This window comes from Sus scrofa, chromosome 11 (assembly GCF_000003025.6).
Source record: "Sus scrofa isolate TJ Tabasco breed Duroc chromosome 11, Sscrofa11.1, whole genome shotgun sequence".
NCBI lineage: Eukaryota > Metazoa > Chordata > Mammalia > Artiodactyla > Suidae > Sus > Sus scrofa.
In genome coordinates this window covers 36,256,010-36,328,098 of record NC_010453.5, presented here as the reverse complement: position 1 = coordinate 36,328,098, position 72,089 = coordinate 36,256,010, and positions in this window count along the sequence as shown.

The following is a 72,089-nucleotide window of genomic DNA, read 5'->3' as shown; positions in this document are numbered from 1 at the left end:
CCTTGGTCAGTGGGTTAAGAATCTGGAGTTTCCATGAGCTGTGGTGTAGGTGACAGACATGGTTCGAATCTGGCATTTCTGTGGCTGTGGTGTAGGCCCCTCCAATTAGACCCCTAACCTGGGAACCTCCATATGCTGTGGAGATGCCCTAAAAAGCAATATATATATATATATATATATATATATACACACATATATATATATGTATATATATCCTAAATGTAAGACCAGATATTATAAAACCCTTAGAGGAAAACACACCCAGAACACACTTTAACATAAATTGCAGCAATATCTTTTTGGGTCCACCTCATACACTTATGAAAATAAAAGTAAAAACTCTGACCTAATTAAACTTAAAATCATTTTCAAGCAAAGGAAATCAAAAACAAAATTAAAAGGCAAACTGAGGGATGGGTGAAAACATTTGCAAATGATGCAAATTACAAGGGATTTATCTCTAGAATATGAAAAGAATTCATACACCTCAATTAAAAAAAAAGGAAAAAAAAAGAAGGTCTAAACAGATATTTCTCCAAAGAAGAAATGCAGATGGCCAAAAACATGAAAAATTCTCAGTATAGTTAAGCATTAGAGAAATTCACATCTAAACAATGAGGTATATCACCTCACACGTCAGAAGGGCTATCATCAAAAAGTCTACAAATAAGTAATGTTGGAGAGGAGTTGGAGAAAGGGAAACCCTACTACACTACTGGTGAGAATGCCCACTGGTGCAACCAGTATGGATATCAGTATGGAAGTTCCTTAAATACTCAAAATAGAGCTACCATGTGATCCAGAAACCACACTCCTTGCCATATATCCAGACCATCATAATTAAAAATATATATATCACTACAATATCCAGCCTTATGCCCTACCAAAGTGGTGGCTCCCAGTGCACTCTGAGACAAGATGTGGCCAGTGATCACTTCATAGTCAACTGTCTCATCAAATAACTGAGCACACACAGACTGCATAGGAATTCTTCCACCTAAAGACACAATTTCAAGTCTAGGACAGGTAAATATTTTGCCTAATATCATAGAGACAAAAAGAGAAAATCAAAATGATAACACAGAGGAATATGTTGGAAATGAAAGAACAACATAATGCTACAGGGGAAAAAATGAAATGGAGATAATAATTTACCTGATAAAGGGTCCAAAGAAATAGTAATAAAAATTCTGCCTGGACTCAAGGAAAAAAGAGAGAACAGTAAAAATTTCAATTAAAAACTAGAAAATATGAAAGGAAATACTATGAGCTGAAGAATAAAATAAAAGAAATAAAAATTCACTAGGAGGAAAGAGATGAAATAGATTGATTCATAAGTGACATGGAAGACAAAACAGTCAAAATAAACAGTTAACCACAGCACAAAGAAAAATAAATTAATGAGAATATATTAAGGAGCCTTGGGGACAATATCAAACATACTAAGATTCATATCATAAGGGTACCAGAAGGAGAAGAGAAATAAAGAGGAAGAAAACACACTTGAAAAAAATAATGGCTGAAAATTTTCCTAACCTGAAAAATATATCAGATATCCAAGTCTGGGAAACACAGAAATTCCTAAACAAGATTAACCCAAAGAAACACAGAAGACATATCATAATGAAAATAGCAAAAACTTAAGATATGGAGAGAATTTTAGAGTCAGCAAGAGAAAAAGAAAGAGCCACATACAAAGGAATCCCCACAGATTATCAACAGTTTTTTCAGCATATACTTAACAAACCAGAAGGGACTGGTGTGATATTTTTAAAAATATGATTTAAAAAACCTACAAACTACCCAACAAGGTTATCATTCAGAATTAAAGGAGAAATGAGATTTACTCACACAATAAAAAAAAAAGAATTTTACCACACTAAACCAGCCTTGCAAGAAATGTTGAATGGTCTTAAATGAAAAAGTAAAGGCTATGACAAGAAAAAAATTTTAACGTATAAGAAAAAAATCTCACTGGTAAAGGTAAATGCATAGTAAAGTCAGAAAATAGTAAATCAATAAATAGTAAATCAGTCACTTAAGCTAGTACAAATGTTAAAAGACAAAAATATAATCTATAACTACAATGAAATTAGGAGATAAATATAAAGACATAAAATGACATTAGAACATAAAATGGAGAAGGAGGAGTACAAAGGTAGAACTTTTAGAAAGCATGAACTTTATCAGTCTAAAGTAAGTAGGTGTATTTATAGGTTGATATATATATACCTCCTACTAAACACACATCAAAACCTTACAACAGACACAAACACAAAAAGAGAGAGGAACACAAATATAACATTAAAAATCATTAAGGAGAAAAGAACAGAAAATAATTAAGAAACAACCAGAAAATAAGTAAAAATGCCAATATTTTCATACACATCAATAAGCAATATAAATGGAGAAAATGTTCCAATAAAAATACATAGGATAGCTGATTAGATAAAAAAAAGAGAGATAGACACTTCTATATGCTGCCAATAAGATAATCACTTCATATCTAAAGACACACACAGAGTAAGTGTGAAGGCATGGGAAAAAATATTCTATGTAAATGAAAGAAAAATAAAGCTGGGCTATCAATTCTCATATCAGACAAAATAGGCAATAGAACAAAAATAGAAAAAAAATTATGTAAAATAAAGAGGACAATCTAAGACAACAGTTGTAATCATGCATGCATCTAACAGAGGAGCTCCTAAATATATGCAGCAAATATTATTACACATAAAGGGAATTTAATACCCTACTACATCAATGGGTTGATGACCCAGAGAGGAAATCAATAAAGAAACAGAATCCTGAAACGACATTTTAGGTAGATATCTACAGAAAATTCCATTCAGGGAGTTCTTATTGAAGAGCAGAGGAAATGAATCCCACTAATATCCATGAAGATGTGGGTTTGATCCCTGGCCTCATTCAATGGGTTAAAGATCTGGCATTTCTATGAATTGTGGTATAGGCTTAAATCTGGAATTCCTGTGGTTGTGGCATAAGCCAGCAGCTACAGCTCCTATTCAACCACTAGTCTGGGACCTTCCATATGTCACATGTGTGGCATTGTAAAAAAAAGCAAAAATAAAAGGGGGATTCCATTTTTAAAAAAGCAGAATACACATTCTTTCACGTGTACATGGAAAATTTTCCAGAACATATCACAATCTTGTCCATAAAATCAAGCTCAATAAATTTAAGAAGACAAAATATGTCAAGCATCTTTTCCAATCAAAAAATATGAAACTAGAAATCAATTACAAAATTAAAACTGGTAAAAACACAAATATATGGAGACTACAAAACACGATACTAAAAATACAAATAAGTCAATGAAGTAGTAAAGGTAAAATTTTAAAAATACACAGATACAAATGAAAATAGGACTATATCTGTCAAAGTATTTGGAACACAGGAAAAGCAATCATAAAAGGGAAATTAAAAATAATACAAGTTTACCTCAGGAAATAAGACAAAATTTAAGCAAACAATCTATCTATTTTAATAAATTAAATAAAGAACAAACAGCCCAAATTCATCAGAAGGAAATGAGTAATAAAATCAGAGTGAAAAAAATAAAATGGATTAAAAAAATCAAGCTTGTTATTTAAAGTTAAACAAAACTTAAAAATCTTTAGCCATATTCATCAAGACAAAAACTAGAGGGCCTAAATATACAAAATTTGAAATGAAAAAAGGGAATGTACAGCCTATATCACAGAAATATAGAGAATACTACAAACATATATATGCCAACAAATTGGACAACCTAAAATAAATAAATTCCTATGAACACCATTCCAAGACTGAATAAGGAAGAAATAGAAAATCTGAACAAATTACTAGTATTGAAATCTGATCACTAGCATCAGTAATCAAAAAAAACTCTCCAAAATCCATGAACAGGTAGCATCATAGTGGAATTCTATCAAGTATTTACATAAGAGTTCACACATATCCTTTTCAAAATGTTCCAAAAAATTGAGGCAGGGACACTTCCAAACTCATTCAACGAAGCAAACATTATCCTGATACCCAAAACATACACATACACCACATAAAAAGAAATTTATAGGCTGCATTTCTGAAAAACATAGATACAAAAATCTCAACAAAAATTAAAAAGATAAATTCAGGAACATATTTTAAAAAATCGTATATCAAGATCAAGAGGATTTATTACAAGGATGCAAGGATGGTTCAATATCCATGAATCAATCAACAGGATACACCACATTAATAAAATGAAGGATTAAAATCCCATAGCTCAATAGATGCAAAAGAAAATCATTTGACAAAATTCAGCATTCATTTATGATAGAAAGTCTCAACAAATTTTGTATAGAGAAACATACCTTAACATAGCAAAGCCTGTTTGTTACAAACCCACAGCAAACATCAAACTTAATGGTGAAAAGATGAAAGCTTTTTACCTGAAACCAGGAACAAGACAAGGATGCCCACTCTCACCACTTTTATTTAGCATATATTATAAACTCCTATTCACAGCAATCAGAAAAGGAAAGCAAATAAAATATATTCAAATTTGAAAGAAATAAGTTAAATCTCACTGTCTACATAAAAGATCATAATATATATAAATTTGTAGATTACTTTTGGTAGTATGACTATTTTAACAGTATTAATTCTTCTAACCTCTAATCACAAGATATCTTTCAATTTCTTTTGTCATTTTTAATTTCCTTCATCAATATCATATTTCTCAAAGTACAGATCTTTTCACCTCTTTGGTTAAATTTATTCCTAGCTTTTTATTCCTAGCTTTTTATTCATTTTCATTTGATTGCAAATAAGACTGATTCTTGATTTTTTTTTCTGAGTTCATTGTTGGTGTATAGAAATCCAACATATTTCTGTATACTAATTTTGCATACTATGAATTTCCTGAATGCATTTATTTGTTGTAATATTTTTGGTGGTGATTTTAGCATTTTCTAATGCAACCTCTTTCAAAATACTCATACTTTTTTTTGTAGAACTAGAACGAATAATCCTAAAATTTGTATTGAACTACAAAAGACCACCCGAAGCCAAAGCAATCTTCAAAACAACAACAAAAACAAACCTGTAGCTATCACGATTCTACAAAACTGTAGCAGTTGAAATACTATATAATGACCAAAAAAAAGAAACATAGATCAATGGGACAGAATAGAGTGCTCAAAATTTCACCCAAGCACATATGGTCATCTTATTTATGACAAAGAAGGCAAGAGTATTCATGAGGGAAAAAACAAGTCTCTTCAATGAGTGGTGTAAGGACAACTGAACAGTTACATGTAAAAAATGAAAATAGAACATTTCTTCAACACCATAATCAACAAAAACTAAAATGAACTAAAGAACTTAAAGTAAAACATGAAAACTCCTAGAAGAAAGCATAGGACTACACTCTTTGACAATGATATTGGCAATATCTCTGTATCTATCTATTGATTGATTGATCAGCTGATCAATCTATTTACCTATCTATACATAGGTAAGTAGATTGATATCTGCCTCCTCAGATGAGGGAATCAAAAGCAAAAATATATAAATTTGGCAAATCAAACTTAAAAAGTTTTTCACATCAAAATATACTATCTACAATACTGAAAGACTACCTACTTAATGGGAGAAGACATTTCCAAATGATATATCCAGAAACAGGTTAATATCCAAAATATTTAGAGAACTCATACCCTTCAACATCATTAAAAACAAACAACTATTAAAAATAGGCAGAGGAGCTGAACAGGCATTTTTCTAAAAAGGACATACATATAGCCAGGAGATACATGAAAAGATGCTCAACCATCTGGGAAATGCCAGTTGAAAGCATAGTATCACCTTACAACTATTATAAGTCTGTCTTCAAAAGGACAATATATAAGAAGTGTTGGTGAGGATATGGATTAAATGAACCTTGGTGCAGTGATGGTGGGACTGGAAAACAGCATGGACATTCCTCAAAAAATAAAACTAGAACTATGGCGTTATCCAGGAACTCCACTCTAGATATTTATCCAAAGAAAGTGAAAATATGAATTTTAAAATATATGTGCACTACATTATTCATAAAATAATAGCCAAGATATGGAAACAAGAGTTTTTGAATATGTGAATGGATCAGAAGATGTATTATATACACGATGGGCTACTATTCAGACCTAAAAATGATGGTTTGACATTTGCAACAAAATGGATGCAACTGAGTGTTATTATGCTCCCTGGATAGTATTATGCTAAGTGAAATAAGTCAGACAAAGACAAATACTGTGTTTTTTACATATATATGAACTAAAAAATTAAAACAAATGAACAAATATAATGACACAGGACAAAACTAAGAGAACAAACTTTTGGTTACCAGAGGAAAGAGGGGTGGTGGATGCACAAAATGTGTGAAATGTTTTAAGAGATGTAAATTACACGTAAAAAGTAAATAATTTGCAAGTTGGTAATGTCTACTCCATAACTCCTTTGTATTCTCCAACGTGTTTAGAGATTAGATGCATTGAAAAAAAAAATTAACCCTTTCCTGGTCATGCTTAGCAGTTACTGTGCTTTTATTATTTCAGACACTTAATAAATATTTCAAAAATGTGTGAAATAATGGAATAAATCATTTAATAAATGAAAAAACTTACAGACATGGAGATCATGTTATACATGCATGGTGCAAAGCCTCTCACTGTGCAATTGCCAAATCATTTCCCTCTAAAAATCATGTTTCACTCAGCTCAAAAATACTATTATTTGGTGTTTTGTTCTAATATGACTAAATTAAGTGAATATTTAAGTGTTTTTGTTTATTGACCTCTTTTCTATTCATGTATTAATTAACCAAATATTTACTAAATCATTTTATGTATTTTTATGAGTTGAAATAGCTATCTTTTTCTTAATTTATATAAATGCATAATCATATACAATTAGAATCTAATATATTTTTATAAAATAAAAGGTTTTTTTGTTTGTTTTTTTAAAGCAAACAACATATTATCTTTTAAACTTAATTTCTATCTTAAGAATTGGATCTGTAAAATTTATTGAGAAACAAATTAATTAAATTTCAATTCCATTGCACTGTCTCAATAAATACTAAAATTTCATCAAAAAATTATTATGAATGTCTTCCTTAATAAACCATGCATTAAAATATTTTAATATTTTCATTTTCTAGTGGATAAATTGAAATAGAAATAGTTTAATAAATCATTACTTTTTTAAGAAGACATTTTTAACTTAATATTTTCTTAAAAGAAAGAATACAAAGATGCACATCCCTAACCAAATTGTATTCTATATAAGATGTAAATAGTTTAGCATTTCTGAAGGAATCTAAGTAAAATAGCAATGTCAATATTTACAGATATTTATTCTATTTTAGTTAGAATTAGAAAAAATAAGAATAGATATCACAGAGCTCCTTTCTAGAGAGATAATTTGTAGGAAAGACAGTTGCCTCTATTAATAAAACAAATAGTGATTGGAGAGCTTAGTTGTTATTTCAATAAAAATTGAGTGCTCTTCACAGGAGAACCCTTCCTAGAAGAACTTTGTTGAAGATGGTGTAAGAGATTACGATATCTTACTATTGTTTCAAAAGTGTGTTCTTTACTACCTTGAGGTTGCAAAGTAGAACTCATCAAAACATTGTAGGACTAGGCAAATATTTTTTAATCCACTCTCTCCATAAACTCTAACTGTATGTGCTCAAAAAAAGCCCTGCATAATTAGTCTTCCATAGCTCAGTTTATTGAGCTAATGATGTGGTATACTTTGAATTCTAACACTTTGTCTTTATTTCCATGAAAACATTACCTTAAGATATTTTATGATACCCTGTATTTATTATGAAAATCAACATCTGTATTAAATTTTATCCTCTTTAAATATATTTGCTCCCAAATATCCAGAGCTATTTACCAGACAGGACATTAGCAATGAATCTTACTACTTGCCTTTCATCCAAACCCTACACAGAGGTTATGATACCATCTTTCCCATCGTCATTTTGTATGAAGACTTGGAAAATCCTAACTAAATAAGCTAGTTCATCATTATAAAATTCTAACTTAAAAAAAAATCAGTTTAACCCTAAGAATTATTTTTTTTCCTGAGGTCCAGTATCTGGGGTGACTGACTTACTAGACACTAAAATCAGCCATTTCTATCATAACTTGTCTTTCAAAAGAGATGAAAATCACTAAATATATCTTTTATAAAGATTAAGAATATTGAAATTTGACACAGGCTGGCAATTAAGAGAATGTAATTATAGCCACAGAAATTTAGCTAGAATTTTTTCTATATATTTTTTCCTAAGATAACAGGTCAATAAGGCTACAGTTTTACCATTTTGAAAAATTAAAATAAAAATAAAAATACTGATAAAATATATTACCCCATTTAAATTTTTTAATTAAAATATTGTTGATTTACATATTCATATATATATATGAATTCTTTTTCTAATATTATATTCCATCATGTTAATGGATATAGTTCATATATATGTGTGTATCCAAGTGAATGGATATAATTCCCTGTGCTATACAGTAGGACCTCATTGCTTACCCATTCTAAACAAAATAGTTTGCATCTATGAACCCCAAACTTCCAGTCTATCCCATTTCCCCCCAACTTGACAATCACAAGTCTGTTCTCCATGTCTGTCAGTTTCTGTTCTGTGATCATTTGTGTCATATTTAGATTCTTAGATTCAAAAAATAAGTAATATAACATGGTATTTTCTTTCTCTTCCTGACTTAATTCACTTAGGATGAGAATCTCTGGTTTCATGTTGCTACAAATGGCAGCATTTTTTCATTGTTGTAGGTTATTAATATTGCATTGTATATATATGCCACAATTTGTTAATCCATTAATCTGTCAATGGGCATTTAGATTGTTTCCACATATGGCTATTGTGAATAGTGCTGCAATGACCATAAATGTGCATGTATTTTTTTAATGAAAGTCTGGATATATGCCTCATAGTAGTATTGCTGGATCATATGGAAGTTTCATATTCAGTTTTCTGAGGAACTTCCAAAATGTTTTCCAAAGTGGTTATACAAATTTACATTCCCACCATCAGTATAAGAGTGTTTTCTCCACAACTTTCCAGAATTTGTTATCTATAGACTTCTTAAAGATTGCCATTCTGAACAGTGGGTGGTGGTATCTCATTGTAGTTTTGATTTGCATTTCTCTAATAATTAGTGATGTTAAGCATTTTTTCATGTGCCTACTGACCACCCATATGTATTCTTTGGAGAAATGTCTATTTAGTTCCTCTGCCAATTTTTTTCAATTTGTATATTTTGTTTATTGCTGTCAAGTTGTATGTGTTATTTGTATATTTTGGAGATTAAGTCCTTGTCAGTTGCATTGTTTGCAACTACTTTCTCTCAATCTGTACATTGTCTTTTCATTTCTATTATGGTTTCCTTTGCTGTGCAAAAGCTTGTACATTTGATTAGGTTCATTTGTTTATTCTTGTTTTTATTTCTAAGAAAAAAAAACTTAAGAAAACACCTTTACAGATGCCAGAGAATGTTTAGACTATGTCTCTTCTAGGAGTTTTATGGTTTCTTGGCTAATGTTTAAGTTTTAAGAGGAGCAAGGTGTTGGAGGAGTAAGAGGTCACATTCTCCTTCTCCCACAAACACATCAAAACACACACACACACACACACACACACACACACACACACCCCTACATGAAAAATACTCGCACGGAACATCAACTGAATGCTGGCAGAACTTAAACCTCCAAAAATGGCAAGAAACTCTTTACATAACTGGTTAGAACAAAAGACAAAAAGAGAGAGAGGGAAAAGGAATCAGGATGGGACTAGTATTCCTGAGAGGGAGCAGTGAAGGAGAAATGGAACCCACATCCTGGGAAGCCACCTATCTGAGGGAAAGATCAGCCAAGTCAGCAAGACCTCAAAATCTCTGAGAAAAGTGCAGAAGCTTTACTGAGAACAGAAAAGCAGAGTGGGAGCCACACAGATCATCTGAACCACCAGCCTGGACACCGCAGCCTGAGATGCTCCATTGAGGGCTGGGCACTGAGACTCAGGCTCCAGAGGTCAGTCCCAGGGAGAGGACTGGGGCTGCCTGTGCGGTAACAGACTGAAGGGCTAAGGAGCAGTTCACCATGGGTGGGGAGCAGTATTCCATGGACTGAGGAGGGAAAAGCTACTTCAGAGGGAACCCAGGAGAAGGTCTATACCCATAGGAGAGGCAAGGCACTGTTGTTGGGGATGGCAAGAGGAGGAGGTACAAACACCATAGGAAACTCCCTGCACTGGAGCTGCACATGCCCGTGGGCTCTCAGAAGGTGGTGCAGCTCTGGTGCAAGCTAAATGTGGTGAGAAGCCTTCTGCTCATTTAGGGGAGATTGGGTGCTCCTAGTGCAGGCTACAGGTGACCAGGAATCTATTGTGGGAGCTAAGGGCATCAGGGGGCTAATTATGCCTCCTCCATGATCTAGAGGTGGCAAGGACAGACCACAGCGGTTGTCTTAGAGGCCAGAGCGAGGCGTGGCTTGCCACCACTAGGGCCTGTTAGTGGGCTCTACCTGTGACCCCTGTCACTTCAGCGGTTGGCAAAAAAGAAGAAAGAGGGCACTGCAACCAATCACAATATGCTGTTGCTTTCACTCCCTGGGAACACACTCACCCTGCAGCTTCCACTGCCAGACTCTCTGGGTAATGTGCAGACTTGGTCACAGTTGCTTCCCAATTACCTACAACTAGGAGCTGCTGGTGCAGCACCTCCTGCATGGGCTAAGTGGGACAGGGTGTTTCTTGCATGGTCTGCAGGCAGTGTGGGCAAACCACTGCAGTTAATCCTGATTCCAGAGGTGGGAGTGGCCCACCGCCACTGGGGATACCTGAACAAAAATCACTTGCAGCCCCAACCACCTCAGAGGGCACTACAGATAAGGACATTGCAGTGTAATACCATCTGTTGTTGCTCCCACTCCCCTGGGAGCACACCCGCCCTGCTGCTACAGCTACTAAACACTGTGGGCAGTGCCCAAATGCTTGATCACTGTCCCTTCCCAGGCACTTTCACCAAGGTGCAGCTTGTGCAGCACTTCCTGTGGGGGATAAGCAGGATAAGGTGCTTCTGGCATGGTCTAGAGGAGGTGGGGGCAGACCACCGCAGTTGTCTCTGGCTCCAGAGGTGGGAGTGGCTCACCACCAGTAGGGGTCTGTGAAGAGACAACACTTGCAGCTCCATTCACCTCAAGGGCACCACAGAGGATGGCATTGTGACCAAGCACCACCTGTTGGTGCTCTTGCACCCCTGAGAACACACCCACCCTGCTGCTACCACTGCCAAAAATTCCGGGCAGTACCCACATGACCGATCTCTGTCACTTCCCAGGATCCTGCAACTCGGAGCAGCCTGTACAGAATCTCCTATGTGGGCTAAGTGAGATGGGTTGCTTCATGCATGGTCTACAGGTGGTGGGGGCCAAAGCAACAGAAATAAAAGCAAAAAGAAACCAGTGGGGCCTAATCAAACTGGCAAGCTTTTGCACAGCAAAAGAAACCCAAAAGAAAACAAAAAGAGAATTTACAGAATGGGAGAAAATGGTTTCAAATGATGCAACTGACAAGGGCTTAATCTCTAAAATATACAAAAAAACTTATACAACTCAACAGCAAAAAGCCAAAAACACAATTGAAAAAATGGGCAAAGGACCTGAATAGGCATTTCTCCAAGGAAGGTATGCATATGGCCAACAAGCACTTGAAACAATGCTCAATATCCTTGATTATTAGAGAAATGCAAATCCAAACTACCATGAGATACCACCTCACACCACTCAGAATGGCCATCATTAATAAGTCTACAAATAGCAAATGCTGGAGTGGGTGTGGAGAAAAGGGAACCCTCCTGCACTGTTGGTGGGAATGTAAGCTGGTATAACCACTATGGAGAACAGTGTGGAGGTACCTTAGAAAACTACACCTAGAATGACCATATGACCCAGCAATCCCACTTTTGGGCATATATCCAGACAAAGCTCTACTTAAAAAAGACATATGCACCCACATGTTCATTGCAGAACTATTCACAATAGCCAAGACATGGAAAAAACACAACTGTCCATCAACAGATGATTGGATTAGGAATATGTGATATATATACACAATGGAATAGTACTCAGCCACCAAAAAGAATGACATAATGCCATTTGTAGAAACATGGATGGAACTAGAGACTCTCATACTGAGTGAAGTAAGTCAGAAAGAGAAAGACATATACCATATGATATCACTTATAACTGGAATCTAATATATGACACAAAGGAATTTTCCACAGAAAGAAAATCATGGACTTGGAGAATAGTCTTGTGGTTGCCAAAGGGGAAGGGGAAAGGAAGGGAAGGAATGGGAGCTTGGGATTAATAGATGCAAACTATTGCTTTTGGAATGGATTATCAATGAGATCCTGCTGTGTAGCACTGGGAACTATGTCTAGTCACTTATGATGGAGCATGATAATGTGAGAAAAAAAGAATTCATACATGTATGTGTAACTGGGTCACCATGCTGTACAGTATAAAAAAAACTCTATTGGGTAAATAACAATGAAATTTTTTCTTTTTTTTGGTCTTTTTGCCTTTTCTAGGGCTGCTCCTGCGGCCTATGGAGGTTCCCAGGCTAGGGGTCCAATCGGAGCTATAGTCACCGGCCTACACCAGAGCCATAGCAATGCGGGATCTGAGCCACATCTGCGACCTACACCACAGCTCACGGCAATGCCGGATCCTTAACCCACTGAGCAAGGGCAGGGACTGAACCCGCAACCTCATGGTTCCTAGTCGTATTCATCAACCACTGCGCCACAACGGGAACTCCAACAATGAAAAAATTTTTAAAAATTAACCATTTGAGTCTATTTTTGTGCATAATATGAGTGCGTTCTAGCTTCATAGATTTACATGTAACTGTACAGTTTTCCCAGCATCACTTTCTGAAAAGACTGTTTTTTCCCCATTTTATATTCTTTTTTCCATTTTGTATTCTTGTCTCTTTGGTTGAAGATAAAGTGACCGTAGGTGTCTGGGTTTATTTCTGGGCCTCATTTTCTGTTCCATTAGTCTGTACTTCTTTTTTTTTTTTACCAGTACCACACTATCTTGATTACCTTAGCACTATAATATTATCTGAAATCTCAAAGAGTTATGCATATTGCTTGTTTTAATTATTTTTCCCACAGGATTGCTTTGGCAACTCTTGGTCTTTATGGTCCCATATAAATTTCTGAATTATTTTTCTAGTGCTCTAATTTTTTTTTTTTTGCTGTCTTTAGAATCTTCTCCTTATATTTAAATTTTTCCATTTTTATTATAATACATCTTGCTGTTATTCTGTTTAGATTCAACTTATTTCGGCCTCTCTCTCCTTCCTATACATTCATGTTTTTCTTTAGATTTGAGAAGGTTTTGACCATAATTTCTTCAAATATATTTTCAATTCCCTTTTCTTTTTCCTCCCCTTCAGGAATCCCTATTGTGAATAGGTAGCCTCAGGTTGTATTATCCCATAGATCTTTTATATTGCTTTCACATTTTTTTCATTTGGTTTTGTCTTCTGTCTTTATTAGGTGTTTTCCATTATTCTATCTTCCAAGTCATTTATTCATTCCTCTGCCTTATTCATTCTGCTCTTCATTGTCTTTAATTCAGCTTGAATCTCTGCAAATGAATTTTCTATTTTATCTTGGTTTCACCTTATAATTTCTAGCTTCTTTCTAAAGTAAACTGCCTTGCTATTCATATCTACTGTTATTTCCTTCTGTATTTTCAATACGTCCCTTTTGAACTTGGTGTCTGTTAGACTCCAGAGATCAGTTTCATTATTCATTCCTTTAGGGGAATTACCTTGTGCTTTTAACTGGGAATTGTTCCTGTACTTCTTCATTTTTCTTATATTTTTCTAATTCTGTAAATTTAGGGAAAACAACAAACTACTAGAGTCTTGGATGGCTTTTGTTATACAGGAGCAATCGTGGGTAGCTTGTGAGGGCTTACTATTTATTTATTTATTTATTTATTTGGCTTGAGTGCTACTTTTGGTTTGGATGCTTGCTTTCTCTTTCATCAGTGTGTGCTGGTTGTTATCCCCTTGATAGCAAATGTGCTGGTTTTATCCCCTTGATAGTGCTTGTGCTGGTTTATGGCCCACAGTTACTTTGAGGGAAATGGAGACAATGGGCAGTGCCTGAAGCCAGTACTGGGACCCTAACAGTGCTGAGTATGTGGTGGGCACAGGCTTCTCCTGATTGAAAGGCCCTGGGAAGTGGCAGTGACCCTCAGGGAGATGAGGTGACACCCAGAGACATTGGTAGAGGCAGTGGCCGGGCATGTGTGTTCCAAGTGGAGTGAGGGCAATGAGTGGCACTCAGTTGCAGTGCCCTCCTCCATGGTGACCCTGGGGTGACTGGGCTGCAAGTGGTACTTGTTCATGGGACCCATAGTGGTGGCATGTTATGCCCACGGCCACAGTCCAAGATAGCTGCAGCACTTTGAACCCACCACTTGTGGCCTGTGTACGAATCACTCTGCCTCCTGAGAGCTTGCACATGTACAGAGAAAGATGTTCCTATGGTGGCCCCACTCCTCTTCCTCTTGCTTTCCCAAACAATAGCACCTTGTTTTCCTTGTGAGCCCAGATTTCCATTTGTGGTGTATTGCCGTTGTGCTCCATTCCCCAGCCATGATGCACCACTCCCCAGCCCCCTCAACCTGTTTCCACACTGCCAACTATAGTCTTCACCACAGAACTAACTCCTGAATCTTGAGTCTAAGCACCCAGCCCTAGCCCAAGTTTCTCAGTGTGTGGAGATCAGGCAGTGGTACTGATTTTTGAGGCTCTCCCTCTCTGCTTTATCCTCCTCTGTCTGATTGCTGCACTTTCCTCCAAGACTTTGAGTTTCTCCTTTCATCCAGAGTGATCTCACATTCAGATAGGTGACCTCCCAGGCTATGGATTCCTTTCTTCTTTCACAGCTTACTCATGAATCCTGGTCCCATTTTGCATCTTCTTTTCTATCTTCTCAGTCTCTTTTTTAAATTCTCCTTTTGTTCTACCCAGTTATATGGAGGGTTTTGCCATTTTTAGCAGTCTAAATTATTCTTTCAGTGTTCAGTAGATGTTCTGTGTGAATCATTCTGCATGTGGATTTTTTTTATGTGTTTGTAAGACAAAGTGAATACCACATCTTAATCCTCTGCCATCATGATCCTGCTTCCTCCTCATTTCCATTTTATGAAAATAAATAAATTTAAATGTAAAACATATCCCCATAAAATAATTGATTTTTTCTATTAGGTTTCTTTTAGCAATACCTTTTCAAATATGTAGTATTGCTTTACAGAAAATAGTTTGGTTCCACAGATTTTGTAAAATTTTATAAATTAGCTATAAAACATATAGTTTATTTTTAAATTCTGTATTTAAACCCATTGTTTAGGTAACAAATTATAATCAATATTACTTCAAAATTTTCCTATTAACAATCCTTCAACATAGTTTTACCTGAGAAATAAAGAATAGATCTGCAATTAGTGAGATGTACTTAAACTATCAAATTTATCTCATTAATAGCATTTTTAAAGATTAATCAGAAAATAAAGAATCAGAATTAAAAATTGCTCCTAATTTGGTGATTTAATTGAAACTTGGAGAGTATGTTTCCCCTTGAAATTTATTTATTTATTTATTTATTTATTTATTTTAATTTTTTTGTCTTTTTGCTATTTCTTTGGGCTGCTCCTGCTGCATATGGAGATTCCCAGGCTAGGGGTCCAATTGGAGCTGTAGCTGCCAGCCTATGCCAGAGCCACAGCAACGCGGGACCTGAGCCGCGTCTGCGACCTACACCACAGCTCACGGCAACACCGGATTGTTAACCCACTGAGCAAGGGCAGGGATTGAACCCGCAACCTCATGGTTCCTAGTCGGATTCGTTAACTACTGTGCCACGATGGGAACTCCCCCCCCCTTGAAATTTAAATCCTTGTTAAATTTATGATTGTTAGTATTAATGGTTCTAGTATTTTAAAATGATAACATTGGAATTTTTATTTTTCCATTCTTCCCTTTTTAAAAGTTATATATCATAAACCTGGATCTTTGCTCCAACTTCTTATGAAATCATAAATTAATTCCTGAGGATCTGTTAGTGTGTTGTGGATCCCATTTACATCTACATGAATTTATTCATTTTCTTTCACACCAGAATGCCTACAGGAATAATCTTTCTGATTCCTATGTTTAATAACTGAGAAAATAACTTTCATTTGTATATGCTTTAAAGATTACAGGATGCTTTCATAAACATTATGTATTTATTGTCACAAAATTTTTAGAAATACTTATTACTAAATCTTTTTTTTTTTTTTTTGTCTTTTCTAGGGCTGCACCCACAGCATATGGAGGTTCCCAGGCTAGGCGTCTAGTTGGAGCTTCAGATGCTGGGTAAATCTGTTTTTATCTCTAAGAAAATAGAAACCACAAGATTATAAAATAGTATAATAAAGCTTTGAGTTAAACTTGTTCATCTGATTTTGAATCTTAATTTTGGATCTACTCATGTTTATTTTTAAGTACTCTAGAACTTCAGAAGGTCTCGCTTTATTTTTTTCTGCTACTTTGTTAGCACCCTACAATTTCAAAAACACAATCACTAGTTATACTTGGTAATAGAAAGAATCCAAAAGATCTTTTTAAATTCATTAATTAAATCATGAGAGTTACTTGATTCCTGAGCTGCTGCCACATTTAGGAATGAACTGAATTATGTGGGCAAATTAGTAAATTCATCATCTACAAGTCTGTAAGTGAAGTTTATATACATTTCTGTTAATATACTATTTCTATTATTATTATTATTATTATTATTATTATTATTGTTAGTTTGATCCTAAAATTTGAGTTTTATTTATAGGAAATTGTTTGAAATGATGTTTTCCTTTTTGTTTGATATTTCACAGGTGATACAACTTTTGACTTGTAGAATAGAATTGTGGTTGCCTGGGGGAGGGAGTGAGAAGGATTGGGAGCTTGGGGTTAACTGATGCAAACTATTGCATTTGGAATGGATTAACAATGACATCCTGCTGTGTAGTACTGAAAACTATGTCTCAGATACTTAAAAACAGCATGACAATGGGAGAAAAAATTATACATGTATGTATAACTGGGTCTCAATGCTGTACAGTGGAAAAAAAATGTGTGTTGGGAGAAATAATAATAAAAAATAAATTTAAAAAAGCTTGTAATGTTACATTGCAATATTCATGCTCTATATGTCATGTAATACATGAGTTTATCATATTTCTTTTCAAAAAGTAATTGCTAAATAAACAAAATAGGATTTTATTTTTGCTTGTTTTCACATTTAAAATCTATTCTGTGTCATGCACTTTTCCAAGCACTCCTGGAAGTGAAAGAATAAAGCAAAGAATCTGAGCACTTCTGTCTTTCTTTTAGTATGAAAAAATACATAAGCAAATAAATATGAGAAAATTCAGAATGTGCAGTCTTTTTTACTGAAGACATATCGGTTTGTTTTAGTAATCTGAAATTACATCCCAATTGTCATATGAATTTTTTGAAGATGTTATCTTACATCACTTTTCATCTTTTTCTTTTGGTTCAACAAACTTACAACTTCATTATTTTCCTCATTATATCCAGGAGCACGGGCCTCAGCAACATTTTATGATTTGTCATTTTATACTAGGATGTAAGTATTGATGACACATGATAATAGAGAATATAATACACACTTCCATACTGTAGGATTCTAGGTGAAGTCATTCTACTAATCAAACTCTATTTTGGATATTTTATGTAAGTTCCGTTTTTATTGATTTTTTGGCACCTTCAATTGTCATATACATCATTAGGCTACATGCCTAGAGAAAGAAATCTACATGCCTAAGAAAAAAATCTATCAATTAAATGAAGACACAAAGCCATAGTCTCAATGCACAGTCCACAAAGTGGGAGGATCATTTTTGTGTTGCTTTGAAAGTTTTTGCTTCTACTAAGAATAAAAATTTCTCATCTTCATCTATGATGAAATTTTTTCTTAGGTTCTCTAGAGCACTTCATTATGGTTATATAAGAAAATATAAAATTGTAATCATTCCTCCAAATATGAAAACATCTCTCCTTTCATTCTGGATTTTTATAATCCTTATACACAGTGTTTGCTGAATTGTAATGTTTTTGAAGACAGAATTAACTGTGGTGAATACATGAATAAAGCCTTACCTGAGCTTGCATCTGCAAAATGATAAGTGTCATAAGGACTATTATGTGCTTTCAATTTTAGGAAAAACTAGTCACAGAAATATTGTATTATTAAATCATATGTTAAAGTGTGAAATAAAACAATATATGTCATAGAATTGATAAAATGTTATTTTTTCTAAGTTTATCATATGATTCTGCCAATTTGATGACCTGGTCTCTTCTCTAGGACCTGAAATCCTGATTTTAAGGGTAAAATATGAATCATCAAAAGTCTTCAAAGACTCAGTTTCAGGGTTATGGCTGGTATATGGTCAGATTTATAAGGGTATCCTTTATCAGTTAACAAATATTTTGAGTATCACACAGGTTTTTATACCTATTAATTATAATTTTATTTTATTTTTAATTGTTATTTCCCAATAAATTGTTTTCTACTGTACAGCGTGGTTACCCAGTTATGCATACATGAACACATTATAGTTTCTTACATTATCATGCTCCATCATAAGTGACTAGACATAATTTTCAGGGCTACACAGCAGGATCTCATTGCTAATCCATTCCAAAGGCAATAGTCTGCATCTATTAACCACATGCTCCCCAACCCACTCCCCCTTAGCAACCACAAGTCTATTCTCCAAGTCCATGATTTTCTTTTCTGAGGAAAGGTTCCTTTGTGCCATGTATTAGATTCTAGATATAAGTGATATAATATGGCATTAGTCGTTCTCTTTCTGACTTATTTCACTCAGTATGAGAGTCTCCAGTTCCATCCATGTCATGGCAAATGGCATTATTTCATCCTTTTTATGGCTGAGTACTATTCCCTTGTATATATTTACCACATCTTCCTAATTCAATCATTGTTGATGGACATTTGGGTTGTTTCCATGTCTTGGCTATTGTGAATGTTGTTGCAATGAACATGCAGTTGCATGTGTCTTTTTTAAGGAAAGTATAGTCTGGATATATGCTCAAGAGTGGGATTGCTGTGTCATAACTCTCCAGACTTTGGGCAGCATTACAAAGCCACAGTCATCAAGACAGCGTGGTACTGGTACCAAAACAGACAGACAGACCAATGGAACAGAAGATAGAACCCAGAAGTAAACCCAGACACCTATGGTCAATTAATCTTTGACAAAGGTGGCAAGAACATAAAATGGGAAAATGCAGTCTTTTCAGCAAACATCGCTGGAAAGCCTGTACATCTACCTTCAAATCAATGAAACTAGAACACACCCTCACACCATGCATAAAAATAAACTCAAAATGACTTTAAGACTTAAATACAAGATAAGACACCATCAAACTCCTGGAAGAGAACATAGGCTAAACATTCTCTGACATCAACCTTACAAATATTTTCTCAGGTCAGTCTCCCAAAGCAACAGAAATAATAGCAAAAATAAACCATTGCGACCTAATCAAACTGACAAGCTTTTGCATAGCAAAAGAAACCAAAAAGAAACCAAAAAGAAAACTTACAGAATGGGAGAAAATGGTTTCAAACGATGCAACTGACAAGGGCTTAATCCCTAAAATATACAAAAAACTTATACAACTCAACTGCAAAAAAAACCAACAGTCCAATTGAAAAATTGACAAAAGAACTGAAGAGTCATTTTTCTAAGGAAGATGTACAGATGGCCAATGAGCACTTGAAACAATGCTCAACATCTCTGATTATTAGAGAAATGCAAATCAAAACTACCATGAGATATCACCTCACACCAGTCAGAATAAGGCCACAAATAACAAATGCTAGAGGGGGTGTGGAGAAAGGGGAACCCTCCTGCTCTGTTGGTGGGAATGGAAGCTGGTACAACCACTATGGAGAACAGTATGGAAGTACTTTAGAAATCTATACATAGTACTATAACTTAATTTTTAATTTAACTTCTAAAGTAATAGTAAACCTTTAATCTATTTTGAGTTTATTTTTGTGTATGGTGTAAGATATTTTTCCAGTTTAATTCTTTTACTTGTAGCTATCCAGTTGTCCAGCATCATTTATTGAATAAACTCTGTTTTCTCCACTGTATGTTCTTGCCTCCTTTGTCATAGATCAGTTGACTATTAGTACTTAAGTTTATGCCTGAGATTTCATAGATAACATACTTCTAGTTGCAAAAGGGGAGAGGAGTGGGGGTGGGATAGATGGAGAGTTTGTGGTTGGTAGATGTGAACTATTACATTTAGAGTGGATATGCAATGAAATCCTATTGTACAGAAGAGAGAACACTATCCTATCTCTTTGGATATAACATATGAAAAATAGTAAGAGAAAAATAATGTGGTCACCTTGCTATACAGCAAAAACTGGCACAGTGCCGTAAATCAACTATACTTTGACAAAATAATGAATTTTTAATTTTTGTCATCTATGCATAGGTTTAACATAGATAATTTCAAACTGGTATGCATCTTTGTATTGTTTGTATTCGTTGTTTTGTTTATAACAAAACATTAAAATTTAATGTAAATAAACATGTGATCTCAATGCATTAGCAATTACATTAGACAAACCTACAGAATAAAGTGCTGAATAGAAGCATAGACATTTGCATTAGTCACACAGGCTAGGGAACTAAATTCTACAGATTACAGCATTAAAAAAATTAAATTCAAAATTAATGCAGCCTCATCTATAAGAGTATAATAACATATATGTAATAATATGACACAATTTCAATCTACTTAAACATCATATATTTTTTATCTTTTTTCTATGTTTTGATTATATTAGATTCATAATATTTAAACTGTATGAATAGTAGATTCTTCATGGAGAATTAAAGTAATTGCAATATTTTGTAGATAGCATATATTTAAAATTATCTTGAATTTGTAGAAAATTTTGAGTTTGTTGGCTTTTTCTTTTTAAATAATAAAAAAAAATCATGGAAATAAAAGAAAAGGGAAAGTTAAAATGTGTAGATTTGATAATGAATATATGTTAGAAATTTTAGTAGTTCACACTGTGGCTCAGTGGTAATTAGTCCGACTAGTATCAGTGAAGATGTGAATTTTATCCCAGTCCTTGCTAAGCAGGTTAAGGATCACTCATTGCCATGATCTGTGGCATAGGTCATAGATGTGGCTCAGATCATGCATTGCCATGACTGTGGCATGTACTGGCAGCTGCAGCTCTTATTTGACCCCTCACCTAACTTCCATATGCAGCAGGTTTGGCCCTAAAAAGAAAGACAAAAAAAAGCTATTAGGTTTCAGATAATAATTTTAAACAATGTATCTATTGTATTTGTTTATTAAAAATATAAATAGAAATGACATCAAAGTTGTTGAATGAGGAAAGTAATTTCTCTCAAGACATGACTGTGTCAAACCTGGATTGGATAAACATGGGGAGAATAATAATTTTTAGTCTCTACCTTAAACAATATAAAAATTAACATTAGATAGATAATATATTTAAACATTGAAGCTGCATTATAAATCTTCAAACATAATTTTATTTTTGTGAACTTGGGATAGAAATATATTTCTCAGAAAGAATACAGAAACCTCTAAAGATAAGAAAGAAGTACTACGGGCTGTTTAAAATTTATAAAACTTTTCAGTAAAAAAGTTAAGAAAATAAATTGGTAAGACATACACTAGAAGGAAATGTCTCTAAAATGTAAAAATGACAAAGATCTTACATTCACAGTATACACAGAATACCTAAACCAAAAATAAAATTATAAGTAACCCAATAAAATATTAGGAAAATTTTAGATAATTCATGAAAGAAGATACACAAATAGCAAATAAGTACATAAAAGTAGCAGATTAATCGCTGGGAACATGTACCTTAAAATTACAGTGAGTTATTACTACACAAACACACTAGAAATTCTAAAACTGAAAATATCAAAACATTAAATACAGATAAATATTCAGAACCTTGATATAATCACTTTGTCAACTTTGATAAGCCCATTAAAATATATATACATTCATCATGTAATATAGCAATTCAATTGTAAGGCATTTATGCAGGAGAAATGAAAATACATGTCTACAAATTTACTTATATCCAAATGTTTCCTGTGTCTTTGTTCATAACAGACAATACTGGAAACAATTCAAATATTCATCAACCAGTTGAATAAATACTTAAAAAATATGTTTATAATAGATTACTCAGCATTAAATGAGGCAAATGTCTGATAAGCAAAAAGCATAAGTATATCTCAAAAATTTCTGGAGAGAAAAGAGCCATACACAAGAGAAACCATGCATTTCTACTTATATGATTTTGGAACAGGAAAAGCCAATTTTATGATTCTAAGATTTTAATTTAGTCTATGCTAATACATAATCTATGTTAAGTTGGGAAAAGGGTAGGAATTGACTTGGGGTTAAAGGAACTTTAGTACATATTTAATTATAAATCTATATCTTGAGAGGTGTATGGATTCCACAGTTTATGCATTTGTCAGCACATATTCAACTGAAACACTTAAGATGTGTATTGCATATAAATTGTGCCTCTATAAAAACCTTGTGTGCTCTGATTGCAAATACTAAAGAATGGAGTTCCCATTGTGATGCAACAGAAACAAATCCTAATAGGAACCATGAGGTTATGGATTCAATCCCTGGCCTTGCTCAGTGGGTTAAGGATCTGGCATTGCCATTGAGCTGTAGTGTAGGTTGCAGATATGGTTTGAATCTGGCATTGCTGTGGCTGTGGTATAGGCCAGTGGCTACAGCTCCAACTAGACCCCTAGCCTGGGACATCCATGTGCCTTGGGTATGGCCCTAAAAGGACAAAAGGCAACAAAAAAAACCAAATACTAAAGAACTTGTTATCAGGATCCAAGTGGTCATTTTTTATTGTTTTTTTTTTTTTTTTTTGGTCCTTTTGCTATTTCTTGGCCTGCTGCCGTGGCACATGGAGGTTCCCAGGCTAGGGGTTGAATCGGAGCTGCAGCCACCGGTCTACAACAGAGCCACAGCAACCCGGGATCTGAGCCACGTCTGTGACCTACACCACAGCTCATGGCAACACTGGATCCTTAACCCACTGAGGAAGGGCAGGGATTGAACCTGCAACCTCATGGTTCCTAGTCGAATTCGCCAACCACTGCGCCATGACGGGAACTCCTTTTTTTCATTATTACAATCTCAAGGTACCTATATATAGAACATTTTTCATACATATGTATGACTAATACATATAACTTTTTATTAATTTGTTATTAATGTCATAAATATGGAACACTTACAGTGTTATAAGAAATGGTATTTTTGAAAGCTTGACATTAATATTAATAACCACAAGATTTAAAATACCATAGATAATACTGTAGTGTATTTACGTTACTTCATTTGTTTTTATCAGCTTATTAATTTCTGAAAATAAACAGTAATAAGGTAATAGCATAAATAATATGTTAGAAATTTGGTTAAAATTTTTCTCTATCAAAAAGTAATAAGATAAAAAGATGGTTACTTCTATTAATTTTTTACAATTTCTGCTTTTACACACTTTTTTGAGTTAGTTTATAAACATTTCAAAAAGTAATAAATTTTACTTTTAGATGGAAATATTTTGTATGCTAAACCATGAAGGTGAAATTTTAAAAACTAGAACTGAAAAAGTATTTAAATGGCCTTAGACTCTGAAAAAGTCCATGAGCAGTCAATTGCATAATCTCTATTTTATGGACAATAAAGTAACAAGAAGACAATTGTGATAATAGATATAATTGAAAGCAGCTGGTTAATGTGATTCTGTAGAATACTTTTGTGGTTAAATATACAACAACAGGGATCACAATTAATAACTTCATAGTATCTTAATACTTTTGGAATAACCTTCCAGGTCTTTTTTTTTTTTTTTGAAGAACATTTTCTGATAAATTCAACTTGAGCTTGAGTAACATTATTTTTTTTATTGGTGTAGTGATGAACATACTAAAAAAATGCCAAAATTTCATTGTCACTACAAAAAAAATAACACTGGAAACTTGGGCTTTGAAACGGAGAAATAATTCCCCAGTTTGAATATTTTATATCTTGTGTTTATGCAAAACTTAATTTGTGTAACATGTTTTATTCATTGGATTATATTGTCTTATTTGAAACTGGCCTGTTTAGCAGCTTCTTAGTTGTTGGAAATATCTTAATCTTAAATTTTGTAAGTCTACTTGAATGACTATATAAAATTCACCTTTTGTAAATGTATATCTAGTTCAGTATAATTAAATTTTTCAAAGATTTTTGATACTTCTTGAAATAATTTGAAACAGTAGTATTTTGATAGATTTTGATCAGGAAAGTTGAAAAAAATACAGGATGGCAAACAAAGATTTTAAAACCTGATATTTCTTCATTATAATTTTTTCCAGAGAAGGGTCAAGATGATGGAGGAGTAAGACATCACACTCACCTTCTCCAACAAATACATCAAAAAACACATCTATATGTAGAATGATTCACATGGAATTTCTAGTGAATGCTGGCAGAAGAACTTAAGCCACCAAAAAGGGCAAGAAAACCTCCACATAACTGGCTAGAACAAAAGAAAAAAAAATAGAAAGAGTGAGAGAAAAAAGGAATCAGGACAGGACTAGCATTCCTGAGAGGGAGCCATGAAAGAAAAAAGGAACCCACATCTTGAGAAGCCACCTGACCATCAGGAAGATAAGCCAAGATGGAGGGACCTCAAGGTTGCCAAGAAAAGTGCAGCAGCTGGACTGAGGAGAGCAGGGAGGAGTGAGAGATGCACAGAGCATCTGTACCACTGCCCCAGATACCACAACCTGAGATTCTAGGGTGGGGCTGGGCACAGAGACTCAGACTCCAAAGGTCAGTTTTGGGATTGGATATTGGACACAACATGAGGAGCTAGGGAGCCTTGTGCCACAGGCTGGGGAAAAGAACACCACAGCCAAGGGAAGCCAGGATAAAGTATGGGCCTCCAGAAGAAGCAAGGTGCCAAGACCAGCTCAGCAGGATGGGGCTGAATAATGGGTGCTCTGGAACTTAAGAAAAAAGTTAACATAAAACAAGACACAGAGACATTTATCTTAAGTAAAAGTGGGAACTGGGGGACTCAAGGTCTCAGGGACCAGGAGCACCTCCTTATGAAACCACACTGCTTTTATTTTGTTTTTTAGGAATATGTCAAGTGAGAAGGGGGTTTTAGGTGCAGGATACAGGGCTTTTTAAGTTATTTTAAAAGTCACATAACTGGTTGCTGATTAAGCTTTTACTCTGACCTTTAGGCATTTAACAATCATTAACATTTGAGGAAGCTTGGTGTCAGCTATCTATGCATAGCATCTAGAGAATCACCATTGTGCTTCTGCAGATGGCATGCCTATCTTCAGCAACCCAGCCTGCCTAGGTTTGCACCTCGGTTCTCCTTGCTAATGCATATCCTGCTAATGACCCCTCATAAACCCCTTGGGGCCATGAGGCTCCTCTTTTACTCTTAATAGGACATATCATGCTGTCCAAACCGTGTGCCAATCTGCACAGGTCCCGTGTGCCTAGACCAATGCATTAAGTCCTCATTCAGCTGACCCTATGAATAACTTATGCCTTTAGGTCTTTGTTCTTAAGCTTAAGTCATTCACCAGCACTGCGACTGTTTTTCAAACAGAAAGATGGGGTAAAGTAAGCAGGACAAGATAGAGTATTCAGCAAAGAGGCTAAGAAAATATTGTAGAAACATGTCTTGTGACAGGAAGGTGCCATTGTTGTTGAGGCCAAGAGGAGGTGGGTGTGCCACCATAGGAATCTACCTGTCCATATGTGGATTCTCAGAGGGCATGGGGCCTCTGATGCAGGCTACAGGTGGTAAGAGGCCCCTTGCTGGGCTACAGGAGACCAGGAACTTCTTGTGTGGGCTATAGGTGACCATACACTTCTTGTGTGGGCTAAGGGCAGTGGGGAGCTAAGTGTAATGATGTGCCTCTTGAGTGATCTACTGGCTGTGGGGACAAAACATAGCAGTCATCTCAGAAACCAGAGGGAGATATGGCCTGCAACCACGAGGGGTATATGAACGGGTTCCAGTTGCAGGCCCAACCGCCTCAGAGTTCTGCAAAGTTGGGACACTGCAACCGAGCACCACCCATTGTTGTTTTCACTCCCTTGGGAACACACCCACACTAGGGTTACCACTGCCAAACACTCGGGGCATTTCCCACACATGCTTTATCACCTTCACTTAATAGGACCCTGCAACAAGGAACAGTGTGTGCAGCACATCCTGCATGGGCTAAGCAGAATGGGATGCTTCCTGTATGGTCTGTATATGGTGGGGGCAAATCGCCACAGTTATTTCTAACCTCAGAGGTGGGCATGGCTTTCCACCACTATGGTGAAAGAACAGGCACCACTTATGGCCACAATAACCTCAGAGGGCACTGCATAGGAGGGCATTGTGACTGAATGTTGTTGCTCCTACCTCCCTGGAAACACACACAACCTCCCACTGCCACTGCCAAATGCTCTGGGCACCATATAATCTGCCTGAGGCTCATTATAACTTCCTGGGACCCAAGAACTAGGAGTAGACTGTGCTGCCATCCTGCAGGTGCTTTCTACTGGCAATAGTCCAGGAAACAGGGACTGAAAATAGCCCAATCCATTGCCTCCTTCTGCCTGGAAACACACTCAGCACCCTGGGGATTACACCCAACACACACCAAAGAAACAAAGAGAAAAAAACAAACTCTCACATTAAAAAATATGACCCCCCCCACAAAATACAAAAGGGCACCCTTGCATAGAAATATCCCTCCAAGACTACAGAAGTTGGTTTCTCTAAACTCACAGAAAAATAAAAATATAAGTGAAATGAAGAAGCTCAGGAATGGTCCCAGTTAAAAGAACAGGAGAATTCAACTGAAGCAAGAAACAATGAAACAGACCTCTGAAGTCTAATAGACACTGAGTTCAAATGGGAGATAGTGAAAATACTGAATGAATAAAGGTTAAATATGAAGGAATTAAGAGCAGATATAAACAGTAAGGTAGATTACTTTAGAAACAAACTAGAAAATAAAAGGAAGAACAGAAATATTAGAAAATTCATTAGAAGAGTGAGAAACTGAGCTAAAGGCATTAAAGAATAAAATGAATAATGCAGAGGAACAAATTAGTGACTTGGAATAGAACAATGAAAATCACCCAGTCAGGATAGCAAACAGAAATCCAAATGGCTAAGCATGAAAACAATATAAGAGATCTATGGGATAATATGAAGTGGGAAAATCTACACATAATAGGAATTACAGAAGGATAAGGAAAATAAAAGGGGATTGAAAATACATTGAAGAAATTATGTCTGAAAACTTTCCAAATCTAAAGGAAACAGATATCAAGATACAGGAATCACAGAGAGCCCCAAACATGTTGGACCCAAACAGGCATACAACAGGACATATTATAATAAAAATAGCATAAGTTAAATATTAAGAGAGGGTTCTAAAGGTAGCATGAGAAAAACAAAGTGTTAATTATAAATGGAACTCCCGTAAGGCTATCAGCTGATATCTCTACAGAAACAATACAGGCCAGGAGAGAGTGGCCAGATACATTCAAAATTCCACAAGGAAAAAAATTTGCAGCCTAGAATACTCTATCCAGAAAGAATATCATTTAAAATAGAAGGGGAAATAAAGCCAAAGCTAAAGAGTACACCAATACTAAACCCATTATAAAAGAAATGCTGAAAGGGCTTCTCTAAATAAAAAAGTAAGAAGAAATAGGATGAATGAAAACACAAAGAAAAGAAAGAAAGAAATCACTTAAATAAGCTAGTATACAGATCTAATAGAAAAAAAAATACTGTAACAGTGATGATAAATACAAGGAACAGCAAAAGGACAAACATGAGGTTGTTAAAAAATGACTTCTAAAATCATAGAATATGGGGAAGGAAACTAAGAAAATCTAAGAAACTAAGAAAATCTAGACTCATTTTTTTAATATGATTTGAGCCTATTGAAAATCACTAAATCAAGAAGATATTGGAAGTGGTTAACATACATAAAAAGCAGGGTAAACAAAAATCAAAACCAAAAATTACACTCACAAACCTAAAACAGAAAAGTACACAAGCATAAAATAAATGGAAATCTTCTAACAGCAAAAAATAAAGGAACAAAGGATACACACAGAATCAACTGTAAAACAAGGTTTAAAATCCCAATAAATACATATATATCAATGATTATCATAAATTTTAATGGACTGAATGCTCCAATCAAAAGACAAAGAGTGGCAGATTGGATAAAAAAGCAAAAATTGTCAATCTGCCATTTACAAGAGACTCAACTTAGGGCCAGGAAACATATAGAATGAAAGTGAAGGGATGGGAAAATGTATTTCATGCAAATGGCAAGACAGAAAAGCAGGTGTTGCAATTATCATATCAGACAAAATAAACTTTAAAATGAAGGCCATAAATAAAGACAAAGAAGGACACTATTTAATGGTAAAAGGATACATTCAAGAAGAGGATATTTCAATCGTTATATATGCCTCTAATATAGAAGCATCCAGATACCTACAACAAATACGAACATACATAAAAGGAGAAATTGATGGGAAGACAATAATAGCAGGAATTTCTAACACCCCACAAACATTAATGGACAGATCCTCTAGTCATAAAATCAATAAGGCAACAGACATCCTAAATGACACAATAGAAAATTTAGAATTCATTGATATTTTCAGGACATTAATTCCAAAAAATCAGAATATAAAATCTTTTCAAGTGCACATGAAACAGTCTCAAATATTGATCAAATACTGCAGCTCAAAACAAATATAAGAATGTAGAAATTATTTCTAGTAACTACTCTGATCACAATGGCATGAAACTAGAAATCAACTATAGGAAAAGAAATGTGAAAAAACAGACTACATGGAAACTCAACAACATGCTACTAAAAAACCAGTGGGTCAATGAAAAAATCAAAAAGGAAATTAAAAAATACTTTGTGACAAATGACAATGAGGACATAAACATTCAAAATCTACTGGGTGTAGCAAAAGCAGTTCTTAGTGTGAAATTCATAGTGATACAGGCCTTCCTCAAAAAAGAAAAATCTCAAATTGAAAACTTAACACACCATCTAAAGGAATTAGAAAAAGAACAAACAAAACCTAAGGTTATCAGAAGGAAGGAAATCATAACAATCGAGAGGAAATCAATAAATTAGAGAAAAAACAAAAGAAAAATCAATAAAACTAAGAGTTCATTCTTTGAAAAGGTAAACAAAATTGAAAAGCACCCAGGCAGACTCACCGAGAAAGATAAAAAATCCAAGTAAACAACACAAGAAATAAAAAATGCAATGCTGAGTAGTTATGCTGCAAGTCACACAGGAGGTTACCATGCTCTACAGTAGAAAATTGGCAGAACACTGTAAACCAGCTATAATGGAAAAAAATTAAAATAATTATATATATAAAAAAGCCATCAATCAATCAAAAAAAAAAAAGAAATGAAAAAGGATAAATCTCAACAGATACTGCAGGATACAAACAATCCTAAGAGAATACTATGAATAATTGTATGCCAATGAATTTGACAACCTAGAACAATAGAAAACTTTATAGAGACAGCCTGCCAAAACTGAATCCAGGAGAAATAGATCAACTGAACAGACATATCACCAAAAATGAAATTGAACATGTAATAAAACCACTCCCTACAAACAAAAGCCCAGAAAGAATAAAGGCCAGGATCAGATGGCTTCACATGGGAATTCTACCAAATATACAAACAGGATTTATACCCATCCTCCTTAAACTTTTCCAAAAAGTTGAAAAAGGAACACTCCAAAAGATACTCTATGAATCTACCATCACCCTAACACCAGACAGATAGTACCAAAAAACAAAATAATAGGCAAATATTTTGATGAATATAGACACAAAAAAATCAACAAAATTTTAGCCAGCTGAATCCAACAACATGTAAAAAAGATCATACAACACCACAAAGTGGGATTCATCTCAGGTTCACAAGGATGGTTCATCATATGCAAATTGATCAACGTCATTTACCATATTAACAAAAGAAAAGTAAAAATCCATATGAACATCTTAATAGATGCAGAAAAAAACATTTGACAAAAGCCAACACCTATTCATGATAAAATAATATTACCAAAGTGGGTATAGAGGGAATATACCTTAACATAATAAAAGCCATTTATGACAAACCCACAGCAAATATAATACTTAATGGAGAAAAGGTAAAGACATTAAAATGTGGAACAAGAAAAGGATGCCCACTCTCACCACTTTTATTCAACATAGGATTGGAAGTCCTAGCCCCAGCATCAGAAAAATAAAAGATTAAAAACTATCTTAGTACTTTTGAAAGAGAAAACATTGTTACTGTATGCAGATGACGTGATACTCTATACAGAAACCCTAAGGACTCAACACAAAAACTACTCAAACTGATTAATGAATTCAGCAAAGTAGCAGGACACGAGATTAAAAGTCAGAAATCAGGGGTATTTCTGTATACTGACAGTGAAATATTAGAAAAAGAATATAAAAACACAATAAATTTTAAAATCACATCCAAAAAAATTAAGCACCTAAGAATAAACCTGACCAAGGAAGTGAAAGACTTAAATGTCGAAGAACTATAAAATGTTAATCAATGAAATTTAAGAGGGTTCAAAGTAATGGAAATATGTTCCATGCTCCTGAGTTGGAAAAATTAATATTGTAAAAATGGCCATAATACCTAAAGCAATCTACAGATTAAATGCAATCCCTATCAAATTACTCATGATATTTTTCACAGAACTAGAACATACAATCCAAAAATGTGTATGGAACTATAAAAGGCCCAGAATTACCAAAGCAATCCTGAGGAATAAAAAAGAAGCAGAAGGCATAACTCCCCCAGACTCCAGACAATATTACAAAACTACAGTGATCAAGACAGTGTGGTATTGGTATGAAAAACAGACATACCAGATAAATGGAACAGAATAGAGTACACATAAATAAACTCAGACACTTTAAGTTAAATAATCTTTGACGAAGGAGGCAAGAATATAAAATAGGCAAAAGACAATCTTTTAAGCAAGAGGTGCTGGGAAAACTGGACAGTCAGATGCCAATCAATGGAACTGGACCACAGCCTCATGCCTTTCACAAAAATAAACTGAAAACGACTTACAGACTTAAACATAAGACAAGACACATTCAAACTCCTAGAAGAAACATGGAACATTCTTTGACATCAACCATACAAATGGTGTCTTAGGTTAGTCTCCCAAGCCATCAGAAATAAAAGCAAAAATAAACCAATGGGACATAATCAGACTGACAAGGTTTTGTACAGCAAAGGAAACCATAAATAAAATAAAAAAAGACATCCTACGGAATGGGAGAAAATTGTTTCAAATGATGCAACTTACAAGGGCTTAATCTCTAAAATATGCAAACAACATATACAACTCAACAGCAAAAAAGCCAACAACCCAATGGAAACATGGGCAAAAGAACTGAACAGACATTTCTCCATAGAAGATTTACAGATGCCAACAAACACATGGAAAAATGCTCAATGTTGATTAGAGAAATGCTAATCAAAACTACTAGGAGGTACCACCTCACACCATTCAGAATGGCCATCATTAATAAGTCCACAAACAAATGCTGGAGAAGGTGTGGAGAAAAGGAACCCTCCTACACTGTTAGTGGGAATGTAAATCAGTATAATCATTATGGAAATCTGTGTGGAGGTACCTCAGAAAACTAAATATAGAACTATCATATTACCCAGCATTCCCACTCTTGGACATATATCTGAAACAAACTTTTCTTGAAAAAGTAAGGCACATGTGCCTGTATGTTCATTATAGCACTATTCACAATATCCAAGGTATAAAAGCAACCTAAATGTCCATCAACAGAAGAATGGATTAAGAATAGGTGTGTATATAAACAATGGAATAGTACTCAGCCATAAAAAGAACAAAATAGTGCTATTTTAAGCAACCTGTATTGAATTAGTGTCTCTCATACTATGTGAAGTAAGTCAGAAAGAGAAAGATCTATGACATATAATATCACATATCTGTAATCGAATATTTGTGACAAACCAACATTTCCACAGAAAAGAAACTCATGGACTTGGAGAACAGACTTGTGGTTAACAAGGGGAAGGGGAGAAAGAGGGAGGGGGAAAAAGGGGGAGGGTGAGAAAGGGAGAGGGACTGGGAATCTGGGGTTAATAGTTGCAAACTATTGCATTTGGAATGGATAAGCAATGAAATCCTGCTGTATAGCACTGGGAACTCTATCCAGTCTCCTGTGAAGGATCATGTTGGAGGATAATGTGAGAGAAAGAATGTATATATATGTGTGTGTGTGTGTGTGTGTGTTACTGGGCCAATTTGTGTACAGTAGAAAACAGAAAACACTGTAAACCAACTATAATAGAAAAATAAAAATCATTATAGAAAATAAAAAATAAAAAACCAAAATAATTAATGAAAATAATAATAATTTTCCCATTGATTAGGAATAGTGCAGCTGACTACTGTGTTTCTGTACAAATTGTCCTAACCACCTCAAGTCATTAAAACAATAACAATAGCAACTAGGACAGAAATACTATGAACTTTATAAAATTCATCAATAAAAACTGAAAAAGAACTAAGAAATTTAAACATTTCTGTAACATACAACTTTTAATGGACAAACACAGGACATTCCTTCCTGGACAGTGAATGGTGGCACTTTTTTAAACAGGCCACTCATTCACTCCTATCCAGAGTATAAGCTTCCCATTCTCTATTAGCAAAATGAGCATGGACGCTCCTGACATTCTAGAACATAATTACTTTCCACCCTCTATTGTCTCCCTTGATGATTCAATGAACTATTTTTTGTTGTTTTTGTTGTACTTGTTTGTATTTGCTTTCTTGACACGTTAATTAATTTAGTCTGACCACATGCCTACCACCACCTCCAGTATTCTTTATTCTTCCACAAAACTTTTATACATTTTCTTTACTTTTAGGTATTGCCATTGTTTCCATTTCCAATTGTTGACATCTTATAGCCAATTTTTTAGAAATTAAGATCTGATTTAAATAAATAATTTGTTTGGGTGTTTTTAGGACTGAAGCCAGGAAGACAAAAATTATAAAAGCACCAGAATTGTGGTTTGCCAGACTCAAAAAGGAGGAGTTTAATGAAGGCAATAACTGCAAGGCGACAGATAGTTATATAATTGTAATAATTATAATTGGAGCTGCCAAGAAGAACCCACAGTCTTTAAGCAAGAACTTGTTGAGGTTACAAGTTGTAATGAATTGGTTACACAGTTACTGGGAGGGGGGAATTTGAGATCCTAAGTTGCAGCTGGCAGAAATTGCTCTGAATAAGCTGATGGTATTCTTGGGTTTTTGACGGCCCAAAGAAAGTTCAAGTTCTCTCTGGTGTAGGGATGTGTCTGAGACCAGATTTTCAAGGGCTGCCTGATTATGTTTGTTTGCCTGATGTGTGATTACTCCATTTTAATTTTGAGGTCATCATTTCCCCCTTTTGATCAAAATCTTCCATCTTTGTTCTAGAAAGCATTTATGTTCAACCTCATGTATGTATTAGTTGTTTTTGTCCCATGGTTCAGAGATGGATCTCACCCAGGATGTTTGTGCTGTAGGGGAAAGGACTGTTATATTTTCAGAATTTCAGAATTTAAGACTTGGGACATATTTAAGTAACACGGGGAATTAGGGATATGGTCTCAGGCAAGTCATAACTTTTTTATTTTATTTTTTATTTATTTTTAAAATTTTTTTTTACAGAATTAAATACATATATTTAAATGCAATTACATTCACACAGATTATTATATCATGGATTTTAAGAAAGAGATTAAAGAGTTCCTGTCGTGGCTCAGTGTTTAAGGAACCTGACTAGCATCCATGAGGACGCAGGTTCAATCCCTGGCCTCACTCAGTGGGTTAAGGTTCCAGCATTGCTGTGAGCTGTGGTGTACCTCAAAGACAAAAAATAAATAAATAAATAAGTGTGTTTAAAAAAAAAAAAGAGATTAAGTGACTCTCTCTGAAGAAGTGGAATGGAAAATATGCTGAGACAAATAGAAAATTTATTCTATACTTTATCCCATTTTGTATGGCTTTCATCTTTACTATTCAGTATTACCTATTACATTTCAATTTTTCTTTAAAATTAGCATTATATTAAAATTGTGTATATTATGCAACTAAAATTTATAAAGAAGAAAGCCTTATATACCATTAAATATTTTATATAGCATAATAAAAAGAACAACTTAACTGGTAAGAATAATAAAAATAATACACCCTCTGAAAAGAAGTAAAATATAAAATGCATAAATTGGTTAAAAAACAGTGTAACTATATAAATATGTCCTCACAGTTTGTTACATCTTATTGATTCTTCAATATAGGCATTACACCATTCTAGATGATGTGATAAAAAGACATTATAGACCTTACATCATACCATGGAGAGAAATGGTTATTAATAATACAATTGTAGAACTGTATTATTTAATTATACAGTTGCATTATTTAATTATAATTATCATAAAATCTTTGATGGAGAGGAAATCAGAATCAGATTAAAGAAGACTTCAGCATTCCAAGAATGATGTTGAATGTTCCCCTTCATGATGGATTATGCACTTATTTACTATGAGATATATTTATTCCCAGAGATTCCTTGTTTGTGTATCAATTGGAGATTTTTGGTTTGCAGTTATTCTGAAGTTTTGATATGAGTCCATATGTATATGAGATTGTTTTAAGTTATTGTTCTCTTAATTGCAAGTTCATCTCCAGTGTCCTGCATTTGTACCCACCTCTTCTCATGATTTCTGATTTTGGTGGTATAATTGTGCATGGATGATTTCTTGTCTTTACTGTATATATACCTTTACTGGTGAGCCTTGTCATTTGTGGAATTTTTGTTTTCTTCTTTTCTGCCTAGAGAAATTCCTTTAGTATTTGTTGTGAGGCTGGTTTAGTGTTGCTGAATTCTCTCAGCTTTTGCTTATCTGTGAAGCTTTTGATTTCTCCTTCCAATCTGAATGAGAGCCTTGCTGGGTAAAGGAATCTTGGTTGGAGGTTTTTTCCTTTCATCACATTAAGTATATCATGCCAATGCCTTCTGGCCTGCAGAGTTTCAGCTGAAAAATCTGCTGATAACCTTATTGAGGTTCTCTTGTATGTTACTTGTTTCTTTTCCCTAGCTGCTTTCAAGACTTTCTCTTTGTCTTTAATTTTGGTCAGTTTTATTAATATGTGTCCTGGTGTATTCCTCCTTGGGTTTATTTTATATGGTAGTCATTGTGCTTCCTGGATTTGAGTGAGTGGTTCCTTTCCCATGTTAGGGACATTTTCGGCTATTATCTCTTGGAATATTTTTTCTGTCCCCTTTTTCTCTCTTCTCCTTCTGGCACCCCTATAATACGGATGTTGGTGCATTTAACTTTGTCTCAGAATTCTCTGAGTCTCTCTTCATTTGTTTTCAAACTTTTTTCTCTTTTCTGTTCTGCATCCATAATTTCCACCAATCTGTCCTCCACCTCGCTTATTCATTCTTCTGCCTCCTCTAATCTGCTGTTGGATGCTTCTAGTGAATTTTTAATTTCAGTTATTATATTTTGCAACTCTTCTTGTTTAAGTTTTATATGTTGTATCTCTGGTCAGTGTTTCCTGTAAGTTGTCCATCTTTGCCTCCAGTTTATATTTAATATCTTCCATCATCTTTATCATCAACAATCTAAAGTCTTTTTCCTGGATGCTAAGAATCTCTTCATCACTTAGCTGATTTTCTGGGGTTTTTCATTTCTCTGAGTTATAGTTCTTTGTACTTTCATGTTTATAGGTTTTTGGTGTGGTGACCTTTTTACAGATACTAGAGTTGTAGCCTCTCTTATTTCTGGCATCTGCCCCCATTGCGGCTGAAGTCAGCATGGGGGTTTACTGTAGGCTTCCTGATGGGGGGACTGATGCCAGGCAAGTCATATCTTGATTCAGATTTTTGCTAGTTGATCTCTTAGAGGATCATCTTGGGGGACAAGATGAAGGATTGATAAATAAATTTCAATCTCTGATTCACCATTATCCTCAGATCCACTGTTTAAATATTCTCAAAATAAAAGCACAATTAGTTTAACATTAGTAAGAAAAAAGATAATAATATCTAATACAAAGATTATTTGTAGTTCTGAACACAGAAGTTTCTCCAATGATCAAAAGGAGGCAGCTGAAAATATCAAAGAATTTGGAGTTTAGCCATTTGGGTGCAAAGTCTCTTTTAAAGGTTTTGGCAAGTTTGAAAAGTGTACTGATTCCAAGCTCTACTTGAAAGGAGATATTGACCCAAGTGCAACAATAAGTATTAACAACATATGTTACCTCCTTGGGCAGTAAAGAGATAATATGAAGAAATGTGGTTGTAAAGCACTATGAAAGCCAGGGTCTAAAGCTCTTTATTGATCCCTAAAAGCTCTTATAGAGTTTCTAGAAATTTTTGGTAAGATTTCTTTTTATCACTTCTAAATCAGTAGTACCAGCTATTAGCAAAGAGCACCAAATCCTAAAGAAATAGTTTAACTGTCCCTCTGACTCTCCTACAGGTAGGTCACACCCCTAAGAATGACCACAACTATTGATATTTGAAGGAGTCTTCAGCAAGGTAGTCTTCAATAATTGAGAGGTTTTTTTAATCTTTTTTTAGCTATATTCATTAGGCTTAGAATTTGGGGAAGTGGGAATTATGAAAAAGTGAGTGGAGTGCTCAGATATCCCAGCAGACAAGTTTATCCTATTCTCCAAATATCTAAATATTTGTATGCCTAAGACTGGTTACTGTACCTGCAAAAATATAAATCCTTGGGGGTACATAATACTCTGAACATTGAGTTATTTTTTGAAAGGTAGGTAACCACATTTTCTAAACATGGGCAAGCACACAGGAGTTTTGAAACAGCAAATTGAGCTTGCAATTAGAAAGAGAAGTGGGCCCAAACCAGCTCAAGTAGGTCATGTTCTAAACATCATATATAAAGGATAATTATATTTGCTACTAGCCTTATTATAACAGGTGATCAGTAAGTATGGTGTAGAAGATAGGAAAGAGAAGTGGCATTGATTATGCAAGTAGTAATAGGTCCTTTTGTAAAGACATTGTGACTAACATTATGGTTAGAAGCACTGGATTGGTTACACCTAGGTAAATTAGTATCCCTTGGGATGGTTTCCAGTGACATCAGGAAGAAAAAGGAAGAGGTGAGGACTGAGTAAAGATATGAAGATGGTAAGTAATCTTGGAAAGTTTTCTTTAATTATCAATAGTAAAGTATATTGGTAAAATTGGTTATGGACACAACTATGAGGACAATATTTTTACAAAGGACCAAGTAGTGAAAAAGGTGACATATCCAAAATTTGGATAGATTTTCAGAGGGGGCAAGACACTGATACAAATATCTCAAGGCAATAGCAGTATCTTTCCAAGAACAAAAGTGAACTATAAAGATGGAAAGCAGAAAAAAAATTGGGGGAAGTTTTAAGATTAAAAACAATAGAGAAGGAATGAAAGGTTTTATCAACTGTTGCTATAGTGTGGTAAAGAGTTTAGATATATTGGTAAACAAGGAGAAAAACACTGACAAAATTAGGGTGATAGGTCTGGACCTCACATTTCAACATGCTCTCTACGCAGACGCTGCCTATTTCTGACTCATGAAAGTTTATCTAGTTTTACCCAAGAAGTTGAAATTACCCAAGGAGTTGGGAAATCCATTCAGGACTGAGTGCCTTTTTAAAATGAGAAACATAAATCCATTAGTCAATACCAGAAAGTTTTGCTGTATCTGAGTTAATCAACAGTAACTGGTATGGCTACTTTCTTCCAGGTTGTAAAGCAATTTTGAGGAGATGCTTTTTCAGTAAATATACTTACCTTGTTATATATTGCATTATTTAAAGTTCTCCTCTCCCGGGAGCTTGCTGTTAAAAGATTTTTATATTAGTGAAACAGTAACTTTTAATGTTTTGAGTATTTATTGGCAATATATTAGAATGTCTCCTAGAGTAAGATTGAGTTCATGTAGTCCATTGTATACTTTTATTGACCATTCTGTAATTATTTCAAAAGGAGAAAGTACTTCCCCCCAAAATTTATACCTTAGGTTGAGCAATGCCAGGAATGGGCTTTTGGCCATGGGAAATTTTAAAAATTAACTAATTTAGCCAATAGAGTCTTTTTCTTTTTTACATTTTTTATTACTCAAATGAATTTATCCCATCTGTAGTTATACAATGATCATAACAATCCAATTTCACAGGATTTCCATCCCACAACCCAGGCACATTCCCCCCACCCCCCAAACTGTCTCCTCCAGAGACCATAAAAATTTCAATGTCTGTGAGGCAACATCTGTTCTGCAAAGAAGTTCAGTCTGTCCTTTTTCAGATTCCACATGTCAGTGAAAGCATTTGATGTTGGTGTCTCATTGTATGGCTGACTTCACTTAGCATGATCATTTCTAGGTCCATCCATATTGCAAAAAAATGCTGGTATTTCATTCCTTTTAATTTCTGAATGATATTCCATTGTGTATATGTACCACACCTTCTTGATCCACTCCTATGTTGATGGACACTTAGGTTGTTTCCATGTCTTGGCTATTGCAGAGAGTGCTGCAATGAACATTGGAGTACATGTGTCTTTGTGAGTCATGGTTTTCTCTGGATAGATGCTCAGGAGTGGGATTGCGGGATCAAATGGGAGTTGTATTTTTGTTTTCTGAGCCATCTCCATACCACTTTCCACAGTGGCTGTACTAATTTACAATCCGACCAAGAGTGTAATAGGGTTCCTTTTCCTCCACACCGTCTCCAGCACTTGCTGTTTGTAGATTTTTGGATGATGGCCATTCTGGCTGGTGTAAGGTGGTACCTCATCATGGTTTTGATTTGCATTTCTCTAATCATGAGTGATGTTGAACACCTTTTCATGTGTCCTTTGGCCATCCATTTATCTCCTTTGGAGAACTGTCTGCTTAGATCTTCTGCCCATTTTTGATGGGGTTGTTTGTTTTTTGGTATGGAGCTGCAGATGTTTATAAATTTTGGAGACTAATCCTTTGTCCGTTGATTCACTTGCAAAGATTTTCTCCCATTCTGTGGGTTGTCTAGAGATTTATCCCTCCCCTGCTAGGTGCTACTGAGGAAATGACTGTATATTTATTACCAATTAAATGAAGTCTCGCCATGTTCAAATAAGACACCTAAGTAGCACTTTATAACTGTAAAGAAGTTCCATTTATTTTAGTTCTTTTCAAATAAATCATATTGAAGTTCTATTTGCTATGCTTTCTCTTATCCAGATACATCTTCAAGGATTTGTCTATTCCCTAAAAGATGATTTATCCAAAACAGTGAACACAGGGATGGATCTCATTTCAGTGTCTGTTCCTGCATGTGAATTTTATCATATAAAATAGTAACAATATTATGGTCACAATTATAAAGGATATTAATATGTAAGGATATTAGTAGCTTCTAAAATATTAAAAAAGTTAGAAGATATGTTTAATTATAACTACTAGAAAGCAATAGAATGTAGATGGGAAATATATAAAATAAAATATATTTTTTCTTCTGAGAATTGAATTTTTTGTAAATGGTATGATTCAAAGATGCAAGATAAGTTTATAGCTTCTAACAGGTGATGATTTCTACTAGAGTTTTTTATTTTATTAACATCCATAACATTTGGAAAATCATAGAACATATTAAATGATGTGATTCAAAATTTCTTAAATGATAGATTGATTATATTACAAGTTTCAGGTAGGGATCAGTCATAAAATTTTATCCTTTCCTCTAACATTTTAGTGCACTCACTTTATTTCAAGGTGAACTTGTCTTTCACTACCATCACCTCCATTATTTCAAGAGTAAGGAAGTGTTGCCTAGGTCTATGCTTTAACAGCTGACTTCATATAAGCATAGTCAAAACTAATCACTAAAATAATCATTGATGATAAGAAGGCAACCACATAATTGGCTTAGGGAATCTTCCTTGACATGGCAACTGAGTAATTCCCTTTGCTTTTGAATACTGAGTAGGCACAAATGGTGACCGGATACAACTGAGTTTCTTTTAGCCAAATTGAAAGATAAAGTGAATATTGAATAGAAAAGGACAAATTTGTTAAAACATTTATTTGTTAGCAGAAAAAAAATGGTATCACATAATAAAAACAACCTAAGAAATACTATAACAAAATAAATTCAGAAAGAAAGAATGCTTTCTAATTCATCAGGAATATTTCTAGAAGATATGATATCAAATAACTTAAAGTCATGCCTTCACATTTCTAGAAATATTAATCAACTGATGAATTCCGAGTCTAAAAGTGTGACATAGAAGTGAAACCCTGATGATTTCTTGATGCTAGTATACACATTTCCTGATATTAGCAAAAATCACATGAAATTTTGAGGTAAACAATTATACTACCATATTATACTACCATATATACCACAATATTTCTTCACATTTGTTTGAGTTATGCATGACCCTGAAGAACTTTTGACTGGATTTCCTAATATAAATAGCATATATAATGGATAATCCAAAGCCTCTGGCTTGATCACTTAGGTTTTGAAATTGAATACATTTTGTCTTCTGAACCTATCTTCATTTCCTACGGGCTATTTTTCAATGATTGTAGCAATTGTTACTGCTTTTTCTGAATGGTTTTGAGGATCATTTCTGTACAATCTCTTGTCAGAAGCTAATTTCATTGAGATCTTTTCACACAGTAGTATAATATTATCCTTTCTTTACAATATAAACAACCTAGATTTCTCCTATATTAAATTTTAATAACACACTTTGCTGAATATAATGTATTTGCTTGTTCCTATCTTATTTAATCTTCAAAAAGTACATATCACCTAAAATTTAATATAATTATATTTGTGTATCTAACATATGTCAGCATTACTGTAAGAAAGTGGATAATTATTTATTTTAAAACTTGCATGGTCTGTAACAACTTTGAAGGTTGTTTTTCTCTTAAGGTTTTTATTGTGCATTTCATAACAATGCCTAGATGAATATAATTTTATCATATAAATTTTACTGTCACTGTGTGTCTGTTTTTTCATTTATACATGCAAACTTAATTTGAAAAAGCTTTAGAGGAGGCCTATGAATATTACATGTGTATATTAGAAGTTAAAAAATGTAGATTCTGTATATATTATTGAAGATCATTTTGTAAGAGGTTGCATGTTGAATAAATTTTTCTCTTCAAAATCTCCTCATTTTCATGTTAATGTCTTTGGGAATGTCACTTTGGTACTTCTGTGATTACAAACTTTTCAACAACTATTCATAAATAATGCATCAGTAACAATATTGTTCTAGTAACTTATTTAGGCCATAATTAATTCACTGCACTAGACATATTTAAATAAGGATCATCCTTTAAGTTTGTAGCCTTCAGTGCTGCTTGTGTAGGCAATCTGAAATAACAAAATTCAAAAAACATAGTGCACTTCTTATGATTATAGTTTGGAAATTGCAATCTACAACAAACATATGCTACTAAATAAATTACCTGAATTATCTGAAATACTGTAGTTTATTTCTCCACATTCCCTTTAATTTTCTCGGAATTTAGTTGGCATCTATTGATTCTCCTGTCCAGCTTCCCAATTCTCACTTTTTATTCAAAGGACTTAAAGGTGTTATAATCCCATAATTAAATAATATAATTTTATTTCTCTGATGACACTTTACTATAATAATATTGTTAAGATTATGGTGTTTCATTTGTCACTGCATGTGAACTGTTAGCTTTGGAGAAGTAGATTTCTTACTGCATAACTAAATAATTAAAAATCACAACACTCTATCTGGTAAAGGTTTTACTGCTAATATAAGAGCATTTTTAGATTTAACTCTCCAAAAATCTATTAAATAAACCAGATTAGACATATTACATATTTAACGTTATCAAATATAATATGAAGCTTTTATTTCATACATAATAAAGGATCGTCCTTTTTAGATTGGATATATTTATATCATTTGGCACAGCATATAAAAGACCACACATTAACTAATTTATCAAAGACAACAATGACTATGGAAATCTCAAAAGCTATCTCAAGTCATAAGAATAATTCATCCATATAATGCACTACAACTTTGTATTTTCATTATTTTTTAGGAGGTGGTGCTTGTCAAAGAATCAGTTTCTTTGTTTGTACTGGAGCACACACTAGTCTTTTAACATGGCTAGGCATACATTGGGTGATAACGGTCAAAGGCAATGATGCAACATTGTGTAGATGTATAATTTCCTGAAGAATATGTCATAAGTGAACTTACATATTCTGAAGTCATTCTAAAACTATCTTGTCAGTTTAACATCTTTTTGCTTTTTTTTTAAATTCTAGGTGATTTTTACAGGAACACCTTTATGTTTATGGAGGAACAAATTATAGAAAATCCAAGCTTATCAGTCCCAACAACTATATTTTAACCATGTAGGAATATTTTGAATTGATCATTAAATATTAGAAAGGAAATTACATTTATTCTCTTCCTATTTTGACAAATAGAACTCTGGATGCACTATAGGTAGGTTGGTTATTTTTTTAGAAGAAAATCAAATAATATGGGGTTCTTTGGGACCATTCTAGAATTTCATATGTGTAACTACAAACCAGAGTTCACCTGAAAATGGATTTACATACTCAGTAAATATCCACATTGGACTCTCCTGTCTTACAAACTTTTCCAATGTCTGCTTTTCTTCACTGGCCTAATTGGAGACTTCATCAGTATACAAATACAAGTCCATCAAGAATTTGGTGGAAAATAAAAATTATTCCATGTTCACTAAAGTCTTTTCTGCAAAATGTGTCTTTACAGAATGTGCTGAATTTTGGCTAATTCTGATTTTTCATTTGAAAATACTGTAGCAAAAATTATGGAAAATCTATAAATGCACACTGAAATTGCTTGTAGCCAGCACAAATATACCATTTACCTTCTCACATAATATCAACTTTTGTATTTCATGCAAGTAAATAAAATATTGACAAATTTAACCATTGAATTTTCTAAGTATATATTTAAAACTTTGTTATAAGCTATATCATTATAAAAAATGGTTCAGAAATATAGAATAATTATTAAAAATGTATTGGGCATAATACTTTGGAGGATATAACAAAATATAACATATATTCCAACATTCAAAAAAAGATGTCTAAACTCACAACAGATATTGAATAAACTGCTTTAACATATAGAAATTGTGCAATGCTCAAGAACTGTTTATTATTTCTTCATTAATAATCATCAATATGCTAATCTAAATATACCACGATAAACTTCTAAACATCTATCACCATTTTCAGTAACACTTTGTTCACTAACTAATCATTTACTAAGAAAATGAAGAAAAAAGATAGTTCATGTCAAATGATTACTACTTTTTTTCTCTTTTTCTTCTCCACAAGTGAATCCCAAATTTCTGAAGCCTTAGTAACCTAGCTCTGAAAGGAAAAAAAAAGGATGATATGGACAAAGAAGACTAAAATACAATCTTCTTCTATGTGTTGGATTCCCACTTAAAAGCGGTTAAATGACCAACCTTTAGCTAGACTCACAGCAAAAAAGAATTATTTAAATAAAATAAAATTATTAATAAAAGAGGGGCTATTACCACTGATGCCACAGAAATGTGAAGAATCAAAACACTACTATAAATAATTATGTGGCTACAGGTTGGAGAACCTCAAATAAATAAATTCTTAGAAAAGTCAAACCTATCAAGATTGAATCATGAAAATAGTAAAACTAAACATATTGTTCATGAGTAAGGAGAAAAATTCAAAAAAACATCCCATCAAACAAAAGTTCAGAACCAAAGAGTAGACATTCAAAGGAGAATTAATAACAATACTTCTCAAATTCTTCCAAAAATAGTGTATGAGGAAAACCTACCAAAATCATTTACAAGTATATTTAAGCCAGACAAGGATGCCACTGAAAAGAGAATTACAGGCCAATACCGCTGATTAAGTTATATGTAAATATCCTACATAAAATATTACCAAACCAAATTCAAAAATACATTTTAAAAGATCATATACCATGATCAAGTGGGATTTATTTAGGCATGAAGTGTTGGTTCAACATCTGCAAACCATGCAATGTAATACACCATATTAACAAAATAAAAGATAAAAATCACATGACCATCTCGATATATTCAGAGAAATATTTGACTCATTCAACAAGAATTCATGACACAAACTCTCTGCTATGTAAGTATACAAGGAAGGTAACTCCACATGATAAAGGTCATATATGACAAGCCCACAGCTGATTTCACACTAAGCAGTGAAAGTTTTAATATTTTTCTTTAAGAGCAAGAGCAAACAAGAATGCTCACTCTTACTTTTATTCAACATAATATTGGAAGTCCTAATTACAGTAATCAATCAAGAAAACTGAATATCAAAAAATGACATACTGATTAGAAAATGGGCAGAGGAACTGAATTAGTACTTTTATACAGAAGACAAACAAAATAAGAACAGGCACTTAAAAAATGCTTGCATAGCTAATAATCATAGAAATTGAAATAAAAACCACAATGAAATATTATTTCACACCTGTTAGGATGGGATCATCAAAAGAAGATAACTGCTGTTGGTAAAATTATGGATAAAACTGAATCCCTCCTGCACTGTTAGTAGGGATGTAAATTGGTATAGCCACTATGGAAAACAGTATACAGTTTCCTCAAAGATTAAAAAAATAAATGCCCTATAATCCAGAAATTCTACTCCTTGCATTTTTCTGAAGAAAACAAAAACACTAATTTGAAAAGATATATGTACCTCAATAATAATTAGCAACATTCATTACAATAGCCAAGATATGGGAGATAACCCAAGTGTCTATCAATGGATAGATGAATGGATAAATAAGTGAGATAAATAATACAAATAAACATATATCAGAGTATTACATATAGAACTTAAGTTCTAATATACAAAAAAAATATTTTCACAACATGAACATTACACAGAAAATGAAAAAATTTCACAACATGAACATTACACAGAAAATGAAAAACCAACAACTAAGGAAAAAAGTAATATACTATATTTGGATAAGCTGATTTCTGTAATATTAGGTATTTTGATCCTTATATGTTGCCCCCTTTTGATATAAATCAAGAATAAATAGAAGATAAAATATAGAATAGAATGTTTAAAATCTCAGTTTTGTTAAACTACAAGTGCAAAACTAGAAAGTTTCCAACATAATTTTTGAGACTAAACATTGAATAAATTTCACATTATTTTGACTTTTTTTGGTAAGTTGTCATGATGCTTCAGAGTTATTAATCCCAATGACCTTACAGTAATTCCTCAAATCCCTTAATCTAAATAATTTTATCCTTCTCAGAATTCTGCTAACTGGTAGGATTTCATTGTATTCATCATGTGTATATCATTGTTTCTTTTATGTATTATGTCATTTTAATATTTGGGAAATCTGATGTCAAGTCCCAAAGACCATTTTAGTTCTTTAAAAATACTTAAAAATTATTTAAGGCTTAAGCTATTACTTTTACTTATTTTTTTATTTTTAAAATAAATTTTATTGGAGTATAGTTGACCCATGATTCTGTGCTAGTCTCACTGTGTAAGGCAAAGTGAATCGGTCATGCACATACATATATATTCATTCTTCTTCAGATTCTTTCCCCATATAGACTATCTCAGAGTATTGAATATATTTCCCTGTGCTCTACAGCACCTCCTTGTTACTCATTGATTTTGTGTACAGTAGTGTGTAAATGTCAATTCCCACCTCAGTATCCATCCTTCCTCTCAATGTTTCCCATTTAGTAACAATAAGTTTGGTTTTGAAATCACTCAGTCTGTTTCTGTTTAAGAATATTTTATTTTGTATCATTTTGATTAATTCCACATATTAATGATCTCATATCATATTTGTCTCTGACTTACCTTACTTAGTATGATAATCTTTAGGTCCATCCATCTGTGTTGCCTCATAAGGCATTATTTCCTTGTTTTTATGGCTGAGTGATACTCCACTGTTTATATACATCATGTCTTTTTATCCAACCTCCTACTGATGGACATTTAGGTTACTTCCATAACTTTGTTATTGCAGACATTGCTGCAGTGAACATTAGGGTGTATGTATCCTTCCAAATTATGTTTTTCTCCAGGTACATGTCCAGGAAGAAGTAAAAATTTAAAACTGTCATTGTTTTCAGACAATATACTATACATAGAAAATCCTAAAGATATTATCAGAAAACTACTAGAGCTTATCAATGAATTTGGTAAAGGTGCAGGAAACAGTTAATACACAGACACCTCTTGTATTAATATGCACTAACAATGAAAGATGAGAAAGAAAAATTTTTTAAAATTCCATTTACCATCACTTCAAATAGAATAAAATACCAAGGAATAGGAGTTCCCAATGTTGCTCAGTGGAAATGTATCTGACAAGCATCCATGAGGATGCAGGTATGATCTCTGACCTTGATCAGTGTGTTAAGGATCTGGCATTGCTGTGAGCTGTGGTGTAGGTCATAGATGTGGCTCAGTTCCCATGTTGCTGTGGCATAGGCCAGTGCCTCCCACTTTGATTTGACCTCTAGCCTAAAAACCACCATACGCCACAGGTGCAGCCCTAAAAGGCCAAAAAAAAAAAAAAAGAAAAAAAAAAAAACTAGGAATAAACCTACTAAAGAAGCAAAAGACCTGTACTCTGAAAATATCAAAGATGACACAAACAGATGGAAAGATTTATCATGCTCTTGGATTGAAGAATCAATATTGTCAAAATGACTACACTATCTAGGGCAAACTATAGATTCAGTGCAATCCCTCTCAAGCTACCAATGGGATTTTTCAAAAAAAAAAAAAAAAAAAACTAGAAAAAGAAAATTATTAAAAATCTGTGTGGAAAGACAAAAGACCCCAAATAGCCAAAGTAATCTTGACCAAAAAAGAAAAAAAAAAAAAGAAGAAGAAGCTTGAGGAGTCAGGTTCCCCAACTTGAGACTACACTACAAAGCTTCAGTCATCAGGCCATGTGTTACTGGCACAAAACAGAAGTACAGTTTTGTGGAACAGGATAGATAGTCCAGAAGTAAACCCACAGATCTACGATCAATTAACCTAAGATAGAGGAGGCAAGAATACAAAATGGAAAAAGGCAACCTTTTCAATGGTGGTTCTGGGAAAGCTGGAGAGTTATACATAAAAGAATGAAATCATGACATTCTCCTACAACAGGCAAAAAAGTAAACTTAGCTATTTATTTTAAGAAAATGAGTATAGTTATTCCTCAAGTTCCCCATTAAGAGTTTTAACCCACGGATAATAAAGTTAAGGAAGAAGTGGTGATTCAATTAAAATGGTTGTTAAATAGTGCACGCATAATAAAAAGAAACATTTTTTAAATCATTTTTATTAACCTAACTACCACTTGGAAATAATTCTATTCCTTTGTTTTATGTGCATGAAAATAAAAAATAATTATCAAAATATCTAATATAAATAGATTATAAATATTGTGCTAAAATTTTAAGATTTCAGTCTTTACTTAGGGTAGTTGAATACAGAGTTTTTATCTCTTAGGGTTATATTACTTATTCATTTTTTGGCTATTCCCATGGCATGCAGAAGTTCCCAAGCCAGGGATCAAACCTGACACCACAGCAATTGCTCAAACTGCTGCAGTGAAAATGCCAGAGACTTAACCTGCTCTCCCATAGAAAAACTCCTCTTCTATGGGGTATTTTTTCATAGCATAATGAGTAGTAAATTTTTGAAATTTTAATTAATATTCACAGTATGTCTTTGTTGTACTTACTTTTCAAGCCCATTACTATTTATTCAATCTTTAATGTAGTATTTTAAGTAATTTATAATATTTTGGAAAGTAAGACATGTTGACTCTTTCAAAGAGGATTATATGTGCTTTTCTTCTCAGGCACGTACAATATTTATAAAGGGAAACTATAGCAGTAATTTTCTTTTGTGTTTCTAATTTGTATATTTTGCCAATTCTATGTGCTTTTGACCAATGCAGAGGAAATCGGCATAACATGATTTTAAATTCTAAAGGTAATTTAAGATTTTATTTTACCCTTTTTTCACAAATTAGGAAATTGAGGCACAAAGACAGAATGTGATGACAAATTTACATAGAAAGTTAGAATAAACTAAAACATAGAAAGAAATTTAAAAACTTAATATGAGGGAGCAGAGGTAATATGGTATTAAATCCCAGGCCTTCTGAGTGGGTTAAAGATCAGGAATTGCCATGAGTTGCAGTGTAAGTCACAGATGTAACCAGGATCTGGCCTTGCTGTGGCTGTAGCATAGTCCTGCAGCTACACCTCTGATTGGACCCCTGGCCTGGAAACTTCCATATGATGTGGCTATGGCCCTAAAAAGATAATTTTTTAAATTTAATTTTTTTGTTGATTTGAGAATTAAATATTTAAATAAATACATTCTATTATTTGGAATACATATCATGCATTTCATGTCATCATCTTCATTTAGGAATGAGATAACAACAGCAGGGAGATTTAAATACATTTCCAAATACACATTGCAGATTTAGGCTTGAAATTAGCTTTGTATGATTTCACAGCCTAAACTTTTATACATGACTATAAAATATTTCTGTACATAGAATTTCTACAACTGTAATAAAAAGTGGCTTTCTATAGTTTTGTTTTCTCTTTATAGTTTCTGCCACATCTCCTATTTCAACATGTATTTTCTTCAAACTGTGATCTTTATTTCCTTCTTCTTTCCATTATTCCCACATCTTCCCTTTCTATTTTATTTTTGACTATTTCTAGATTATTAAATCTCGGAATTGGATAGGACCTTGAAGGTCTTTGCTTTTATGTTACATATGAGGAAATTGAAACTCAGATACTAAAATTACTTGCATTAGGCCCTCCAGCTGGTAGATGGTAGAACTACAAATAAAAATATATCATATAATTCTATTCTTCTGACAATATACTACTTTCCCTTCATATAATATTCAGCCTACAGTGGTGTAGGCATGAGAATATAAAAATCTTAAGAAGAGTGCGTTAAAACTTGAAGGAACATTAAAAATTTCTTTCAAAAATATGTCACTAACAAACATGAAATTACAAGCAGTAAGTGTTTAAGTAGTGACATTTTAAAAAATTACAGAATGGTAAAATATAGTTGTTTTCTTATAGTACAAATAATAATATATAAATATACTGTCACAGGAGTCAGGGTCATGAGTAATAAATAAACATTAAAATCTTAGAGTCAATGCAATAAATCTTTATTTCTTCATTATGTCACAATGGATGACAATAGTTAACTGTCAATGGACAGTCAAAACTGAAAGAGCTTCCTTAACAACTTGCTGCTCCACTCAGGGATTCCTCTGAGTCTTCCTTTAGATGATTTTCATTCTTCCAGAAGCCACTGTACAAAAACAGAGATGTGGAGAACCCTACAAATTGTTTAACAATAAGACTTGTATTTATGCACATCATTTTTGACCACATTATATTGGACTAGAATACTGTTACATAATCCATAAATAATTATAAGGAAAACTGTAGAAGATAATCTTGGTGTGTGTGTAGGAAAAGGAAACTAAATTGGCCAGTATCTTGTCAGTATCTACCTCAAATTAAGTTCTATTATAGTTTATCCCAAAATGAAATAATAGTCCGGAAATTAAGACTATTATTGTTAATATGTTACTAATATTAAGACTATGACTTTATGTATCAAAAGGAATCAAGCAAAATGGATGAAATCATGTAATCTGAAAAAAGGAATTTTATGCAGTGTGAAAGTAGAGCTTATCCAGACATGTATTAGTTATTTGTACACACAAGGACACATAGTTTTTTTTAGGTATAAGTATCCAAATAATTTCATGCAGGCAGATCCGTTAGAATCTGTCATTCATATTTGATACCCATATCTAATATCTGCTTTACCTCAGATATATTTTACTAAATATGGCTCTGACTAGAATTTGGAATGAGAAGGAGAATGTATCTCCTTTACATATTCCTGAATGCATACTCAACCCCCCTGTGTATTTCAGCATTCATAATACTTAAATATGGCCTGGCTATGTGTTTGCCTCCAGAAGAACTCACCAAATAAAAGCAGAATATTTTCCTATCTCTAAATCTTCTCTTAATTAAAACAAACACAGCAAATATCAGATTTTTATCAGTAAACCTTTGCTATATACTACTACTAAGTACATTTTGTATTTAATTTGTATAGTTCATTTGATAATGATTGTGATGTATTACTTACAATTGTAAAATATCAAAATCATGGAAAGCAATACAATATTACAAGTCTACTAGAATAATTAAACTAGCATATAATGTATATTTTTCCATAGAAAATCACTGTTACTTATGTGACTGTACCCATGATGTGCACATTTCATTATACAACCATATCCTATGACTATCATTGATTTGGTAATGATAGAAATTTGACATGATTTAAGCCAATTGGAATTTACCTTCTAATAATGAAAGGAAATTCACAGACTTCAATTCAGTTTTATATTTTTATTTTGTTTTGTATACTTGCAACTTTATAACTTTAATATATAAACTATGAAAATTTGAGCTATTGTTATTCTGTTAGAAAATTTGTTAACATTAAGCTGATGTACAGAAAGAACTACAAAATTCACAAAGATCTCTGGTTGTTGCTTTATCCAATGACACAATCTAGCTGCTGTCTAAAATTAAGAACTATAGGAGTTCCCATCGTGGCTCAGTGGTTAACAAATCCAACTAGGAACCATGAGGTTGCAGGTTTGATCCCTGGCCTTGCTTAGTGGGTTAAGGATCTGGCATTGCCGTGAGCTGTGTTGTAGGGCTGCAGACGCAGCTCGGATCCTGCATTGCTATGGCTCTGGTGTAGGCCGGTGGCTACAGCTCCAACTGGACCCCTAGCCTAGGAACCTCCATATGCCGCGGGACTGGCCCTAGAAACGGCAAAAAGACAAAATAAATAAATAAATAAATAAATAAAAATTAAATTAAAGTAAATTAAATTAAGAACTATAATATTTCCATGCGGATTTTTACCATAAGTGTGTGTGTGTCTGTTTGTGTGTATCATCAAGCAGGTTTCTTTACTTAAAATAAAAAGAGATTCAACTAAAACATACTTTTCTTCAAAAATCTCTTAGATATAGGCAAATTTAGTGCAAAAATAACAAGTCCATTTTGAGGTAACATGTATTTTATATTTTGCTTTTATCAACAAGTATAAGAAAGAGAGTTAGACCTTATAAGTTGCAGAACATAAACAGGAACAATCTTAGTCTAACTTGCTATGGAAATATCAACTGAAACCATTAAAAGTGAAATATTTTAAATTTATAAGCAATAACAGTCTAAACATTGAAGCGATCTACTTTTAAAAAAATAGCAATATATTTTCTGAATGATTTCTACATATTTACTTCACTGCATTACTACTGAGAATTGAGGTTCTATATATGAATGAATATTGTATCCAGAAGCCTTTAAATTGTAGAAGAATTGGCCTGTAGAATTCATTAGGGGAAAACATATTCAGCTCATCCTGAATAAATATAGTAAAAAAGTCTGATCTTGAGTGCAGGAGTGTAATTTTTTTCTTTGTCATGAACTATAAATTAATAATTGTAACTCTCAAAAAACGGTACTATCACTTGTTATTAACTCTTCAAGTAGTATGTAGCAATGATGAACTCTTCACTTACTGGCAGATTATGAGTGTCATGATTTGTAGGAAAGAAATGGAGTATTGTTCCTAGAAATGCAAATGTTATTATAGCATTAGATTAACAATGTTAATCTAAACATGGATTTTCCAATGTTTTGGAAAAACATTTCATTCTTGAGATTAATAAATACCAGGGAAGAAAAGTTATCATTCCTGAATGAAATAAGAGATTTTTAATAAATAAAAAATCATTAACAAAAATGAATACATTTAAAGAATATAAAACAATTATTTTGTTAAATTAATAGTGCTTTAGACATTCACAGACTTTCTTCCATTTTTATTAAATAAAGACAGCCATATTTTGAAAATCTTACGCTTTCCAAAGGAGACAGGTTGGGGTTGGGGGGATGGGCTGGGTGTTTGGGATGGAAATGCTATAAAATTGGGTTGTAATTTGTTGTACAACTATAAATGTAATAAAATTCATTGAGTAAAAAAAAGAAAAGAAAGCCATATTTCTGTTATATTTGTTTGATTTAAACATTTCACAAGCTATCACTAATAACTTGCTCTTATTGACAATAAAAAATATGCAGGTAGAACAATAACTTAAATGGCCTAGATTATTTATGATAAATTCTTTTAATAAAGTCTTAGTAATTTTAGCCTTGTCCATTTCTCCTTACCCCCCCACCCCAGTTATTTCCTTTGTAAATCACTGATAAATGCTTTGGCTTTTTCAGAAACTATCAAGGAAATTATGGGAAGCATCATTTTTTAAATATTTCTTTCTTCCTGAACTGGAGCCACTCACTTTTGATAACAAAACAAATTTAAACAAAACTGTATAACAAATATTGTCTGGATACTGTTAAATTGGATTACATCATTTTTATTCATTACTTTGAAGTTTATGCTATTCAAGGTAAGCATGTTTAAATGAAACAATATTTAATTCTGGAGTTTGTCCTTTGTAAATCCAGACATATCCACAGGCCACTGGTTTTACAGTCCTAAACTGAGAAAGTCCTAAATTGAGAAATGGTCATGTTAGAAAAATAAGCTTAAACCGTATTCCTTGAAGGAAGGATTTATTTATCTAGGAAAGCAGAGATTATGTTTTACTACCTTGGGAACACCAAGCCTTAGAAAGATGAGAATAAAACTCTGAATACAGAAAGATGAGAATAAAACTCTGAATACAGAATGTAATAGAAGGTTTTGTGTGTGCACATATATGCCTCTTTCCACAACTGATTCCTTGCTCATGTGACTTAACTAATCAGAAATTAGAAAGCTTATGAAAGTCTACGCTAAAAAGTCAACTTGAGTGTTCATCCTCATGAATTCTACAGATCCAGTTCTCTGGATGAGATGAATTTATTCCTGTTTTATTTACCATGTTATTATGCAGTAAAAAAGCGTGACTCACTTCATGTTGATAATGAAATGAAATTTTCTAGTAATTACATATATCTAGAAACCTACTGCTGAATGTTTTTACTAGGAAATAAATCACTTCCCTTACGGAAGCAAACCAAAAAAAAAAACAAAACAAAAAACAAACAAAACAAAACAAAACAAAAACAAAAAAACCCCACCTACTTTGTAGTTAAAGGCTTCTGTTACTATCTTGTTTAAGCCATTGTACATTGTTCTAAAACATGAGCTATTTTGGGGGCACAAACTACCTTCCCTGATAAATGAAGAAATTGATCCGTGATTTTCCATAAGTTCTTATATACTTGACTGAGAAGATACATAATTCCTGATATTCCTAAGTAGTATTATTATTTTAAAATTTTATTAAATGTATGCATATTCAGAGATTAAGAATAAAGAGAAAATCTCTAAAACTTGTTACCAGAAAATAGAAGTCTCCTTATACCTTCTAAGCCGTAATCATTTCCATTTCCTTTAAATTATTTCTGCATTCGTCCTATATATCTAAATAATAACCTTAAACTGCATCTTTTGATTTATCAAGAAAAATAGACAATGAACATTTCAAAAAAATAATTGATACAGCATTTATGTTTCTCTTCTCTCATATGATTGATAAGTGGACATGTGATATATTATGACTATCTGACTCGTATTTTTGTCTGTATACTATAATCATCATTTATTCCATTTCTTTTATTTTATATGCATTTATCATTAATTTAATATCAAACCCTCCCAAACATGTGTGTTTGTGTATGTAAGCACATGCATTTGGTGTGTCTGAGTTTGAGTTTTTTGTGTGACAGTTAAAAACAAATTCCTCCAAAGAGCCTTCTAACATCATCAAACTCCCTTGGTTTGTCACAAGGTTAGCTACATATTTATGTTCCAGAGACCCACAAGGGCCATTATTTCAATGATTCTATTCATATGTCTTTTGTATTATCTTCTTTTCCTGAATCTTATACCTCCTACTTCCTTAATTGATTCCCAAAAATGTTGGAACATATACACCAGTAATTTTCTGACAAATGGTACATGGATTTAACATACTTGAGACATTGAAATTTAGAATAATTTTTATTTTACACTTAAGTTACGATTTGGTGGTATGTGCAATTCATGGTGGATAGTAACTTGTCTTGATTTTTGAGACATTTCTACCTGGTCTGCTAACATCCAGGATCACTTGATATTTTTATATTTTACAAGAAAAATTTCTCTCTCTCTCTTTATCCCTCCCTCTATTATATCCATGATCCTAAAATTGTTGAGGATGTTCTTTCTACTCCCTAGTGTCATATATTTCCATATTCCTCTATTTTATTTACCCGTAGTAGATCATTTCTATCCTAAAATCAATGTCTTTTAATTGTGTAAAATTATTTTGCGTTATTTCCTAATTGATTTTACCTTCTTTCTTTTGATTGCACTTTTTTTATATTTCTTTTGTTACTTAGTTAATGGAGGTCCAGACTGATAAAACAATTTTATTATCTTTTCTTCCATATTTTTCATCTATTTGTATTTTGCTTGCTTTCTGTGGAAAGTCTTTACCTTGATCTTCAACGTTCATACAGAGTTTTCATTAATAGTTGCATGTTTGTGTTATCTGAGTGATTCTTAGTTTGTAGAGATAACGTTTTCTGTTGTCTGAAGAAAGAAGCTTTACCTGTCTTTCTGAGTATACTAATAATATGTGTTTTAGAGATTTTTCTTACAAGGCTTCTGTTTCAAAGGTGTTTATTTTTTCTGCTTTTCATTTGTTTTGTTTTATCAAATCAGAAAATTTTGTTTCAAATATTTTGAGCTCCTTGTTAATTTTTTTATGTAATGATTTTTACTTTTTTCCATTATAGCTGGTTTACAGTGTTCTGTCAATTTTCTACTATACAGCATGGTGACCCAGTTACACATACATGTATACATTATTTTCTCTCACATTATCAGGCTCCATCATAAGTGACTAGACCAAGTTCCCAGTGTTACACTGCAGGATCTATTTCTAATCCATGTCAAAGGCAATAGTCTGCATCTATTAATCCCAAGCTCCAAAACATTCCCACTCCTTCCCCCTCCCCCTTGGAAACCACAAGTCGATTCTCCAAGTCCATCATTTTCTTTTCAGTGGAAAGGTTCATTTGTGCCATATATTAGATTCCAGATATAAGTGATAGCATAGAGTATTTGTCTTTCTCTTTCTGACTGACTTCACTCAGTATGAGAGTCTCAAGTTCTATCCATGTTCCTTCAAATTGTTTGTTCTTTCTTATGGCCGAGTAGTATTCCTTTGTGAATCTATACTGCTTTTCCTAGTCCAATCATCTGTCAATGGACATTTGGGTTTTTTCCATTTCTTGGCTATTGTGAATAGTTCTGCAATGAACATGCAGGTGCATGTGTCTTTTTTAAGGAAAGTTTTGTCTGGATATATTCCCAAGAGTGGGATTCCTGGGTCATATGGTAGTTCTAAATGTAGTTTTCTAAAGTACCTCCATACTGTTTTCTCTAGTGGTTGTATCATCTCACATTCCCACCAACAGTGCAGGAGGTTTCCCCTTTCTCCACACCTCATCCAGCATTTATTATTTGTGGACTTATTAGTGGTGGCCATTCTGACTGGTGTGAGGCAGTATCTCATGGTAGTTTTGATTTGCATTTCTCTAAGAATCAGTGATGTTGAGCGTTATTCATGTACTTGTTGGCCATCTGCATATCTTCCTTGGAGAAATGTCTATTCAGGTCCTTGTTTGTTTAAACATATTAAAGATGGTGAAGATAAAAGCTATTGGATCTTCCAAATGTATAGCAAGTTGACTGGGTTTCATGGAAATGTGGCCTGGTTGGCTCCTCCTAGAAAACTCCCAGGTCAGTATTATTAGAGAAATGTACAAGAACTTGAATGTATACAGTTTATTGAACCCCCAAGAAATAGAATATTAGCAGCATCTAACGCACCCTATGCCATCACCACACCCCCTCCCAGTTACCATTTCTTATTTGTCCACAAGGATTTCTAACACTAAAAAAAAGTTTCAATTGTAATTGTAAAAATATTTTATACCATAATTTATATAATTATATGCATAAAAATTGCATTTTAATGGCATTACTAATCATATCAAGTCATAGCATATATAATTTGTTAGAAAATTAATATTAATGGAATTAACTAACATGCATGAACATTTTCAAACTGCAGTATTAGGTACATTATAAAAATTTCATATTAGATACAAAGAAAATACTGATAATCATATATGCTAGTCTTCCTAAATACATTTATAGAATTTTGGAAGTAGCTATGTGTGCCTTCTATTTTAGAAATTTTCTGCAAAATTCTCTAGACTTACAGAACATATTCTTTATTTCAGGATAGTTTATCTCAACTCTAAACATTATATGAAGTTACATTATCAGGATTGCATTTATTTTTATGTAATCTTGAAAACTTCATATTCATTATTGTTTAAAACAAGTCAAAATAATCTTAGTTAAAATTTAACCCTGTTGAATTTAAACTCAAACCTCGATGAGTCAGAAAAATGGGGCATACAACTGGCAGTTAGTGTGTATTTTAGATAAGGTAGGCATAGTTAAACTTACTTGCAATGCATTAAATTATTTGAGTCAACACAAAACCTTCATTTTGATCAAATTTGAAAGGCATTTTTTAATTTTTATAGTGTAAAGAAATACTCTAATTGGGATGTATATTTTGGAAATTACAAGAATGCATATATATTATATATACATATATTTCAAGGAGTCATTTGAAGTATTATGTTGTTTGAAGTATTAGTTGTTTGAAGTATTAGTTACAGTCACATTAAATGACAATTTTATCATATGCTTGATTTCTTATATTTTATCTTCTTGCAAAGCTCTATAGCAAAAACAAAACAAAACAGAATAAAAAAACCCTAAATTTCTGCTATTAGTTTAAACTATTCCTTCTCACTATTATGGCAACCATAGTTATGGAGTGAACTCATTTAATACATTTATTTAAAGACTTTTTTCATGTCAAGTATAATCATCAATGAGACAGCTCCTTCGATGAGTTTATGTTGATCACAGTCTATCAATATCCTTAAGGACTGCAAATATTAATGTGGATTGTAAAATACGCAGTTTATAGTATTTTTGTTGTTATCCTTTCCTAATTTATATAGATTCCTTTTCATGAAATTTACTTTTTTTTTGTCTTTTGTCTTTTTTTGTTGTTGTTGTTATTGTTGCTATTTCTTGAAATGCATTCCACCACTTATTTGCCTACTTAGAAGCAACAAGCAGATGGTATTATGTTCTCTTTTCTTGATAGAATAGTGCAATATAGACCAAATATAGGGTTTAGACATAGATATTAAGTCTCTCTAAACTGAGTTCATATTATCTGATAGATTATCCAAATTCTTCAAGATAATTTTCAAAATTTTATAAATATTTTCCTCCACATGATAGAAGAGAAGGATGGGGATGTTGGTAGTAGTTGTAATATTTGGATTTCAAAGAAAAACTAACCATTTTTCCCCCATTTAGCAACCTATTCTGTAAATGCCCTTACCTTAATATATACTATCTTAATATCTCCTCTACTTAAAATTCCACCTTAAAATTCCATGCTCTTTACCCTTTTTACCCCAATTTAATATTCTGTGTTTTTCTTGGTTGATCATATTGCCTTAAATTCTATCAACAAATCTCATTACTACTTTATTTTAAAACATATTGGTTAGTATAGAGCACTGTAAAATTAACATTTACTGACCACTCAATGTACTGTATAAAAAGAGCTCCCACAAATTTATTTCATTTTATTTTTAAGGAAATACCAATAAATTAAAAACAAATAGTAAAAAACTCCGAACATCCCTACATACTTGTGCATTTATTAAAGAAAGTTAAAGCATTCCTAAAAATACATTAGGGGTTAAATAAAACTGTGTAGAAAATTAAATAGCCTGAAGGAAACTAGGATGAGGATGTTGGTTAATTTAATCTTGTGTGTTGTTTTGGGAGAAGGAAAAAACCTCCAATGAAAAGCTGCATGCACGTTCATAAGTATTGAATTTGCCATTTACATCATCTCATCCCATGACTTCCATGCATTGTAATCTCCAAGAAATTAATCTTATTTGAACTGTAATTTTTTTCTCTATAAAATGACTCATTTGCTGCTGTAGGATTTTATGTTTTAAAATATAAGAATATCCCAGTGATAAAATAATGCTCAGGTGTTGTCATAATGGGAAAAGCGCTTGTATAAATATTAAGATTTTTTAACAGAAATATACCAAAAATCCCCCATAAGAATCATTGTCACTCCTAAGTAATAAATTATTTATTTTTCAATAGTTAATAATATAGTCGCTGTTTTCAATATACAGGGAATTGCCAAAGAAAACAATGTTAAGAATGGTTATTTTAAGATGGTGAAATTTTAAAAATGTTAAATGTACATGTGGATCCTAATTTTGCTATAGTTTATTAATAATTGGTAATATATATTTTTGAAATTGTCAAAAAAACAAAAAAATAAATATAATATTTTCTTATCAATGTATTTCCATTGCTTGATGAAAGTGTTTAGAAGGAGGAAGAGGTAGTTGCTGTTGTTGCTAAGCAGTAACAAACCTGACTAGTTACTAGTTACTAGCTTTATCCCTGGCCTCCTTCAGTGGGATAAGGATCCAGCATTGCCTTGAGCTGTGATATGTGTTACTTTGGCTGTGATGCAGGCCAACCAATGCAGCTCTCATTCAACCCCTAGCCAGCATGCTGTAGGTGCAGCCCTAAAAAACTTTTAAAAAAAAAGGAGGATTAATGAGAAATAAATGAGGTTATTTAAGAAATTGTGAAGAATATTTGGTATCCTTTCAGATACCTTGTAGACACTGATATTATCAAATATAATGTCAGATTACTTTTGCTCAAAATTACTTTCCATTCCTTCTCTCAGATATTGATAGTTTTTAACCATTATCAAACTGGCTCACATTAAGAAATAAAAGAAAACATTGTCCCAAATTTAGGGATGTTAAAATTAGTCAGTGGGTTTAGTTGTTGTCAAACTAATTTAACATTACTATATACACAAAATGATTTTCCCCATGAATAAACTATTTTGAATTTGGTTAAAATTACTTGATATAGATTAAGTAAATATTAATAGCATGCTCTCATGCTCTACCTTAAATCATTTATTTCTATAACTGTTCATACAGTTTTTTTAAATTTTTTTTGGTCCCACCTAAAATATATGGGCTAGGGGTAGAATTAGAGCTGCAGCTGCAGGCCTATACCACAGCCACAGCAACCCAGATCTGTGTTAATGTCTGCAACCTACACCGTAGCTCATAGCAATGATAGATCTTTAACACACTAAGTGGGTCTAGGGATCAAATATGCATCCTCATGGATACTAGTCAGCTTCATTCCTACTGAGCCACAATGGGAATTCCAATTTGTGCTCTTTTAAACCACCAAGTTTGTGTTATTTTGTTGTAGACAGTGATCAAAAACTAATACACTGCTCCTTACTGAGAGGGACTCTATTGAATATAGCAAGATGTTTGAAAGTTTACAAAGTATTTAAATTAAAATATGTTTTCCATGAAATCATTATAATGAACTGTTATATATTTCATGTTTTTCATTTTTCTAATTACATCATGAATACAAAATGATGTTAGTTATGGTTATCAGCTGCAAACAACAGATATGGACTTGGAGATACTTAGCAGAAGAAAGTTTTGGAAACATATCAGGTGACTCATGCATAAATAAGATATTTTGTCAGTCACAGAAAATATATAGGTATTAATTATGGATAGCCATCCCAGGAAAAATCTAGGTTTAGTTACCACCTACTGCACTGCCATAGCTGAGAATGATCAAGGGTACTCTTCAACTCCTCCTTCTTCATACTTGCACCAAACTTGATACTATAAAAAGATTCTCATTTGTCTATTGTCTTTGAGAAATTTTTTAATATGCAAAGTCCTAGATGTATAATATTCTACAGAGTCAAAATGAATCCATTTACAAGTACTCTAGATTATAGGAGTGTGGAGAAAATAACAGGGTACTTTGAATTTTTGGGGAGAGGGTCAGTCTATGTCTTCCTTCAAGATCCATAGAATTAGAATTCCCCAAATTGAAGAGTTTGTATGCTGAATACAGAATACCTCATAAGTGTTCCATTAAATTTAAAGTTTGTTGTAATTACTAAAATTATTACAATTTTTATCTTACAATAGTGATGAGGAAACTGAACTTCACATTAATGTTAGGTAATTTACTCAAAGTCATTTAAACTGTAGTCAGAAACAGTAGTTCCCGCCGTGGTGCAGTGGTTAACGAATCCGACTAGGAACCATGAGGTTGAGGGTTCACTCCCTGCTCTTGCTCAGTGGGTTAACGATTCGGCGTTGCCGTGACCTGTGGTGTAGGTTGCAGACGCGGCTCGGATCCCGTGTTGCTGTGGCTCTGGCGTAGGCCGGTTGCTACAGCTCCAATTCGACCCCTAGCTTGGGAACCTCCATATGCCACGGGAGCAGCCCAAGAAATGGCAAAAAGACAAAAATAAATAAATAAATAAATAAAAATAATATAAAAAAATAAACTGTAGTCAGAAACAAGGAAGAACTATTCAGGTACCTGATTCTGTCTCATTTTCTATAAACATAATGCCTAAAATTCAGAGAGGTAGAGAAGAAAAATTATTTTAAAACTCTAGGAGTTCCCATCATGATACAGTGGAAATGAATCCAACTAGGAACCATGATGTTGCAGGTTCAATCCCTGGCCTTGCTCGGAGGGTTAAGGATCTGGCATTGCCATGAGCTGTGGTGTATGTCACAGATGCAGCTCGGATCTGGCATTGCTGTGGCTGTAGCCTAGCCTGGCAACTAAAGCTCAGATTTGACCCTAAGAAGACAAAAGACAAAAATAAAGTAAAATAGAATAAAACTCTAATGATAATTCTGGGTAAATATTAGCTTTGTGATAACACATGTGGATAGCTTCAATCAAATCAATTTTTGTAATCAAAATAATTTTCAGGAGTTCCTATCGTGGCGCAGTGGTTAACGGGTTAACGAACCCGACTAGGAACCATGAGGTTGAGGGTTCAATCCCTGGCCTTGCTCAGTGGGTTAAGGATCCAGCGTTGCCCTGAGCTGTGGTGTAGGTCGCAGATGCGGCTCGGATCCCAAGTTGCTGCGGCTCTGGCGTACGCAGGTGGCTACAGCTCCGATTGGACCCCTAGCCTGGGAACCTCCATATGCCACAGGAGCAGCCCAAGAAATGACAAAAAGACAAAAAAATAATAATAATAATAATAATTTTCATCTTACATGTTAAGTCTACTACTTCTTTAGGTGGGGAAGTTATCACCTATAGTATTATTAAAGCAATCAAAACACTAGAGCTCCTTAATTACAATAAAGCATTGAGATTTCAGAAATCCCGGGTCCTGATAATAATGAAGAAAGCTTAAGATTGCCAGTGGGAGGTAATATTTTCTGTTTACTTAGTTTCATTCTCTGCCAAGATTATTTCTTCTCTGCGCATTTATTTCAGAGTTCTTTACAAAGGCCAAGGGCCATTTTTCACATGAGGCCTGAAGTTAAAGGAGTATGTGTTTACCCTGAAACTTTTTATCTTCGGACTCATTTTATTCTGGTCCCCTGCTGACTTCCAAAGATTCAACTATCCCATTTAATCACTGGTGCTATCTAAAACTGCTGCCCAGTCCAGTGCTGGTGGTATTCAAATCTTTTCTCTGCTGATTCCAGCTTCCAGTGATGCTCTTTCCCCTCTTTGGTGAAGCTGTTTCTTGTTTCACAACCCCTTTCTGTGAGTTGCCGTTTGACTCCACTATTCTTAAGACAAAAATAGTTAAATGTCTGCAGTGAAGAAAGCAAACTTTGTCAAAGGAGCATTATTAAGAGGTTTTTTTACTCTCAAAATTTGTTTTCATGGGATTTTTTCTCAAAACATATTTTTTTAAAAAGAATTATTTCTACTAATTGCTTGCTCTGATGTCCACCACATTTACTTCTCCTAGTATTGTTACTTTAAATCATAGCAGTGACATAAGTGTAAATGTAGTTGTAAATATGTCTATATATGCTTTGTTCATGCACTTATGTATTTTCATTCTATGATTTCTCATTGCTAAATTAACTTTTTTTAAACAAGATTAATACTTTCTATTCATTTGTTAATTTCAATTGTAGTTTTCTCTATTTTTGGTCTTTATTGTTCAATTTCTCCTTTTAATTCTAGGAAGGATCTGTATGTTAATTATTGATTCATTATTTTTTCTGAAAGTCTCTTTTGAGTTTTTGTTAGCAAGTTTTTGTTACATTCTTTGTATGGAAGGTATATTGATTTTCTCTGCAAACTTGGCCAGAAGTAAAAGACCTAAAAAGTAGGATTCCTTATTCATTTTGATCATTTTCTCTTTCTCTTCTCTTTCTGGAATATAGTGTGAAAATTTGAAATACTTCATGTTTTCCTAGAGAGCTCTTAAATTGCTTTCATTTAAAAAATTTTCTTTCTGCTATTCTGATTGGGTGATTTCCATTATTCTTTTGTTGTGGGGGTTCTCACCTACAGCATATGGAAGTTCCCAGGCTAGGGGTCAGATCGGATCTGCAGCTGCCAGTCTGCACCACTGACATAGAAACGCAGGATCTGAGCTGTGTCTGTTACCTATACCACAGCTCCTGGCAACATCTGATTCTTAACCTAGTGAGGGAGGCCAGGGATCAAACCTGCATCCTCACGGATACTAGTCAGGATCATTAACCACTGAACCAAAATCGGAACTCTCAATTTCCATTATTTTATCTTCTAGACCATGTATGCATTCTTCTGTATCACAGTCTTCTATTCACTCTTTCTAATGTGTTTTTTAAATTTTTAGCTATTGAATTATTCATTTCTAATTTAGTCTTTTAAAATATTTTCTAGGTCCTTATTAAAATGTACACTGTTTAGATCAATTATTTTCTCCATTTGGTTAACATTTTTACTTATTCTTTGAATTCTTTATCTGTAAATTCTTTATTTCTGTTTCATTGTTTATTTTTTAGAATTTTTCTCTTGTCCATTCACTTGAGAGTAATTTCTCTACTTTTTAATTTTGCTTCACTTTCTCTGCCTCTATGAATTTAGGTGAACCATTGTCTATTGTTGGATAATTACCTATTGTGATCATGAAAGTGTGTTCTTTTGTGGGAGCATCTCTTTATAGGCTACGTGTGTGACCAATGCCTTTGGTGGGAGGACTGGATTTGACATGGACATCAGCCATGTATTTTCTCAGGATTTGTTGGCAGCTATCACCTTGGTAATGAGTGTGGCTGGGGATGGAGTGGCTAGAGCTGGTTCTGGGTGTGAGATGGGACTTCCTCTACGCTTAGTATCTGCGACAGCCCTGTCAGGGTTATGGTCTTATCCCTAGCTGCTGGAGCACAAACCCTGAAGGTCAGGATTGTGCTGGCTCTGTTCCTTTCAAGTGTTTGTTTTTTCCTCTCCTCGGACCAGGACATTTACCCCGGAGGAAGAGGGTGCTAAAGCAAGAGGAGCCAGTATTCAGATAGAGGTCTCAATTCACTGCCTCAGTAGGTATCTTCATCCTTTAGTACAAGGTCCCTTTCCTTCTTACAGCCAGTTGCTGATCCTGCCTCCATTTCCTTCTTACAGCCAGTTGCTGATCCTGCCTCCATCTCCCATCCTGTTGTGAAACCACTCTCCTAGGCTGATGGGGGGCACATGTGAACTCACAGCATGTATCAGGAGGTTAGCTGTTGTACTGAGTGGCCAACTTCAGAACTCTGTGCAGCTCCTGAGGTGTTGCTCGAGAACCACCAAAGACTGGCATCACCTCACCTAGGCTCCATCCCAGAACTGAATTGCACCTCTGTGTCCCATAGTTAAGACATATCTCTGTTTGTGCTGCCCCAGATCTAGTGTCATGCTGTGGTGTAGAGTGAGGGGTGCCAGAGCAATTTCTTGGCTTGAGTGGGGCACATGGTGAGATGTTCTAACAGTTGATAGAGTAAATGGCTCCCTGCCCAGACTTGAGGACTGGCCAGTGCACATACTTGCCTCATGAGTGAAGTCTAGATTTCTCCTAGCCCTTTGATTTGTCACAGTAGTCCTTCAACAAGCCAAAGGGGGTTTGTCTTCTTTATGTCAGACTCCTGGACTAGGACACCTAAGTGTGTGGCTCAGCCTGTTCACTCCTCAGAATGGGGATCTGCCTGTGTAATCTCCATTTTCCTCTGAGTCCCCTCCCAGGGGCACAAGCCTGACGTGGTTTCTTCTGTTACATTCCTACCTGATTCCATGTGGATCTTTTCTACAGTCTTATTGTACAGGAGTCTTTCTGTAAGTCTCCAGTTAGTTTTTTGTAAGAATTGTTCTACATGTAGAAGAATTTTTATATCTTCTTGGGGAGAGCTGAGCTCCGTGTCCTCTTATGCACCATTTTTGTTTTCTTGAGAAAATGACCTTTTTAAAGTAAACAAAATATAAAAAAACAAATGTTCTAAGTAGTCCTCAAACTCTTTATTTTGAATTTTTAATAATAAAAATATTTGTGCAATATAACATTTAAACTTTTAAAAAATTAAAAATTTAAAATAAAAAACATCTGAAATTTGACAATAGTATTTTACAAAAACTGCTGTATTCAAAAACATAAACTGTTTAAATGGGTTGTAACTATATGGGTAGACAATTAAATAAGATAATGTTATTGAGTAAATATTCATTTCCTGAGTAGGGGAGTTTTTGTTGGCTATGATATGAATTTATAATATCAGTGATCTTAAGGGTGCAATTTGTTGAAACACGAAAAGCTTCCATTTCCATATGTTCTTCTATATCCATTCATTGTCAGTGGAAACTTAGAATACTTCCATGTCTTGTCCATTCTAAATAGTGCTTCAATGAGCGTTTTGTACTTTTTCAAATCATGGTTTTTCCCTGGATATGTACCCAGGAGTGGGATTGCTGTATCACATTGTAGTTCTACTTTTAGTCTTATAAAAATGTCCTTCTTTCTCCAAAGTGGGGGTTCCAATTAACATTCCCACCAACAATGTTAGAGGATTCACTTTTCTCCAAACTACACCCAGCATTTATTGTTTGTAGACATTTCGATGATGGCCATCCTGACTTGTGTGAGGTGATACCTTATTTAAGATTAGATTTGCTTTTCTCTAATAAAATGTGATGTTGAGCATTTTTCATGTGCTTATTGGCGTTCTGTGTGTGTCCCTTGGAAAAATGTCCATTTAGATATTCTGGCCATTTATTGATTGTTTGTTAACATTGAGCTGCACAATTGTTGCATATTTTGGACATTAACCCCTTGTCAGTCACATCATTTGCAAGTATTTTATCTCTTTCTGTGAGTTGTATTTCCATTTAGTTTATGGTTTCCTATGCTGTGCCAATGCTTCTAAGATAAATCAGGTCCCATTTATTTATTTTTCTGTTCACTACACTAGGAGGTGAATCCAAAAAAAAAAAAAAAATCACAGTGATTTATGCCAAAGAGTGTCCAGTCTATGTTTTCCTATAAGAGTTTTACAATATACAGTCTTATATTTAGATCTTAGTCAATTTTGAGTTTATTTTTGTGAATGGTGTTAAAGGAGTGTTCTAAGTTTCAAAAGTCTAGGTATTAACTTCTCTAAACATTTGATCGAATTCACCCGTGAAGCCATCTGGTCCTGGACTTTAGTTTGTTAGTAATTTTTTTAATCAGTTTCAATGTCAGTACTTGTGATTGCTCTGTTCACATTTTCTATTTCTCCCTTGTTCAGGCTTGGAAGATTGCACATTTCTAACAATGTGTCCATTTCTTCTACGTTGTCCATTATATTGGCATATAGTTGCTTGAAGAAGTCTTTTATGATAATTTGTATTTCTATAATATCAGTTGTGGTTTCTTTTTCATTTCTTATTTTAATGATTTGAACACTCTCTCACTTTTTTCCTTGATGAGTCTGCCTAAAGGTTAATTTTGTTTACCTTTACAAAGTATCAACTTTTAGTTTCATTCATCTTCTCTATTGTTTTCTTTACCTTTATTTCATTAATTTCTGCATTAATCTTTATTATTTTCTTCCTCTTACTAAACTATGTGGGTTTTTAAATTTTTTTTATTTTTGATTGTTCTTTTCATCCAGTTGCTTTAGGTATAAAGCTAGGTTGTTTGAGACTTTTATTATTTCCTAAGGTAACATTTTACTGCTATAAATTTCCCCAAAAAAAACTGCTTTTGCTTTATCAGATAGGTTTTGAATTGTTGTATTCTCATTTTCATTTTCTTCTAAGTATTTTTTATTTCCTCTTTTATTTCTTCAGTGATCCATTGATTGTATAGTAACAGACTGTTCAAGCCTCCAAGTGTTTATAGCTTTTTATATTTTTTTCTTGTAGTTGTTTTCTAATTATATATAGTGTTGTGATTGGAAAATATGACTGATAGTATGATTTCAATTTTCTTTTTTCTTTTTTCTTTTTTTTTTTTTTTTTGCTTTTTAGAACTGCACCGGCAGCTTATGGAGGTTCCCAGGGTAGGAGTCTAATTGGATCTAGAGCTGCTGGCCTGCGCTGCAGCCATAGCAATGCCAGATCCAGGCCATGACTGCAACCTACACCATAGCTCATGGCAATGCCGGATCCTTAACCCACTGATTGAGGCCAGGGATCAAACCTTCAGCCTCATGGTTCCCAGTCAGATTCATTTCCACTAGGCCTCATTGTGAACTCCTGATTTCAATTTTCTTAAATTTACTGAGGCTTGAACGTGACCTATCATGTGACCTGTCCTATATGATTTTCCACATGCACTTGGAAAGAATGTGTATTCTGCTGCTTTGGATGTAGTGTTCTATAAATATCAATTAAGCCCATCGGATCTACAGTTGATCTTAGCCAAAAGGCCGAGAAGCGATAGCCCATCTGATCTGATGTATAATTTAAGGCCTGTGTTTTCTTTTTGGATGATCAGTCCATTGATGTCAATAGAATATAAAAATTTCCTACATTATTGCTTTACTTTCTATTTTTATGGCTGTTAGTATTTGCCTTATATATGGAGGCATTCCTTTGTTGGTTGAATATATATTTAAAATTATCACATCTTCTTCTTGGATTGATACTTTCATCATTATATAATGTCCATCTTTTTCTCTTGGAACAATCTTTATTTTAAAATCTATTTTGTCTCATAGAAGTATTGCTCCCCCAGCTTTCTTTTTGTTTCCATTTGCATGAAATACCTTTTTCTATCCCTTTGCTTTCAGTTTGTATGTATCCCTAGATCTAAAATAGGTCTCTTATAGATAGTATATAAACAGGATTTTTTTTTGTATCCATTCTTTCAGTATATGTCTTTTGAATGGCACATTTTATCTTTTAATATTTAAGGTAGTTATCAACATGCATGTTCCTATTGCAATTTTCTTAATTGTTTTGAGTTGATGTAGAATTTTTTCTTCCTTTCCTCTTTTGTCCTCTTCTCTTATGATATGACGATTACTTCTAGTGTTATGTTTAGATTCCCCTTTCTATTTTATATGTAGATCTATTGTGAATTTTTGGTTTACCGTTACCCTAAGTTTTTTATTTAGCCATCTGTATATATCCATAATTGTTTTAAATTGCTGATCTCTTATTTTCAAATGGACTTATGGTATCCTGAATTTTTACTCTCCTCTTCTCACAATTGCTCTTTTGATATCATATCATATATCCTACATTTACTGTATCTTTTCATTTACCAAGGAGCTTTCTCTTTGTAATTTTTTGTTTCAATTTGTGGTCTTTCCTTTTCTGCCCAGAGAAGTTTCTTTGGCATTTGTTGTAAAGCTGGTTTGGTGGCACTGACTTCTTTTAGTTGTGCTTTACTGTAAAGCTTTTGTTTTTTCCATAAAATCTAATGGAAAGCCTTGCTGAATAAAGTGTTCCTTCTCTCTCTCTCTCTCTCTCTCTCTCTCTCACTTCTCTCTCTCTCTTTCTCTTTGTCACTACACCCAAGGCCTCTGGAATTTCTGAGTCCAGGAATCGAAATTCTGCCACAGAAGCAACCTGAGCCACTATAGTCACAATGTCAGATCCTTAACCCAGTGATCCACATAGAATATTCTTGGATTTAGACTTTTTTCATTTCATCAATTTCAGTATATCATCTCTATCCTTTCTGGCCTGTAGAGTTTCTGATGACATATTCCTTATGGGGATTATCTGTTTTTTCCTTTGTTGTTGTTAATATTTTCTTTTTCTTTTTAATTTTTGTCAGCTTAATTACTGTGTGTCAGCTTTTTCTTCCTTTGCTTCATCTTGTGCAGGGCTCTCTGCACCTTCTGGACTTGAGGTAACGTTTCCTTTACCATATTAGAAAATTTTTCATATATAACTTCTTCAAAATTTTCTCAGGCCTTTTTCTCTCTCTTCTGATTCTGGAACCCCTATAATGTGAGTGTTGGTCTGTTTAATGTTGTCCCAAAAGTCTCTTAGACTGTCCTCATTCCTGTCATTCTTTTTTCTTTCATCTGTTCTGTGGCAGTGATTTCTACCAATTTGTCTTCCAACTAGCTTATTTGTTCTTCTGCTTCATTTGTTCTGTTATTAATCCCTTCAAGCCACATCTGTGACCTATACCACAGCTCACAGCAATGCCAGATCCCCAACTCACTGATCAGAGCCAGGGATCAGATCCACATCCTCATGGATACTAGTTAGAATCACGTCTTCTGAGACACAATGGGAACACCTCAAGTCCTTCTACTTTGTCATCTTGTCTCAGACCTAAAGAGAAAATCATATCCCTGGTACAGTATTAGATGCTTAAGATTCAGAAGTGAACATGAGATATGATATACTGTGTCTTCCTGATGTTTGTATCCAGTTGTATTATACTGAGCTCTGCTTATAGTTTTCATGTCTCAATTCTTTCATCCGTAGAGGGAGAAGAGGCAGAAACTGTGTCAAACTTACTTCAGGGAAAGCACTAGTTTCATTGGCCTTGTTAGTGCCTCATGCTGGCACATTTGTGGTCAGGGTGAGGGTATGTAATGCCAAGAGGACTACATCTTTCTGGCCTTTGGGAGGTAAGTGAGAGGGAACAAGGAGAAGAAGGGGACTGGGCAGCAGGAAACTCAGGGCCCTTACCTCTACTTGAGGAACCAGGAAATTTAAAGGCCATGGCCACATGGAGGGCAGGATGTCATAACTCCATGCAGGATGCTGGTGGGGGAAGACTGAGCATGCTGATTTCTAAAGGTTTGACTTCATTTGAATTACTTCATGAATGTGAAACCTTATTGTCTCACTCTAAAAATAGTGATTAAAAACTGAAGCTTGCCAGGGAAATACAAGATTTTCTATTCAGTTGCAGTTTAGTTATCTTCTAAGGCTCTACCTTCTCTCTGTCATTTTCAAGATCTGAATACAAAGACCACACTTCATGCGAGTCTTCAGACTTTATTTTAGGTCCTCACTTGTCTCCAAATACCACATCTTTTTTCTTTCTTTTTTTCTTCTTTTTTTTCTTTATCGCTAAATACATGTTATGGACTAAACATTTCTGTCCTCTTAAAATTCATTTGTTGATACCTTAATTCTCAATGTGATGTAATGGTATTGGAGGGGGGTCTTTGGGAAGAAATTTCTTATTTCTAATTTTATAGGAAATACGTTAAGACTTTCAAGTTAAAATTTATATTTTACTCTTGTCAGTTAAAAAATATAAATCTCTATAATTGTATATTTTCAGTGCAAAAATTAATTTATTTTTATTTGCTTCTTCTGCCATCTATTTTATAAACTCAAGCAGTAGTTAAATTTAAGAATCCTGAATAGGTGTATGTAAAAAAATAAAAACAGGCATACTGATCATGATTTCATGATTTAGCCTCCAGGGACAAAGTTCCATTGGAAATATTGTTCACATAATCAACTGCTTCCAAAAATGACTGAAGATCACAATTTTTCAATGCTAAACACTTGGGTACCTATTCTTCTTATCACAAGAGACACAGGATGATTGTGACATAATCTCTATGCTCACCATCTACTGGGTAAAGAGGTTGGGTAAACAAATAATTTCAAAGTAATATAAAAATGTGCTAACCATACTATAGAAAGAATGATTTACTCTGCAAAAGAAAGATGAGGGGGAATTCAGAAAAGAAGTAGAATCTAATACATGCTCCGAAGCATTCCTATTTGCTTGACAGGAAGTAAGGAGTATAGCACAGGGCCTTCTAGGCAGAAAAGGGCCAGCATTTACAGAGGTAGGAAAATTCCTGCGCTATTCAAAAGATTTATGAGTAGTTTAGATTTCTTATTTATAGAGTACTTAAACTGGAAAAAATGTTGAGGAAATTTTGGATATAGTTTGAATGTTAAAATTAGAATTTAATTAAAGCTAATTTAGGATTAGAAATATTGGCTGGGATTTGACTATTCTAAGGGGTTTATATTTTATTCTTGACATAAAGAAAAGCCATAGAAAGAGTAAGTTTCATGACCAAAATATGTTTCAATCCTAAAATATCAAGAAAAGAAATGCCTTTATCAGGGTATTGCTTTAAAGCTCTTCCATTTATTTAAAGAAACTATTCCAAATAGTTTTACTTGATCATGCTCCCAACCACATATCAATCTCTGATTCTCATCTCTCCCCAAAATTCTGTTTCTCATGCTCTTTCGTTCTCCTCTTTCACCTTAAATTAAGAGAATAAAATTGATAGTTAATATATAAATAGTCAGCAAGTAACATTAAGTTGAATGCTTTTTGTTTTAAACTAACTACATTAATATTTTGTCTATATGTAAGTGAACTCACTGCAAATTAGATAATTTTTGAAACTTAGATTTTGATATAGTTGATGGACTTGTAAAGCGTCCAGAACACTTTTGAATAATGTCTAACTAAAAGTTATGTTTTTTAGGAACATCTACTTATTTTCTCATTACCCTTCTCATGGAAGTTTATCATCACCATACTATATGGTTTCCACTTGAAGGACTGCTTTAAAGATGTGGTCCAGTCTCTGAAACAGAACATAATGTGGGTAACAGAGAGAACTGTGAATACCTGCATGTGTATGAGGGAAAACTCACATTTTATGGAAGTATAGTTGATGTACAATATTATATAATGTATAGATAAACAGTAGTGATTCAAAATTTTTAAAGGTTATATACCATTTATAGTTATAAAATATTACCTATGTTCATTGTGTTGTATGACATAGCCTCATAATCTATTTATTTTAATAACAATGTTTTGCACCCATTGTTCTCCTACCCCCATCCTTCACTTCTCTGCACTGGTAACCACTAGTTTGTTTTCCATATCCATAAATAGGTTTCTTTATTGTTGCATACATTAGTTTGTTTTATTTTTT